Raw genomic sequence first — 72089 nt, 5'->3', positions numbered from 1 at the left:
GGATGGCAATTAGAAAGATCTTACCATGTGCCTGGAATGCAGTTCTTCCTACAGCATATTCGTCACCTATTGTACTTACTTAAGTTAGTATTTCAGAATTCGAAATTTGTAATCACTTTATCAGGGAAAAGAGATCTTTTTCTTTAGCCTCTCTCTTCACAGCAGTAAAGACAACCATGCAGTGGTCATTATACTGTACTCCTGCAACCGAAGGCAACACTCCATTAAAGGAAGCTGCACTGTTCATTTGGTGACGGCCTCTTTTAAAAGTTGCTTCCTCTTTAAGAAGTTTCTCACTAAAATTTACTGGAAAGATCCTGTTACCTAGGATGGTCTGTGATATAGTGGAAACAGAAGCATTTTAAAAGGTGCATGTTCTGCAATAACCCTAGCAAAGCTGATCTTTCAGAAATAATCTACGCAGAATAAGGACATCTTTTCACAGAATTTTTAAACAAAACACACACACAAAAAAAAAAAAAAAAGAGGAACTTTCTATTCTGCATTCTCATCTCTAAGAAATGAGGATTCATAACTAGTTGCCTGTAGGCAAGTTATTATAGAATTACCTACTAAAGGACTTCTTCACCTTGCAATAACCCAGTTCTGCCTTGAGACAAGGTGTCAGCTTGTGTTTTAGAAGGATATTTAAAAGTCCATCCAAAGTGGTCACCATGATAAACGCAAAGAAAATCAACTGAAATTGGTTCACGGAAGGGTTTTCTTTGCATAGTAGAAAGAAAACTTCAGGAAGTGCTTTTGTCAATCCCAGTAAGACTTTGACAGTAACGTGTAACCTCAGTCCTTGACCCAGCAAGTCTGAGCTGCATTTAATTGGTCTGTCTGCAAAGCTATGAAAAATTTCTCTTTGTGTACTGTAAAATAAAATGTATATATTTCATACAGCTGGGAAACAATATCTACTATTCAGAGCTGCTGGCAGCACAACAGAGCACTTTCATAGTTAAACTCTCTGAAACCATCCCCTTTTTTCCAGCCCTGCTTTTAGGTGCACTGAAGAAGCCAAAAATATAAAAGTCAACAAGTGTAAAGCATAATCACTGGAAAACTCAAAGGATATAAATTATTCTTAGGAGAAACACAACGTTTGGTGAAAATCCTGAGAACTTTGCAGATTTGTTGTGTTGGTCTGTGGAGCTGGGGAAGGACCCATCAGAAAAAAAAAACACTGAACAACCACACTGAAAACAAATCCTCATCTCTGTCCTGTCCATTTCCTTTTTTACTTGACTTATTGGTGTTCCTCAGTATCAAGCTACTCCCCATAAATCCACAACTAGCAACCATGTGGACTTTTATGAGGTAAATCTCAGTATAACTGGGAACACAGTTTATTTTTAAAAAACTAAGCTTTTCAATACATGATCAAATAAACATTCAAAGATGAGGAATTTAAAGAGGAAGAGACAGAAGCTTTCTAATCTCTAATTCTCAGTCTGTCAGTGTGAGTCACCACGGCAGTTCTAACACACACTGAACTTGTGGCCATTCTTAAGGCTGGAAACAGGAGGGGTTGAGGTGTATCAACGTTACAGAATGAGTCAGCCAACAAATCCTTGCCAGGAGACTCCCTCGTGGAGACGCTGGAGTAGCTACACTAGTCACATAAAGATGTAAACAAAGGTAGCAACAGGACTTATTTCACTGCTGAGATGTAGCTACCCAGGGCGTTTTGCTGGCAAGAAGATCCTAGTAAGGGGGGAGGATGTGGTCTTCCCAGTTTCCATATAGTATGCCCAAAACTAGTAAAATTTATAGCCCAGGCTGAGCCTGAGCTGTATAAAAACATAGTCGCTGAAAATTTGCAAAACACGGGTTAAAAGGAGAAAAATGGTTATTTAAAGGATGTCAGTAATGATAAGAAATGTAGACTTTTCATTGATCCCATACTGATCCAACAATAAAATGTCTGTTACAAACACCAGCACCTCATAGGACTGAAAACAGTAACACAACTTCAACTTCTTCTAAGCCTTCATTTGCAATCAAATGACAAAGAGACAGGTAAATTAGGTGTGTCCTGTACAGAAAACACATGTGGAAGTGACACACATCACGTGTAAATTAGATCTATTTTTATTCTTCCAAATAGCTTCAGATGCAGCGATAACTAACAGGAGAAAAGGGTATTCCTGCATGCAAGCACTGCCAAAATGCAAGACCATTTTGAATCTTTAAAGTGGCTCACAATTTTAAAGATCCTGGCAGCAGAAAGGCAGAAAAAACCAAAAGTAGGAGTGTCTTACTGTTAAGTGACCTGGACAACATTCTGACACAAGTTTCCTTATTGCTTTTAATTTAAGCACAGGGAAATTAAATGGTAACAATAATGATCAGTAAGCATTAGGCCCATTTTTCTTTAATCCTGGGCAGGAAAAGAACATTCCCTTAAGTATTCTTTGGGTGGGCACTGAACAATTGCTAAAACCACCCACTCCTGTTTCTCCCTGGATGCTGTTTGGTGCTGCTCAGAGTTAAATGGTAAAGTACTAGCATTTATACAGACTTGTATCTTCAAGCATTGATATGAATTGAAGGGATTTTTTTTCAGCCTTTTGTAGGTGTGTGATAGCTACACAATGGAGAAATACAGGCTGCTGAACACTAATTAAAAACAAACCCTTAAAATACATATTCCATTTGCTTTAGAACATCAATTATAAAACCAGATGTCAGAGCCAGATGTCAAAGAGTTATTTTTCATGAGCTACAGCTTATAGCCATGTAGTCTCCATTCATCATCTCAGATGGGAACATTTAATTTGACAGCACACATTTTGGTTAATAGCCAGTTTCAACATTAGCACTTGTTTTTGCAATTTTATGTAAAGGGATGTGATAAAACTGGCCATAATGAAAATTCTGTTATTTCAGTAACTCAGCATTTACAAATCATGTCTATCTATGCACAAGCTGAAAATGTTTTACACACTTGTGAACGTCTGCAGCATGTCTCAAAGGCATAGTTCTTTCTACATGCCAGCTTATTTAATATACGTCTACAGATAGAGGTTGCTGCCTAGAAGCCGTGCTCCTCCTTCAAGATATTTATCTTAAGAGAACAGAAAATAAAACATCTTTGCTCCTGTGTTTCTTGAAGATTACAAACTTTGTTGATTTCAATGTGTAATTTTGGTAAAAAAAATAAAAAGGCATTCTGTTACCTTTGGTGCATGGTCTAAACAGAAATTTGGGCCTAGAACTCTGAGGGCAGCCTATATTTAGCAACACAAATCCTGTCTTCTTGTATTCTTCTGTCATTCCTAAGTAAAATCTATGCCAGGTCTTCAGCTGCTGCCAGGCTGGCACAGATCCAGTGACTTCAGCACTGTATTGAAGTTTCTTTGACATTTGACAGAAAAAAATCTATCTGTTCTGGAGCCAGAAATACCTGACATACCTTAAAAATCTGCCAATAGATACCAATCTGCCCTGATTTTAGCCCTGAAGGTGAACAGTCGCACTGCAAGACTTCTACTGAGAAAAACTGAGTAATCATATCAAATTATGTGGCAAATTTGTGAAAAAAGCAAATTAATTTTCCTTCTGACTAAAGCCAGGATTTGACTCTCCAGATAGTGGGAAGACACAAGTACACTATTTCAAGTGTGACATTTCAGGTTTGAATTATTTTGTCCAGACTGCAAAACAGATTTTTTGGCTGCCGATCACATGCTTTCGAACCCAGACGTTAATTTTAGAATAAAATCCTCAAGAAGTAAAATCAAGATGTTTAACACAGCCCTATCAGAAAGACATACTGTATGTGCTGCCTATAGCTGTGAAAAATTAGGGAATGGGCATTTTGATTGCTCTTGTTCATAAATCAAAGAATGTAATGAACTAATACAGAAAGGTATACATACAGTATCATTTATCAAGTAACACCTACGAAAGGGAAATGGAGTTGAATCATAACACACCTTTTATTCTTCAGTAGGAGGCATGGCCAGATCACAGACTCCAACTGCTAATAAGAAAAACAGTCTCTTAACTACAGATTAACATAGAAATCACGGCCAACATCCTTCCTTTCATGCTGACATAGAAGAAACCATACATGCCGCCTTTACTTTGCTGCTAAAAAGGTCTTCAGAACGTTTCTAAGAGAAAAAAAAAAAGCACAACTGAATTGGTTTTTTCTCTAGTTTTACCTTACCAGCCATAATCATTTTGTTCTAAAAAAAAAAAAAAAAAAGAAGAGAGAAAGAGAGAAGGAGAGAAAAGGAGAGAAAGAGAGAGAGAGAGAGAAAGAGAGAGAAAGAGATAAAGAGAAAAGAGAAACAAACAAACAATAAGTGGGGGAATAAAAGTAGCTCACCTGGTTGCCTGCTAGTTTCCTTAGTAAGCCAGAAACAGGAATTCCTAAGCTTCTTTCTGTTTCACAGCTCTAAGTCAGCACCACCACTCAGAGGACCCGGGAATCAAAGGGCCCTGGACTCTTGGGGTCCTCAGCCTAGGATGGCTTTGCCATACCGGCTGCATTGAGGGAGGTAGCTTCAGGTCAGAAACAGCCAGAGATCCCAAAGGCCAGGTGCACCCTAACAGGAGTGCTGAACACCTGTGTTAACCTCTCCACACAGTTCAGAGGCAGAAAGGCAGAAGCCCTGGATGTAACCATGCTCAAAGAGCCTTCCAGATTCTGAGCTGATGAGGCTAGGAGTGTTAAGATTTCTCCTGTGAAATAAATGTTTTCATTGGTTTTTTTTTTTTTGTTTTTCTTAATTTTTTTTCCTGTGTCAGAGATTGGCAGTTCCACCTTTTAGAACTGGTGGAATGTCTGTCTTACTCCTGCTGGGCAGTGTGGAAGCAAAACAAAAACAAATATATTATTTCAGTAAGTTAGCAGGTCAAACTTACTCTTGACTTCTCTTTCCAGTTCCTGAAGAAAACCAGTATTGAAACATCAGAGTTATTCACATACTGAAAATTCTGATTTTTCAATACCCTGTAGCAGTAAAGCCAGCTCAAGGCTTTTGAGTAAGTCTCAGTTCCTTTCACGATTCTGGATATTTGTACACAAATATAAGACAAAGAGACTGAATTCAATACTGAACTTTTGATACACACTAAATATTGTTCTGACACAGGAAAATGCCTGCATACAGTAATTGTAACTACTGGCTTCAGTTGTTATGATCTGGCAAAAGGCTTTCCGTGCCTTGTATCTGCTAATGTTACAGGAGAAGGGCATTGCAGCTTAATTAACTTGTAAACAACGCAGAGGCAATGCGAAACTAACATTCTGCCTTTTCACATAGATCATGCATGTTCAACAGCTCCAACATTCAGATCCTTAGCCCCAAAAAAGGTTGTTTTTCCAGTCACCGACATCCATGTTTTTCTTTCAGCAGCCATAACACTCTAATGGCTAAATGGGTTTGCTTTCTCAGAGTGTCAGCTAAATGATCTTGCTAATCTTGGTTCACAAACTCATTACCAAACTGCATTCCAGCATCTTTTTCTTTTCTAGTGTCTAGCCAGAATATCAAGTTTCAGGCACCTTTCACTACTCCTTATTTATGTAATTCTTTATTAAACTTGCATTTTACAGCCTTGTTTTACAACTTGGGCATATTAAGTAACAAGGTTCTGGATAACTGGAAAAAATTCTGCAGCAGCTTGAGTGGTACCATGGATTTGGGATGGAAGTGTAAAATAATTTACAGAGCAGCAATATACACAATGCTGGCAGCGGAGCTATTTGATGTTGATGCAATTCACGTGGCTGCTGCTGCATGCTTTCCATTTTACACAAGAAGGTGCATTACATTCCTTCCCACCTCACTTTAGTCCAGGAATTTATTTCTGAGGAATAACTGTTTCAAGAGTACTATCAAATTTCCACAGCAAGATGACCGGCACAGCAGCTAAATAATCTGCATTAATGAAGCACTGCAGATGTTTGAAACACTGTGCAGACATCGACTCACTGAACTTTCACCATCCTTTCCAAGGCAGGCCAGGCAAAAGGGAATGCAGTACAAGCACAGTCACGTGGCAGCCAAAGGAGTGCACCACATATGATGCAACAGGGACAAACTCCTCTCAGAGCACAAGGGACAAGAGCACAATCAGTACAAGAGGCAAGTGGAAAATCACTATTAGGGATCACGGAAAAAAACCAGCTCTAACAGAAAGGGTGGTCACACAACGGAACAAGTTGCTTTGCCATGGAATCTTCATCCTTGGAGTGATTCAAGAATTGCTTGGGAAAGGCCCCAGCAACCTCAACTGACTTCTAAACTGCATTTACAACGAAGAAAGCTCTGCTGTGACTGGCTTGGACCAGACAACTTCCCCTCCCAGCCTAATTTATGCCACGAGTTGATCTCACACTCCACCCAACGTTCAGGACTCCAAAATTTGGGAACAGAAAAGGGAAGCCTGTGCTGTGGAAAGCAGAGACATCTTTTCTGCCACAGACCACAGAAGAAGGGCTTTGGGTTGAGCAAGGCAGAAACAGCTTCAGCAGCACACCCAAGTTCTTTTTCCTTTTTAATGCTTGCCCTTAGAGAAAGACTGAAATCATAAACTTCATCACTCTAATTTCATCTCCTCAAACAGTATTTTTCTGGAAAGTGCTACAACATGCTCAGTTTCCCATGGACCTCCCTGCAAACTGAAGAATGTCTACAGCTGGAGGTACACTGGATTCAGGCAGCCTATCATATTCTTACCCTAAATCCATCACAGTGGAGATAGCATTTTAAAAATTTGCTAACTTTTGAAAATAGACTTTTGCCAGTTAAATGTCTGGCCTGTGCAACAGCTGTAAGCTGAAGACTTCTGCATTTTCTTTTTGGTCCTTCAGAATCTCAGTTTGATATATTCTTTTTTAAAAATTCAAGTTATCTACTGAAATAATAAAAAAATTCAAGTGTCCTAAAGAACAATCTAATTTCAATTTTACTGCTGCAGTAAAATTAATAATTCCAATCAAGCATTTTCCCTACAGTTCACAAGAAAGTTAGAATTGCATTTAAACTGGACAAAAAGTTTTCGTTTTATCAACTAATCTTATTAAACTAAGTAATAAAGGTTTCTATCACATCAATGTCTATTTACATCTCACAAAAACGGAAAATTCTTAAATATTTAAAAATGGAAAAAAAACATGACTTTGCTTTCATCCTTCCCAGCTTCTAGAAGAAACTACACAATTAACTTCAAGATACTTCAGCTTGATTCATTTTGGTTCTAACAGTGTTTCATGAGTTGCTGGTGTGCTTGCTCAAGTGTAACTTTCAGAAAATTAAATCAAATACAGTAACGCAAACTGATAAGCCGCAGAGTGAAAAAAAAATCACAAATTCTCACTTGCACACAGAGATGGTGTTCAGAAAGCAATTACCATCTTTAATTATCACAAGCAAACAGCTGGCATGTAAAATTGTTAGTTAGTGACCAAAAGTATACACTGATCTGTTATTTAAATTTATTTCAGCCTGGAAATGGGCTCTTGGAATGAAGCAAACCTATAACTAATTGATTTATACACTCTAATTTGTTTATTTCAGTTAGAACATAAACATTTCATACATTTCTGAAAGACCTGGCAAGGAAATTAATTGAGAAATTATGATGTTTCTTGCTTGAGTATTTTATCATTGTTCATTTTATTACTGCTTTTTTTTCCTACTGGATATATGAAATATGCAAAAGTTCCTGTTACTGTAATACAGATATGTAAACAAAGGAATTTGGCTTTTCCCTGACTCCACTGCAAAGGAAAATAAAACAGAATTTCACCTAGTGTCAGGGTTATGCACGGCTGTATTTTTTCAAAACTACATTTACTGCAGACCATATATGTGGGAATTGAGGTCAAATCACATTCTGCCCATCCACTTTTCTTCTGTCACACAGACTCCCTTTATTTCCTCCGGCCATTTCCCAGGCTTTCTTGATACTTGGAGCAGCACCTCTGAGGAGCTGGGAGGGATTATCCCAACTATAACTGTATCCCAACTAGTACTCCATCACAAAAATGGGCATTGGTCTGAGAACCACTTAATGAGTAACTAACAATGTATCACCTGCAACTTGAAATAATTATTTCCCAACATTTTAAGTTGAATTTTAAAAAAAAATTGTTTAGGTTTCTTAATACCAAGAGGGCTCATTTTGAATAACTACCACTCTCTTTAGTTCCACTTTACTTCATTTTAATTTTTTTTTTTACTTTCATTTTTCCGGTATTGGAAAAAATCCCAACATTTTGAAGCTTATAAAGCAAAAGGTGATGGTATGCCAATATCATTCACAAAGCAACCCTACTGCAAGGCTGGTCTCACTGTCTGTCTAAAGGTTAGAGAGCAAATAAACATTTTAAACTGCAATCCAACTGTAAATATAAGTCTTTCGCAGTGTAGCCTCACAGCAGGTTTTTCTCTTCATGTGTATCTGCATTAACATTCATATAAAACTCAGAGGGAAAAGCACTAGAAACAGCACTGGGAAGATTCAGCAAGCCTAGAGAGAACCACATAAATCTTCTTTTAATGTCTTGAAGTTCAGAAGTCAGACAAAACTGGAAACTGTCATGTTCGATTTTTGCATAATCCTTATTTCATATTAAGAGTATAAATTAGAGTCTAATCATTAATCTGGATCTCTCAAGAATGTACTGAGCCTAAGTACAGAAATAAAATCATGCTGAGGGAATGGCCTGAAGCTGTGTCAGGGGATGTTTAGGGTGGATATTAAAAAAAGGTTCTTCCCCCAAAGGGTGGCTGGGCACTGAACAGGCTCCCCAGGGAAGTGGTCACAGCACCAGCCTGACAGAGCTCCAGATGCATTTGGACAACGTTCTCAGGCCCAGGGTGGGATTCTTGGGGTGTCCTGCACAGGGCCAGGAGTTGGACTTGATGATCCTTGTGGGTCCCTTCCAACCCTGGATATTCTGTGATTCTGTGCAGCCCTTGGGATGAAGGGCTTCAGCAAGTTCCCATATCCCTTTGTGGAGCATTGTGACTGAACACAAAATCTGAGTGCATTGCACCTATTCCACAGGCCAGAAGAGAAAATCCAACTCCCTTGGATTATAAGGAGTTCAGCCTCCTTACACCACAGATCCTGATTTTCACCCAGGTACACAAACACTGAATTTTGCATCTTGTTACTAACAAAAGGGAAGGTTGGTGCTGGTGTGTGCAATGCCGGATGCTGCCGGCAACAGAAGGATGCTGATGAGCTGAATAGGGAATGAAAATCTGTATCCTTCAAGAAGAACACGATCCTGAATATTTAAAATTGGTTCAGAAGCTTCATTTGAGACTGCAGGTAATACTCTGATTTTCCTTTAAGGAGGTTGACCCAAGCAATATACCTGATGCATCATGGAACAACTTTTGATTATTTTAAAGTATAAATGAATCAATTAACTGGACTCTTAGAGCTGCCTAAAGAATGAATTAGGACTAGTTAGTACGACTTAATGCTCAATTTTTAAATGATTTTAATAAAATATATTACAACTGTGCTTAAACTTCTAGATCTAGAGGTTTTGGTTTTCTAAAAGCAGAGAAAGAGCAAGTAAAATTCTGCCTTTAAATATGTATGTTTCTTATGCAGACCACAACCAAAGCAAACACCCAGATCCAGCCTCGAGTGCCCCCAGTTTTAAGAGATCAAAAGCACACCCTGAATCCTGCTGGTCCCACGACAATCCCAATTCAGACCTCCCCAAGGAGCGAAGTGAGACACTTGAAGCCCCCAGTCTCCAACAATACCTTTTACAAATTGCAGCTTCACTTTATAATGATTCTGAGCAGACATGCCACTAACCATGGCCATTTCCAAAATTTCTGAGCACCTATAGAAAACTGGACTACCTTTTCCTACAGCACTGGGCTCTCCTCATCCAGCTGCAACCCATTCCTGACTTCCACACACAGTTTGGTTCTCTCTCCCTGCATGTGAAGAGACCCACCCGCTTTCTGATGCGGATGCATTTCAAATGCTGGCATGAAGAGTATGTTGGGAGCTGCTGGCTGAGAGGAGCTTGGAAGCAAAGATGGACAGAGCTGCAGGAAGGGAGCTGGGCTCATGCATGACTTTTCCACACATTTTGGTAAGAATTTTAGGCTATCCCAGACAGTTGGGAAATCCTGAATGACAAATGATCCATTTTTATTATCCTTACATTTCCATTGTGAATATAACTCATATGGAACTTGTTGCAAAAAAGCACCACGCTCAAAGCCAAAGAAGATGTAGCACATTTCAAAATAGTCTTTTCCACATCTCTATGGTTATTCTAAGAGGAGTTAATGTAGAAAGTAGCCAGGATGACATCTGCATTAATATATACATGCAGCACCTATGGGTTTACTCGTTAATTAAAGCAAGAGCCTTTATGTCATTTGTACAGCGTGAGGTAAAGAACATTTTTCCTGTCTGTATAAGCTTTGGTACACCACTTTCCTCCCTAAAGAGCATATAATAGCTACATTTAAGTAAATCAGGTCAACATGTCCTCCTTTATTTTATGTTAAGGTAAACTAGCCTTCCTGTCCCACTGCAGCCTAATTTTTCTTTATAGCTATTTAAAACCTATTATAGGTTAACATTAACATTCAGACTGCTTCCTGCACTGTCTGATTTTGCTAGATGATAAACTTAATAGCACTTAGTGACAGACAGCAACCGAGAAGTTGGGGGAAGGGGGAATTTCATCTCCACCAGCAGCCTACAGCATTTATAGCAGTTTAGTAACAACATCAATAAAAGGGCAGATCTACTGTAAAATGCCTGCGGTGGCAATTACTCCCGTTTGTTTACTTTGGCTGCAGCCACCAGAGAGCAGGATCCATACTGCTCACCAAGCACCACCTCTTCTCTTCCAGTCAGTCATATCCCACATCTGGACAGGGAGAAGCGTAACTCGGGGTGGGGATCAGGAAAGTTTAGAGGACGGATACCATGTGCACCTGGCACAGACGACGTTCCTCTAACACACAGACGTTCATTCCGCTGTTGTGGCAGGATGCATTAGCATTCAATGGTCCGCACACAAACTGTAACCTTGGAAAAGACATTACCTCACAAGAAAAAAATCTTGCACTGTATTCATTTTTCAAGATTGAATTAAGCCCGTTTTGGTTAAATGTGAATATCAGTAGTTTCGAAACCCAAATCTGATGCATATGTTGCTCTATAATGCCTCAGAGGTTCAATCAGGGGATGTTTAAAAGCCTTCTGCTGGTAGCAGGCAGCAAAAGACACTCAAGAGACTAGAGGAATGATTTGTCAAGAGGTTTCTGATTCCCAAAGCTGGTATTCAGGAGCAGTTTTGTTCTCAGGATCAGTGTGGCTTCCAGAGACAGCAATTCTGCACTTACGCTCTGAGGCTGCTTTGGAAATATCTTCATCAGCCAAAAGCAGTATTTATAGTATGAAAGGCCACGTAAGTTACTTCTGCAGCACTCAATTTCTAAAGACATTCACACTTAGCTGATACCTTACTCTTATCTTTCAGGAAAAAAATAAAAAAAAATAGGAAAAAACCTTTGTGTTAACAATGCCAACTGAAAAACTGGCTGTTCTCTTAGAACAACAAAAATGGTGCTAAAATGATTCTAAGATGGTTGTGGGCCTTCCTGTCCTCAGGTCTACTTGGTACAGAGTAAAATGCATGGAATAAAGAGAAGAAGTTTCAACACTGTAAGAAATTACGGACTCTGGGATTTTGCTGGGGCTGACAGTTTCCATATGGTCATGGAAAACCAGAAGAATTTTTAAAAGATGTCTATGTGCTTCCTTGTACAGATTTAGCTACTTTGCTTGGGCACATAAGGAGGTGTCACAGAAGATATTGCTATCTCCTTGCCAAGGAAACCAGACAGGTATCAATCTGTACTCCTTAATGAGCAGCACGAAGCAACCAGTCCTTCCAGATTTGATCAACTTCCTCCTGGAGTTGGACTCAATTATTCTCACGGGTCCCTTCCAAATCAGGATATTCTATTGCATGATAATTCAAACAGCTACGAGTATCAACTTTCCTCCATGTGAAAAAAAAATGTTGTGCATTTGTCTTAAAGTCCCGAAAAATATCTCCAGCAAAATGAATGCCCATCACAATTCCAGATATCTGCTTATCTTTCAACATATCATGACTATTTTTTTCATCCCAAATTATGATTCCTCAAGATGGACCCATGAGATGGGACAGGAAGAAGCTGGGCAGCCCTTTAAAGAGGGAGATGCTAAGCTGTACATCCAGAAGAGTCCTCAGAGCACAGAGCAGCCACACAACACATCTGATCATGACATTTCTAGTTCACCTGCGTCCCATGACATGAGAAAAGAAGAAAACAGTGGCACGAAAGGAGGCAGAAGTCAACTATGCAAGTTTCATTCTCGACATGTGAGAGTCAAAAGTTAGAATAAAGGGTTTATCAAGGAACACCAGCAGCCATGAAAACTTACGCAAGCAGCGAAGACAAGTGCTATGTGTGCCCCTGTTGCGGTGGTTGAGGCCACCACAGGAGTGACCAAGGAGCCACAAGGCCCTAAGACAGTTGAGGTTCTCTAGTGGGCTGGCACCGATGTCAAAAGACACCTTCGTGGTCAGGGTGAGTTCCCAAAGTCCCTTGTTCTATTATGTAGACTATGCTCCTTTGGTTGGCCCATTGGCCTAGCACCCTTTATACTCCCTATAAGTTCGTGTTCTGGAAAGTTCTCCCTTGTTCAGTACCCCATTGGTTGATGGTTCCCTTGTTCCACCCCTCGCCTTCCCCATTGGTTGTTGTTTAGTCACCCCATGTTAGTTCCACCCCTTGGCCCTCAGTTGATTGGTTCCGATGCTCTGCCCGCCCCTTGTTCCACCCTTGTATAAAACCCTGGACTCCTCTGTGTTCTCGGTCCTTTGTCTCTGGATCCCTCCTTGGAATAAACCCCTCGGAACACCACACAAAGGATCCCTCCCGCCTCTTCATCTCTGGCTGCGCTAGAAGAGCTATCCTGCATTTGTGTGAGTGTGTGGCACCCTCGAGCAGGGACGCTTTGGGGAGGGACGCGGCATCCGTTCCACCAACCACCTCTCACCGTGTCATGCCCCTTCTGCTTCCCACCCTCAGTGCACACTCAGTTCCAGGATACAGTGGCATCCCAGGAGGCTGCAAATACTCAGGAGCACCGTGGTCTCCTGCCTCTCTGATAACCCCGTGGGAAAACATATGGCTTGACATAAACAACAGAAAAAATAGGAATCTAGTCTAAACCCAGATCTAGGCAAATCCCCAGCCAACCTAAAATATGGAGAGGCACAAAAGTGCTGTAAAACCATCTTTCCACTCCACCTCCCTTGAGCTCAGCAAGAACTAAGTCCCAAACCTCACCGCTCGAGGCAAATGCGGTTGGTTGGGAAAGGAAACTAAAGTCACGTTGCAAGCCAGTCCTCCAAGCCTGAGCCCCAGGCGAGGCAATACCTGCAGCACATGTGCAGGTGGCATGAAGAGAACCCTCTGTGCCACGGCCAGCAGGACAGCAGCACAGCGCCAGCCAAAAGGAGCTGCCTGAGCATTGGCCGAGAACGGCCACAGATGGTTTCACTGTCTGCGCTGGGCAGCCAGCCCTGGCCAAGGGGAAACCTGGACGCAGGACAAGGCAGAGAGGGGGCAAATGTTCTTCTCAAAACAAGTTGCTGTTTTCATTTCAAAGCTTCAGACTCTTTGGATCTAATTAAATTTGAAGAAGGAAATGAGAAGTAAGCAAAATTCTTGGACAACGGGCTGGTTTTTTCAGCTAGCTGGGACTGCAAGCAGTGCATGAAAAGCAGTGTCAGGTGCTAAAGCAAACCTGTGTGTCCTTTAACAGCAACAAGAAAAGTGTGAACTAGAGAGAGGATGTACCTATTTAAGGAATGTAATTCATGGAAAACACACTGACCCAGTGTTCTTCTAATCTTGTTTTTTAATACTCAGCACTTGTCCATTCCTTCAATCAGGGAAATCAAAGATTTCATCTGGGGGTATACATACATGTTCCTCTCTCCCTCTCTCTCTCTCTCTCTCTATATATATATATATATATGTGTGTGTGTGTATATTTTTTTTTCCTTCTTTCTATATAAATATCACTTACTGAACACTGGACCCATGAAGAATTAAGGAGACAGGCCCTTAACTACCCTGTGCAGGTCATGTGCACCAAATCTCATGGCAGAGCTTCTGGAAGTTCCTGGTTTACCACCACCTCCAAAGCTTGGCAGTAACTTTCCAGAGACTCCCCATGGAGAGGCCAAACAACTAGTCTTAACATGAACAACTGATCCATGGAGCAAAAGAGAGCATGCCGTCTTGGTATCAATTACTACCAAGTCTGCTGACAATACAAAACAGTAAATAACACAGATTTCAAATCTATACCCCTTAAAGCACAGCCTAAAAATAGGAAAATCTCCTGTAACAAAGAATTCTCCGCTGAGTGCTCAAGCAAGAAATTCTTACACCTTCTTCTACACCACACAAACTAGGTGGAATCAGTTCTGAAGTCAGATTTTAATAGCTCTGAGATTTTCTTTCACAGTTGCATTACTGAAGCCATGTAAACTTCTGGCATCCATAGCATCTTCTAACCATAAACGGCAGAGTTTAAAATTCTTGCTGTGTGCAGAAATACCTAATTCAGTTTGTTTTACATCTGCTGTCTGTCAACTTCATTTGATCTTGTCAAAGGCTGTCTGGGGAGAACGTTGCCAATGGAATTTTTGTGAAACCTACATAAGAATCTGAGGAGATTACTGCACAGTTTGGATGTTAGAGGGACTTCTGCAAATAAAATGGAGATTTTTCAGGTTATTTAACTGATCAAAAACTTTGCTTCAGCTGATAATAATTCAAGAATTTTATTTTCTAGCATCATTTAGTGGCCCACATGAAAAAAAATAAAAGAAAAAACCCAAAACTTCTGTCCTTTTCCAAGTTCAAACAGATAATCCTTTTCCTTAATGCTGCAATTATGACAAAAAAATTATTACCAATTCTAAGTCAGCATTCAGAAAGAGCCCTGAGAGGAGGCTAGATATTTTAAGTAAATGCCCTCTTTCTATTCAGCTGATTTTATTTACTAGCTTTCTGTGTCTCTAGCTGTTTATATGATCTCTGCTACTGCAGTCGCTTCCAAATCTTATTAGAACTTAGTAATTTCTCCACCTCCATGGGAGATCATGGGGGCAAAAAAAAAAATAACATTGTTTAGTCCAAGCAGAAACACAGAAACTCGGAAATAAATTCTGAATGTTGGCCAGCTTTAATTTTTATTTAGCACATTCCAGTAACCTCCTCCCCTCTCCTGGTGTGAGATGAGAGCAGATTATCAAATGGTCCTTCATGCACCCAGCTTAATGAAGTGCCTTGCAGTGGTGAAAGGCCACATCAAATTTTACCTCATATATACTCAGTCCCTTATTACTTCATTCTCTACTGGATTTTGGGTAAATATTTAAAGAACAGAAGGAAGTTTCCTCTTCTTTCAACAGGTTTTTTTAACCCCACAAAAAGGTGAAGAGATTCTGCAATATTCTGCACCAAATGCCTGAAGTCTGGCTAGTTCCTTTCATGCACATCACCTTCCAAACATGATTGAGCAATACACATATGTTAGTGCTGTTCTGCATATTCTTCTGTTACAAATCACCTGAAAACAAAGAGAAATTTAAATGTGAAGTATGTCTACTTTGGGTGAAAATAAATTGGGTTTTATATGGTATGAGAGACATAGATAAAAGCTAACACCAATGTATTACAGAATTTAGTAGCTGAGCAATATTTTTAATAATTCCTTTTAAAAATTGCAGGAATCTTTGCTACAATTCATCTCAAGCAATTGTCTCAGGGCACAAATACTAACACAGAATGATTTGAAGGCAACTGAAAGCAATATGAAACATTACATATAAAAGGACATTTGGTGACCACTACTAAAGAAGTGAACTTCCATTTTCCAACTAAAAAGTTTTAAAAATTCTTCCACACCACTTTTGGTTTCTCCAGACCCAGTTGCCTAAGCAGTTTCATCTTTCTCAAGCTGCAAACCCAGCAGGAGAAAAGAGAAACTATGGCAATGGCTGGGTCAGCAACTACAGGAATGTCACTTCCCAGACTTTCCACTGGAAAGTGATGGTTTCTCTTTTGCAGTGAAGAAAGGACACTCTAATGGTTCCAAGCAAAACAGGAATCCGCTCAACTACAGCACTCAGGCTTTGCTGAGAGGATCTATTAAAAAAGCAGTGAAACATCATCCCAGCTGTAACTTGCTGTTGTTAAGAGATACTCAAAAAAAACACGCAGAGAGCACTTCAAAGTGCTTCTTAGATGAAAAATTACCCCATTTTGGAGCAAGCTTTAGATACTATGATGATGGATTTCATAACCTATCATTTACTAGTCAAAACAAGAATTCATTATCAAGATTCCTGAACAATTACATTAGTTTACAAAATTCAGGATTCTTTATGCTTCCGTGCACCATCACTGACAACATCCAGGTAATAAAAACCATGTTCCAAACTCCCCAGTGGCTGGTTTTTCAGGTGAACCATAAATAGAGAATATTAAAAGGAAAGAAAACAACCAAAGATGACATAAGTTTGGAGAAACCTGCAGGGTAATGGGGAAAATGTCTATTGTTTTGACTACAAAATATATTAAACTACACATTATGTACAAACATGGAAAAAGACATTAAATAGAAAGAAAAAAAAATTTTAAAAAAGAGCACAGCTTACCATTGGTTTTCTTTTTCCAAAGAAAGCTTCACTTCTTGAAAGCTGTGAGATGTGTACTTTCTCACCCATTTAAAGGACTTGCTCTAAATTTTGATGTGTTAGACAGTTGCTTTGCTTTCTATAACTTTCACACACACAGGAAAAAAAAAAAAAGGGGGGGGGGGGGGGGGGATTAGTTCCCCAAAACAATGGCTTCAAACAAGTTTGCAACCACTCAAAACAGTCCACACAAAGTGGTCAGACTTGATCTGACTTCCATTTCTCCACAATTTGGGCCCAAATCAGAGAAGAACAGACACTGAAGTCTGACAAAAGTTTCATCTGAGTCAAAGCACGACTGCAATAGTTATGAAATATGTAAAGAGATATCAAAGTCACATACAGTACACAGGTACTTTAAAAATCCTTAGAGTAATTATTATGTGGAAGTATTACTGAAAAACCTCTGAAATAATAAGAATTTCACCTGATTTTAAAGTGTTTTAACCAAAATGTACACCATGTCCTTGGCCAACCACAACAGGCAAAAGGCACAAAGCAACAGAAAACTTTATTATGACCTATGTGCCCGTGAAACAAATGTGCAGGACAACATGTGGAACAAGCTGGACACTAGCTGAACCCGGGGTTTGGATAAACCCCTTATTGCAGATAAAGGCACGTGAAAACCATGGACCTAAAACCAGTCCACTTTCGGAACTTTTCCAGAACTGTGACATTGAGAGCTGCATTTCAGCCACATACACTTTTTTAAAATTCCACAATCTACAATCAAAAGAGGATTTTACACAAAGAAAATCTATTCTTCATGACAAAACCGCGACAGTTTCATTCCTTAAATCGCAGACACGTATCACCGTATTCTTTGGCTGTGGCTGCCTGCCCTTTAGCTCTCCTCCTGTTTGTCCCAACCACCTTCCACAAACTCCTACCCCATCATCCCCACCACACAGAGACAGCCCAGCTGCCCACTGGCAAATAGATATTTATACATACTTAGAGACAACAGGAGGAGAAAGGCCAGTCCACATGCTGGGGCTCTTGTTTCCTGTCTTCCCACTTCCATGTGAAGTTTAATACGATGATGGCTTTCATTTTTAGAGGGCAATCTTCTGACCTACTATGCAGATCTGAATCGTCTGTAAGTAACGATGTCTTTAGCTTGGCATCAGCTATTTTCTCTGCAGCACTAAACTTTGTTCTTGCCCTAATGATTTCTCAGCCATCATTTTCTCCAGACTCTGATAACACTAGATTTAGATCACCACAGATATTATTATATTCTCTGGCATCTTTGCACTACAACCATTGCCTTACATTAGCTGCACTGAGTGCCATTCCTTTATTCCCACAGCTGTTTTTCCAAGAGTGGTTCTAATATCTAATTATGTGAGCTAATACAAAAGAAAAAAAAATTTTTTTTTTCAGGTGCTCATGTGTATACAGTCATATTGTTAAATAGATTTCACCTACTTTCATCCACATGTGTCTTTGAAAAGTAACTGAAAGGGGATTGTTTAGTCTTCATTTTCACACAGGATTACAAACTAAAACACAACAAATCTTTATTGTAATGGTAAAAGAAAAAAAAAAAAGCCAACATGGAAATAAGAAAACAGTGGAAACCAAAAATACTCCATAGGCAAATGCAGTGATCGTCAGGAGTTTCTGACACGTATTAAATTGTTAAATATTATCAAAAATTTGATTCCATTCCTGTGCTTCCCACCAGAGCCGTGCCTGACATCGCCAAGGTCCCTGTCAGCACCCCCAAGGACACCCTCCAGGGCAGTGGGCCACGCACAGATCAGTGATGGTGAGCTCACAGGCACTGCTGTGACACCATCGCCCAGGCCTAAAGTATAAAAGGTGGCTGCCATCAACACAACCCACAGAGTCGAGGAGACGATCGCAGAGAAGGAGCTACTACCCAAGGCTACTGAAGGAGTTTTGGTGTCTCTGAGGTAGGTAGCTCATAAGCATCTCTCCTTGCCCAAGAAGAACTGGTATACTTTTCAGAGGAGAAAGGCCGGCAGAGCTGCGACACAGACCTGCCAAGAACTCTCCTTCTGTGCTCACCATGGCGCAGCGGGACGCTGCTAAGGAGTGTCCTCCTGGGAAGGCGCAAGGTGAGAGCCAAGTCTCCCTCCCCACAGCTCCCCGTGGCTGGCAGAGGCAATCCTGCAGGGACACTTCCCCAGCCCCGCAGAGGTGCTCACGCCGCTTTCTCTCACTCCGATGTGCTCGCTCTGTTGCCGGGCAGAGGCGGATGCGGAGAGCAGCAGCAGCCTCTCCGCACAGCCCAGGCCGAGCCAGGCCCGACGCCGTCCGTGGAGCCAGCGGGCACAAAACTCGGGCAGCCGGACAGGAAAACCAATAAGGCTGAACCGTGTGCCATTGCTGCGTGCTGAGATCAGCAGCCCCAGTGCCGCCAGCCGGGCCCCACGCCGTCCGTGGAGCCAGCGGGCACAAAACTCGGGCAGCCGGACAGGAAAACCAATAAGGCTGAACCGTGTGCCATTGCTGCGTGCTGAGACCAGCAGCCCCAGTGCCGCCAGCCAGGCCTTGTCAGGGCTGGCCCAGGGCACGGGGCCGGTCAACAGCAGCAGCGGCAGCAGCGGCAGCTTGCCCCGCCAGCAGCAGGGCGCGAAGCCAGGCTGCCCACAGGGAGCCACAGAGCCGCAGGCACCCGAGGGCCCGCCGGCAAAGCGCCGCAGGATCGGCGATGTGCCAGCCCCGAGCGCTGAGACCAGCAGCCCTGGCACTGCCACTCAGGTGGTGTCAGGGCTGCCTCAGAGCGCGGTGCTGGTCAGTGGCAGCAGCAGCTTCCCCCGCCGGCAGAAGGGCACGAAGCGACGCTACCCACAGGGAGCCACAGAGCCGCAGGCACCCGAGGGCCCGCCGGCAAAGCGCCGCAGGATCGGCGATGTGCCAGCCCCGAGCGCTGAGACCAGCAGCCCTGGCACTGCCACTCAGGTGTCAGGGCTGCCTCAGAGCGCGGTGCTGGTCAGTGGCAGCAGCAGCTTCCCCCGCCGGCGGCAGAAGGGCACGAAGCGACGCTACCCACAGGGAGCCACAGAGCCGCAGGCACCCGAGAGCCCGAGGGCCCGCCGGCAAAGCGCCGCAGGATCGGCGATGTGCCAGCCCCGAGCGCTGAGACCAGCAGCCCTGGCACCACCGGTCAAGCGGCGGCGAGGCTGTCCCAGGGTGCTCCGTCAGCCAGGAGACAAGCAGCTCCATACAGAGCACCGTGGCTCTTCCCCGGTCTGTGACCAACCGCTCCCAGCCCAGGCCCCTTCCTGTGAGACACGTCTGGCGGCAAGAGCGGCGGGCAAGAAAGCCCTACAGTCGGCCTGACACCCAGAGCAGGACCAGATCCCCCTCACCCCTCAAAATAAAAGTTTTCTCTTTGTTTCAACTGGGAGATCCCACATTCCTTTCTCCAGTCATCTTGCAGCCTGCTGTGGCTGACCTCCAAATAGAGGCCCCGGTTCAGTGAGACACTCCAGCAGGTGTTTGCCCTCAGGGACTCACCCTGCCCCAGTGCTCAGCTCAGTGTCAGATGAAGCACTGGCCTGGAGATGCCAGCCCTACTTCTGCTCTCTTCTCAGCCAGAAGAGTCCAGAAGGAAAAGGACTACGCAAAAGGGCCATGGAGGTGACCTAGGAAATTTGCAAGCATTCCTGGCTCAGGCAGCCTTGGTGGTCGGGCACAGCTCTGCTTGCTGCAGGTCCCCAGGAGGGAAAATCATGGATGCGGCAGGATTATTCCCCTCCCAGACCAGCCCAGGCACTGTTTCGTCTACTATTGCTGCCACTGGGGTTGCACGTACCAGCCTGGAGAGTAACTGGGATAGTCCAGCTGATTCCAGGAAGGCAACACTAAACTCTACCAGTAAAAATACACTTGCTGTTGTTAAGAGATACTTAAAACACGCACAGAGCACTTCGAAATGTTTCTTAGATGAAAAATTACCCCATTTTGGAGCAAGCTTTAGATACTATGATGATGGATTTCATAACCTATCATTTACTAGTCAAAACAAGAATTCATTATCAAGATTCCTGCACAATTACATTAATTTACAAAATTCAGGATTCTTTATGCTTCCGTGCACCATCACTGACAACATCCAGATGTGAGAAATAAGACAACTCTTCGTTAAGTAAAAAATTAAAATAATTGATTGAAAAGAGAAAAATTGAAAAATTAGAGAAATTAGAAAAATATAAAAACTTGGGATCCTATGGCTCGATAGATGGTATGCCCCAGGAGTGCAGGGATTTGAGATCTTCTGGCTGAGACAGCACTGGACCTCAGGTAGAGAAAAAGGACTTGCAGTGCTGAGCTGGCTTTTGGCTGGTCCAAAAGTAAAAAAAATTATTAAAGGCTCCTTAATAGGGGTAAGGCTTTTTAATGCCCAGCACCGACGTCCACAACAACTAGCCTGCAGAGCACTCTCTCTCTCTTTGTTTTTTGAGACCGGTCTCATTGTTTTATAGTGCTTTTGCTCTGCCCACAGCCCGCCCACAGCCCGCCCCTTCGGTTTAAAGTGATTGGTGCTTTCCCTTTGACAGATCATCTCCGTCCACCAATGGCTCGTCGTTGTCAGAGGGGTGGTATCAGTTGAGATAAGGGTGCTAAAATGCCTTCATTAAAATTCAGGTTGCCATGGAGCTTGCCTACAGGGTAACGGCTATGGGGATAAAAATACCTGCTGGCTGTTAAAATGGGGTTTTGAAGTTAGCCCTTGGACTAAAGTGCAAAGTAAAAACACCTGAAAAAATATATTAAAATACATCTAATACATCTTAGAACACTTGTAAAAGTAAACAATGAACACAGGAAAGATAACTCATGGTGTACAGGTGGTTTGAAGTTTGAGAAGGGGACGTAAGTTGGGGATTTTTTAAAACTGGGGATTTCTAACTGGGAAGGGTGCAACTCTCTTAATAAACTACTTTGAACAATTGAAAATGCTGATAATGGAACTTGATTTTTATACCTGGGCTGATGGGTTAATTTTAACATTCAATTTAAAAATATTTAGCTCAGAATTAATTAATTAAAGCACTTAATATGCAACGACCAAGCACAATTAGGGATTTCAAGTATGACACAGATAATAAAAACCATGTTCCAAACTCCCCAGTGGCTGGTTTTTCAGGTGAACCATAAATAGAGAATATTAAAAGGAAAGAAAACAACCAAAGATGATACAAATTTGGAGAAACATGCAGGGTAATGGGGGAAATGTCTATTGTTTTAACTACAAAATATATTAAACTACACATTATGTACAAACATGGAAAAAGACATTAAATAGAAAGAAAGAAAGAAAAATTTGGTTTTCTTTTTCCAAAGAAAGCTTCACTTCTTGAAAGCTGTGAGATGTGTAATTTCTCACCCATTTAAAGGACTTGCTCTAAATTTTGATGTGTTAGACAGTTGCTTTGCTTTCTATAACTTTCACACACACAGGAAAAAAAAAAAGGGGGATTAGTTCCCCAAAACAACGGCTTCAAACAAGTTTGCAACCACTCAAAACAGTCCACACAAAGTACAGGCATGGTCAGACTTCCATTTCTCCACAATTTGGGCCCAAATCAGAGAAGAACAGACACTGAAGTCTGACAAAAGTTTCATCTGAGTCAAAAGCACGACTGCAATAGTCATGAAATATGTAAAGAGATATCAAAGTCACATATAGTACACAGATACTTTAAAAATCCTTAGAGTAATTATTATGTGGAAGATTGCTGACATATTCAGTTGATCTTATTTTGAGTCAATCAAAATTTAAATGCGCAGCTTGTATGCTATAAAGTGTATTATTGAAAGTATTACGGAAAAACCTCTGAAATAATAAGAATTTCACCTGATTTTAAAGTGTTTTAACCAAAATGTACACCATGTCCTTGGCCAACCACAACAGGCAAAAGGCACAAAGCAACAGAAAACTTTATTATGACCTATGTGCCCGTGAAACAAATGTGCAGGACAACATGTGGAACAAGCTGGACACTAGCTGAACCCGGGGTTTGGATAAACCCCTTACTGCAGATAAAGGCACGTGAAAACCATGGACCTAAAACCAGTCCACTTTCGGAACTTTTCCAGAACTGTGACATTGAGAGCTGCATTTCAGCCACATACACTTTTTTAAAATTCCACAATCTACAATCAAAAGAGGATTTTACACAAAGAAAATCTACTCTTCATGACAAAACCGCGACAGTTTCATTCCTTAAATCGCAGACACGTATCACCGTATTCTTTGGCTGTGGCTGCCTGCCCTTTAGCTCTCCTCCTGTTTGTCCCAACCACCTTCCACAAACTCCTACCCCATCATCCCCACCACACAGAGACAGCCCAGCTGCCCACTGGCAAATAGATATTTATACATACTTAGAGACAACAGGAGGAGAAAGGCCAGTCCACATGCTGGGGCTCTTGTTTCCTGTCTTCCCACTTCCATGTGAAGTTTAATACGATGATGGCTTTCATTTTTAGAGGGCAATCTTCTGACCTACTATGCAGATCTGAATCGTCTGTAAGTAACGATGTCTTTAGCTTGGCATCAGCTATTTTCTCTGCAGCACTAAACTTTGTTCTTGCCCTAATGATTTCTCAGCCATCATTTTCTCCAGACTCTGATAACACTAGATTTAGATCACCACAGATATTATTATATTCTCTGGCATCTTTGCACTACAACCATTGCCTTACATTAGCTGCACTGAGTGCCATTCCTTTATTCCCACAGCTGTTTTTCCAAGAGTGCTCTAATATCTAATTATGTGAGCTAATACAAAAGAAAAAAAAATTTTTTTTTTCAGGTGCTCATGTGTATACAGTCATATTGTTAAATAGATTTCACCTACTTTCATCCACATGTGTCTTTGAAAAGTAACTGAAAGGGGATTGTTTAGTCTCCATTTTCACACAGGATTACAAACTAAAACACAACAAATCTTTATTGTAATGGTAAAAGAAAAAAAAAAAAGCCAACATGGAAATAAGAAAACAGTGGAAACCAAAAATACTCCATAGGCAAATGCAGTGATCGTCAGGAGTTTCTGACACGTATTAAATTGTTAAATATTATCAAAAATTTGATTCCATTCCTGTGCTTCCCACCAGAGCCGTGCCTGACATCGCCAAGGTCCCTGTCAGCACCCCCAAGGACACCCTCCAGGGCAGTGGGCCACGCACAGATCAGTGATGGTGAGCTCACAGGCACTGCTGTGACACCATCGCCCAGGCCTAAAGTATAAAAGGTGGCTGCCATCAACACAACCCGCAGAGTCGAGGAGACGATCGCAGAGAAGGAGCTACTACCCAAGGCTACTGAAGGAGTTTTGGTGTCTCTGAGGTAGGTAGCTCATAAGCATCTCTCCTTGCCCAAGAAGAACTGGTATACTTTTCAGAGGAGAAAGGCCGGCAGAGCTGCGACACAGACCTGCCAAGAACTCTCCTTCTGTGCTCACCATGGCGCAGCGGGACGCTGCTAAGGAGTGTCCTCCTGGGAAGGCGCAAGGTGAGAGCCAAGTCTCCCTCCCCACAGCTCCCCGTGGCTGGCAGAGGCAATCCTGCAGGGACACTTCCCCAGCCCCGCAGAGGTGCTCACGCCGCTTTCTCTCACTCCGATGTGCTCGCTCTGTTGCCGGGCAGAGGCAGATGCGGAGAGCAGCAGCAGCCTCTCCGCACAGCCCAGGCCGAGCCAGGCCCGACGCCGTTCGTGGAGCCAGCGGGCACAAAACTCGGGCAGCCAGACAGGAAAACCAATAAGGCTGAACCGTGTGCCATTGCTGCGTGCTGAGATCAGCAGCCCCAGTGCCACCAGCCGGGCCCCACGTCGTCCGTGGAGCCAGCGGGCACAAAACTCGGGCAGCCGGACAGGAAAACCAATAAGGCTGAACCGTGTGCCATTGCTGCGTGCTGAGACCAGCAGCCCCAGTGCCGCCAGCCAGGCCTTGTCAGGGCTGGCCCAGGGCACGGGGCCGGTCAACAGCAGCAGCGGCAGCAGCGGCAGCTTGCCCCGCCAGCAGCAGGGCGCGAAGCCAGGCTGCCCACAGGGAGCCACAGAGCCGCAGGCACCCGAGGGCCCGCCGGCAAAGCGCCGCAGGATCGGCGATGTGCCAGCCCCGAGCGCTGAGACCAGCAGCCCTGGCACTGCCACTCAGGTGGTGTCAGGGCTGCCTCAGAGCGCGGTGCTGGTCAGTGGCAGCAGCAGCTTCCCCCGCCGGCAGAAGGGCACGAAGCGACGCTACCCACAGGGAGCCTCAGTGCGACGGACACCCGAGGGCCCGCCGGCAAAGCGCCGCAGGATCGGCGATGTGCCAGCCCCGAGCGCTGAGACCAGCAGCCCTGGCACCACCGGTCAAGCGGCGGCGAGGCTGTCCCAGGGTGCTCCGTCAGCCAGGAGACAAGCAGCTCCATACAGAGCACCGTGGCTCTTCCCCGGTCTGTGACCAACCGCTCCCAGCCCAGGCCCCTTCCTGTGAGACACGTCTGGCGGCAAGAGCGGCGGGCAAGAAAGCCCTACAGTCGGCCTGACACCCAGAGCAGGACCAGATCCCCCTCACCCCTCAAAATAAAAGTTTTCTCTTTGTTTCAACTGGGAGATCCCACATTCCTTTCTCCAGTCATCTTGCAGCCTGCTGTGGCTGACCTCCAAATAGAGGCCCCGGTTCAGTGAGACACTCCAGCAGGTGTTTGCCCTCAGGGACTCACCCTGCCCCAGTGCTCAGCTCAGTGTCAGATGAAGCACTGGCCTGGAGATGCCAGCCCTGCTTCTGCTCTCTTCTCAGCCAGAAGAGTCCAGAAGGAAAAGGACTACGCAAAAGGGCCATGGAGGTGACCTAGGAAATTTGCAAGCATTCCTGGCTCAGGCAGCCTTGGTGGTCGGGCACAGCTCTGCTTGCTGCAGGTCCCCAGGAGGGAAAATCATGGATGCGGCAGGATTATTCCCCTCTCAGACCAGCCCAGGCACTGTTTCGTCTACTATTGCTGCCACTGGGGTTGCACATACCAGCCTGGAGAGTAACTGGGATAGTCCAGCTGATTCCGGGAAGGCAAAACTAAACTCTACCAGTAAAAATACATTGCACGGATGGCCTGAGGCCAACTCTCGGACTGAGAAGCAGAGTTTCCTTATTTTTGGAAGATTTTACACAAGTGCCAGCTCAGCTTGGAGGAGCAATGGCAGAGAGGCTTGAGGGCAAGGCACCAGCCTCTGTCATGCTGGTAGCCCTGATTCCTGGCTCGCTGGGAACACTGGTTTACCTGACAGGCACATTGAGACATCTTTTATTTCACACCCAAACTACCATTTCCCCTTCTCTGGGGTGCATTTCCTCCAGGGTGAGTCTCAGCCACTGCACTTGCTCAAGTGCCTCGGTTCCCTGAACAGCCTTGGGAGCTCTCCCAGGGGCTGAATAAGCATGATCACAGATTTTGTTGCTAATGGAAGCGAGTACTGCTGCGTGCACTCAAAAAAAAAGGATTTTAAAAAAATCACATTCCAGAAAATGCACCCATCACCAGGCAGCAGGAGTGGGTTTCTTGGAAAATCAGGGTCTGTTCCACTTCCACCCAGGTGCTCTGCAGAAGGAATTTTAAAGGAAAAAGCTTTTTTTTTTCTCTATTAAATGACTGAGCTTTGGTGTTTTGGGCTGACTTTGTTCATCTTGTGCCATCGGGATGAAGCTCCATGTGAACAGGAGAAAGGACACCTTTACTATGGGGGTGATTGGGCACTGGCACAGGCTGCCCAGGAGCCTGTGGAGACTTCTTCCCTGGAGATGTTCAAATGCCATCTGGACAGACTGCTGAATAACATGCTCATGGGCATCATGCTGGAGTAGGCAGGTTGGATGAGGTGATCATAAAATCATACAGTGGTTTGGGTTGGGAGGGACTTCAAATCTCATTTATTTCCAACTCCCCTTCAGGAAGCAAGGACATCTTCAACCAGTCCTGTTGTTCCAAGCCCCATCCAACCTGAAATGTTTCCAGAGATGGGGCATCCACAGCGTCTCTGGGCAACCTGTGGCAGAGACCACAGCATTTTTGCCACCCTCATAAAAAATTTCTTCCTTACACCTAATGTAAAATCATCCCTGCTCCAGTTTAAAACCATCACCCCTTGTCTATTCGCAGTAGGCCCAGCTAAAAACTTTGTCCTTGTGTCCCCTTGGGCATCTCCCTGGCACCTCCCAGGATTAGGAAGCAATTTACTGAATTAAAATTAGAAATAGCATGCAACAAGGGAAAAACTTCTGGCTTTTCCGTTCCTGCATGCCAGGTGGTGCCGGCACCATGCAGCTCTTGGCCAATAGCTCCCCTCCTTCCATCCTCTTTGCTGAAAATGGGATAAAATCTGTGGATCCACCCTGGCACCAGAAGCCTGTTGGCTTATCCTTGAGGAGGAGCAGGGCTGACAGGTGAAGCTTGCTCTGGGGAGAATGGGGGACCTTCTCACTCATAGAGTAGTGTCTGTTTCCTGAAAAAAGTAGCCAGCACCCTCCTGTTCTCTGCAAGTGGAACTCAAAAAGTTTAAAAAGTATAAAAAAATTAACCAAGTTTTGGAGCAGATACAGGTCAGACTACGTGAGGCTGGAAAAGATTGCACAAGGGACAGTTTTCAGAGGAAAATTAGTAGGGAATTCCTTCTTTCTGCCATTAAAAGCTCAGGCTGTTGCCATCAGATACTCAGGCCACAAGAAAAGTGCTTCAGCACCACCATGCAACTGAGCTCCTGTTGATCCACCTCCGTGGAAAGCCATCACTTTGCAAGCAGAATTCCCATGCTGTTACACGCAACATACTTCTTTCCAACTGGAAGTGCTACTGGGTTTTGCTACCCAACATTAAATATTAAATTGTGGAAGTGTTTTAAATGAAAAGTGAATGAAAACTCATGGTATTTAAAGAAAATTGGCTGGAAAACTCTTAAGATTTGCTCCATTCTAAAGGGAAACCAAGGTATCACAAGTCCTGAAAGACTCACTTGCTCTCTAAACAAATAAGGAATAAAGCCTAAGAGGAAAATGAGGAGACAGACTTGAATTTAATTTGGCGTTAATAAAGCTTTGCAGAGGATTAGGTTAAGTTTGCAAGACACCTTTACTTTGATTCAGAGACTTGTTTGGGTTTTCCTTCAAGCTCCAGAGAGCTGGCAGCAGATCTCTGTGCAGTGTCCACAGGCCAGTCCAGCAGCTGCAGGCAGGGCAAGAGCCAATGGCTCACAGGAAGCAGCAGAAAGAGGCACCAGGGGATGATGGGCTGAAGGTGGGATGGGCACAGGATGGGTGGGGTTTAGGGAGCTCTGCTCCCACCTGAGCTGCTTGTGGGAGTAACTGTGATGAATAAACACTTTCCTGAACCCAAAAGTAATTCTGCAGCCACATCTGGAGTTCCCCAGCATAAGAAGAACATGGACCTGCTGGAGCGAGTCCAGAGGCAGTGATCCAAGGGCTGGAGCACTTCTGCTACAGGGATGGGCTGGGAGAGCTGGCATTGTTCATTGTGGAGAAGAGAAGGCTCCAGGGAGACCTTAGAGCCCCTCCCAGTGCCTACAGGGCACCAATCTTCTCAAATTCCTGCCACGGTTACCCACCCCAGTCCTGAATTTTCCTCTGCCTCAGAGACTAAACACGACTGCTATCCTGCCAAAATCCTGCTGTGTTCCCATATCACTTTGCTCCTCAGGCTCTCAGTATTTTTTTTTTTCTTTCAATACCCTTTTACCACACTGTTTTGGCCTTTAGGAAGGCCTTCAGTCAGAATTCACGGGTTTTGCGACTTTTAACCAAGGAAGAATTTGGCCCTGGAACATCTCCACACAAAAGGATCTGTTCTACAACATTATGGTTTAAGAGTTTTCTTATAACTCCCATCAAACATCCAAACCCAGAGGTGCAATCTTATTGGCTATCAAACAACTGTCTGTCTGGAATACAGTGTTGCAACCATGAACACACATGGGGAAAAGCCTAAATTCCAGTGTTACCCAAATTACTTGTGGTTATTGATCACAGAGCAGCTTTTGAGCTACAGCCTTGCTTGACCAAGTTGTCTCTGTTTGAGACAGTTCAAAGAGGTGGGCACTCTGAAATGAGCACCCTCCCCACTGATTCCAACCAATCCCTTTCCACCAATAAGGAAGGAGATACGAGTAGATACAAGTGAAAAAAATAACAGTTTATTAACAAACAGAACGTCAACAGGCAAGGAAAAAAAATGGTAAATATCTGCTAGATACCACACTGCTAAATCTCACAATGCCATGGGAACAAAGGGAGACACAAAATGCTGGAAATACTCATTCCTGTGGCCTTGTTCATCTCTCAGCCTGAGAAGTGGCACAGTCCTCTGATGCTTTCTGCCAAGTGTCACATTAGACTGCTGAAAAACTCTACTTAAAAGTTTTATTTAGTGGTACTTTTACTACCTTAAAACTGGCACAACCTTTTATTAACCTGGTGTGATGTTTACAAGACTGTTCTGCAATTAGTCAGCTCTGTTCAGGTACATTACGGCCATATTCTCCCAAATATATCTTATTTAAACCTTAGGCTATAGTTCTAGCTTTATTACTGAGAGATATTCCCCTTCAAAATAAAAACTATCAAAATTATGTATCAATCTTTTAAGTTGTTCCGACACTTAAACTACAGATTTGAACTGAAAGACAAATATAATGATAATAATAAGCTCAGTCCCTCACACAGAAAAGCACAATCTACAGGATAATGTGAATTAGAAGTGATCCATTACATGGGAAAAGGAGATGTATTTTGAATGCACATTGCCCTTCAGTTTTTGCATCCTTTAAATAGTGTGAACAGGAGGCTGTTATCTGAACCACCTTCAGAGACTCAAAAGAGTTTTCTGATCTCCCAACCAAGCTCTTTCAGTGGTTACACAAAAGCAGAGCACGTACTCTAACCAGAGCACGCAGGATTTGGGTCCTGAGAACACGGGCAGAGAGCTCAGATCCACAACTCTCAGGCCCTCAGCCTGGGCTGTTACAGCAGTTTCTTGTCCAGCTGCACTTCCACTTCTACATTCCTCAGTAAATGCTTAGGAACTCAAATTTGCATCTATCCCAAACCCCCAAACTGGGCTGTAGCGTCAGATTCAGGATTCGACTAGGAACTGTACCTGAAGCCAAAAGAACTTTTCCAGTTGTAAGTTTTGTTGAAACTGGTACACTTCCATCAAAATTTCAAGTTTTGACAAACTGGCAGTTTTTGATATTAAAGTGACTTTCTCAGAAAAACTCCCAATAAACCCAAGCTCTAATCCTAAACAATACAGCCAAACTTTCCAAAAGACCAGGAGGATTCTTCTGCTTATCAACTGCTAATTGCCACTTAAAAGGAGCAATACATGCTTGAAATCATGAATTTTATGAAAGTATTAGAACAGTGTAGATGGAGCTGACATGCCTCAAAATTTTGAGATACTGACAATGCTCTCAGCTCAGGGGTAAGTTACACTGCACTAAATCACTAGAGATTGCACAGAATCACAGAACATGATGATTTGGAAGGGACCCAGAAGAACCATCGAGTCCAACTCCTGGCCCTGCACAGGACATCCCAGCATTCCCACCATGTACCCGAGAGTGTTGTCCAAACACTTCTTGAACTCTGTCAGGATGATGCTGTGACCGCTTCCCTGGGGAGCCTGTGCCAGTGCCCAACCACCCTCTGAGTGAAGAACCTTCTTCCAATATCCACCCTAAACCTCCCCTGACACAGCCTCACGCATGGACATCTGAATATTTTGTTGCTATGCTAACTCCGTGTCCACAAAAAATAAAGTCACAAATGCGTAATTATTGTTTTTAGCTCTTTTCAGATATCTCAAGAGGAGAGGAAATGGTAATATGACAAACCTGCAGCCTATAAACTAAGTTTTCATGGCCTAGAGAAAGAGGGGCATATACTAGATAATAATTTGGTTAACTGGAAGAGCTTATTATATTTTATTTTGCCATCCATAAACTCCCTGATTGTTGCAGTGGGGATACTGCAACATACATATATCAAACCAGGAGTCCCGTGGAAAGGAAATATATATGGACAGACAGATTCTTGATAGCTGTTTCAGAGAGATGTTTATTTCTCCAGCCGCATGGCCGGAGCTCTGCTGAGGAACTGTTCCAGTCACGGGACCAAGGGTCCTTCTGCCCGCGCAGGGAACACAAACCAACCAATGGGAACGAGGCTGAGCAGGGGCAGGGAAGCCCCGTGTCTGTGCCCTCAGGGCCCCTCTCCCAGGGCTACACGGCGGGGGAGGGACCCCAACACCTCACCCGTTTTATTTTAATAAAAGGAGAATGAAAACAACTGGATAAACATAACAAGAACAGTTTCAAAACAAAACAAGCCACCCTCCTGAGTCTTTAAATGTCCAAACAGATTCTGTGGAACATCTTAGGGCTGACAGAAGGGAGACAGAACTCTGAGCATGCTTTGTGGGGAAACTGAGGCAGGAGAGGGTTTAACTTCTTCCCTCCCCCTTTTCATCCCCCACTCGGCATTGGAAAGGGATTTCTGGGGAAACAATTGGCAAAAGCATGGTTTTGTGAGGGAAACCATGGGTGAAAAAACGGATTGGGAATACACTGGGGGTAATAGGACATAGGGTAAAAGGGAAAGGTGGGATTAGGAAAGGGAAACTGTAGGGGGGGCTTACAATGGAGATACTGTCTAACATGACTACGATTTTTTGCATATATACTGCCTTTTACAGGAACACCATCAGGCCCAGTGACCTGCGATGCTTGTAACCCTTTTCTCCCTAGTACAATATTAAATTCCACCACCTCTCCATCTCCCAAGCTTGGGATGCATTTTTCAGGGTTATTCTTTTTAATAGCAGTTCTATGCACGAATATGTCTTGCTGGTTGTCACACCTTGTTATAAAACCATAATTTTGCTTAACATTATACCATTTTACTATCCCTAAGGTCTTAGTTGCTATGATCTTTTCCTTTTTCCGAGTGGCTGCTGTTTTCTGTCTCGCTGCGTCTTTGCTGTCTCTTTCGGTCGCTCCCGTGTTGGAATTGTCGGGGCTGCTCGTGCCTGCGCGCTCTTCCCGGGGTCGCGTTCGGGGCCGTGCGGGCCGGGCCGGGCCGCGCCGCTCAGTTCTCCGTGCGTCGCCTCCTCTGGTCGCAGCTTCGCTGCCGATGCCGGGCGCTGCACCCACATCTCGGCCGGGCCCCCGAGCGACGACCCCCCCGCGCCCCGCTCCAGCGCGCCTTTCGGCTGGGCGCGGCTCCGTTCCACCGCCACTGCCGCCAGCCGCCGCCCGCACGCCGCCCCTCTCGGTCAGGCATTCACGGGGCTCGCTCCGCCACGCGCTGCGCGCGGCCGGGCAGGCACCGCCGGGTCCCGCTGCTCCCGCCGCGCCTCGCTCCGCCACCGACACTGCGGCTCGCGTGGCTCCGCCCGCGCGCGGGAACTGCCTCGCTGCTGCTCGCAGAGCGCTCGGTGCACGTGGCCTGGGCCGCACGGTCCCTACGCCAGGCTTCCCTTCGCCAGGACACAGCTGACATTGCTCAACAGTCTCGGTAACTAAATAATATTCACGAAAATATTCTTCCATCGGCATATATTTTGACTCCAGTATTAACTGTGTCCAAACGGTTTTCCAAAAGCCCTTGGTAAGAATTAAATCCCAAGAAACATAGAAAAAGTTCTTAAACAACCATGCCAGGAAGTGTTTCAGTTCTTTTTGAGCTTGAATCAAGCTAAAATTTACAAATCGTTGTTCAAGAATCATTTTAAGTTTAAGATAAATGTCCATATGTGGCTCTGAGAGCCAAGAGTCTTCCCACAGTTCCTCCATAGTTTAGATACGGAATAGCAAAGCAAAAACCAAGAAGAGGAATCCAAAGTTTCCAGGGTTTACTCACACAAATCAGTCGCTTAGGGATCGGGGATCGTTCTGCTCTCAAATTCTCCACCATTTGTTGCAGTGGGGATCCTGCAACACGCATATATCAAACCAGGAGTCCCGTGGAAAGGAAATATATATGGACAGACAGATTCTTGATAGCTGTTTCAGAGATGTTTATTTCTCCAGCCGCATGGCCGGAGCTCTGCCGAGGAACTGTTCCAGTCACGGGACCAAGGCTCCTTCTGCCCGTGCAGGGAACACAAACCAACCAATGGGAACGAGGCTGAGCAGGGGCAGGGAAGCCCCGTGTCTGTGCCCTCAGGGCCCCTCTCCCAGGGCTACACGGCGGGGGAGGGACCCCAACACCTGATCTCTACTAAATTATAAAGGATAGCATGTGAAATATCTGTTCTATACCATACACATCTAATAGCAAATTTTTAAGGCACCCCTACTGGACCAGACTTTTATGGGTACTGCACACCTTGTATTAGTTGCCCTGTGAGGTGAAGGCTCCCCATTACGGTAAATCTCTGTTCACCATTTTAACTACTGCATTTCCTAGGATCAAAACCTCATTTATGCAGACCTCCAGAGTCCCTCCCCAGAACGTCACCAAGAATGTGTTGTATTTTCCTGTGAAAAACCTCAGGTGCCAAACACAACCTAAGCGGCAGTTTGAGCAAACTGTCTCGGAGGGGATGCTGAATGTGCACAAACACGTGCTCTGTTTTTGTAAAGGCACCAGCCAGATCCCTGCTGATGCATCAAGTGCAGGAAAGTATTTGGCACCAACCCTTAGCCCCAGAATTTATCCCCTTGTAGGTAGTGGAAAAATGTTCCATTTTTAGTTGTTCAGTTGTATCGGGTCTATACATAAGTGAAGCATTCTGTCTTGTTGTGCAAGGACAATAACCCTGTTCACTTCTCTGGTGCTTCTAGGTATGGCAAGGCCTAGAGGACTGAACCTCTCCTTATTATACTTTAGCCCCTCTAATCTGAGAGGTATTTGCTGACAAGAAGGAATCTCGGGATGGGTGGGGGTCTCTGCATTCCAAGGGCAGGCCCTGATTGCCACTGAGCAGATCTGGGACTACAACTGGACCCAGCCACACCTGGAGTCCAATAGGAATTTAGAAAGCCAAGGGGTCCTCTCATAACCTCATGACTCAGCAGAGGGCTCTCTCATACCCTTTGCATCCCTGGTCTCCATGCAAACCATTCTAAATTGGTTCTAATCAAATTTTCCTCTCTATGATTCATTTATGTACTAAGTAACAGAGTGACCCTTACCAAACTCTGTTAGGTCTTGCTTTCAAAAATTTATATTAAAACCTGGTTTCATTAATACCTTCGATGGTGATTCTTGAAGTGGCCAAACCACTCATTTGCAATGGGCTCCCACAATGGAAACTGAAATGAAGTGGGGAAAGGATGGGAAATGCCTGAATTTTGTCTTGATGTACAAGCAGAATAAAGTCATGGGAGCTGGGAAGCACTTCAAGTTCATTAATATAAAAGATGAGTAGGAAATAGTTTATTTTAATTGGCTTGGGGGAGAGATCCCTCCAGAAATGTGTGAAACTGAAGGATGCGGGAAATAAAAAAAAATAGAAAAACCAACAAAGCCAGCCAGGAACAAAGACAGCAAAGAGCACCATGAGGGAAATAATGAAGCCCTCAAGGCAGAAAAAGAATAGAGGAGTAGGGCCTGAAAGCCTGAGCTTCCTACAAAAGAGAGAGAGGCAAGAGCACAGTTCAGTCCAAGCTAACAGGAAAGACTAAGAGTGCTCAGACAGGATGAAGAGCCAGGGAGGTTAAAGAAAGAAATGTGGCATGGCCAGACCTCAGTGCTCAATTCCAGCTTTAACACTCTCACTGGTATCTTTGGCAGCACTGTCAATTTTATTCTAGTCAGGCTGCACAGCCCCAACCTTCTGTACTCATCCAATACGTTTTAGGAAAATGTTTCTACATATATTTTTACTTTATAACTTTAATCTAATTAGACTAAACAGGTTTAATTTAACTCATTTCCAGTAAAAACTGAAATATGTATGTCTCAACACACCATGTTTTTCCTAAGTGTCGAGAATCTTCTAGCATTTAAACATCTCTACAATGAACTTTAACAAAAGATTAAAAAGGTACTTTGTAAATGCTTGGAACAAATATAAGCAGAGGAGAGACAATTTCCTTTTTCTATTAAACAATGCAGCAAGCTTAAGACCTTCCAAATAATAAAACAAATGTTTATGGCCTCCCTTCTTCTTCCTATAACAATCTCCATGTTAAGTAAGAAAAACTTTAGCTTATCACAGGCACATTTCTTTTCAGCATCTCATGCAGTACAGCCAAAAAAGCATAGAAGTACTGACTTGGTAGGGGCCTTCTGACAGAAAGGTTGAAACAGCTGTTGTACTGGATAACACAGAGAATCAAGATTTAAGGTATTTGGAAATATACTGTGATGCAAATAACAAATGAGGAAAACAGAAATTTGACCTTACTCAGCTCCCTCCGAGTCATGCTGAAGTTGTCACTCGCACAGAATAAGCTGCTTCAGCAGATACAACCCCAAGAAGGTTTCCATCAAAAACTGGTTTAATAAATAGCAGACGAAAAAACATGGAGTGGAAGCATGTCCCAACTTTACAAACAGCATTTACACTTACAGAGCAGAGAGTGGCCACCACAGGTTCTTAGCATCAAAATAGCAGAAATCTTTTGATTTAAGATGAGAAGTCTAGGACCCACCCTTTCCTTCACGTACCCACTATGGAGCGGAGACAATCACACACAAAATCTGGGTTTTCCTGTCCCCACAACATAAGGCGGGTCAGCTGTAGCATTCAAACTAAAACAAATCAATTATGATAAAATAGGCACGATTACAAAGGAAAAAATTCTGGAATTATGTATCTCCAATCATCAATCTTAACTCTTCCTAAAAATTGAGACACATTGGCAAGCAGATTGATATTTTGGCAAAACTATTCTGAATTATCATCCCATGCTTATAAAAGATAACTCTGGACATGCCTGAGCTACAGATAATGATTTAAGTATTCATCTAGTACTTTCCCCCCTTAAGTTAAATTGCATCCAATGAAGTTTAAAAAAAATCAATTGCCAAACAACCCCTTTTCTCACTTCCATCTGTTTGCAAGGTCTTATATCCATGTTCAAATGGAATTAGTTGGTAGCAATCTGAGGAACATCACAACTGTTTTCAACTACTGTAGCTAGCAGCTTTCTTAAGCAGTTTCTATTTTATGGATTAAAAAAAAAAAAGTAAAAAATATACAAGTGACATCAGGGAATGAAAATACAATATGAATAACTTTTGGCCTCTGATATATTTCAGATTTAAAACCACTAGGCATATGTCATTTCAATGCAACTAGTATTCTTGAGGTTGGAAACAAGTTTCCCTAGGAATGGCCAGTAGGAAAGGGGAAAAATGAATCCTAGCCAACAACAAAAAAAAGGCTTTCTAAAGAACTATTAATAAGAAATCTGAAGAGTAGGGCATTTGTCTGCCCAACTGGGTAAATATGAAGTATTTCCACCATTAATTTTTTTCATACAGTAAATGACTAAAACATAGACCAATATCAAGAAAATACTCTGGAATCAACACATCTCTGGTCCAAAGTTAGTTGGTAAAAATAACTCAGTGATTATTCCTCTTACAAATAGGGTTATGTCCTAGTTCAGAACAAATTTTTAAATGCTCCAGAAAGGCAAACAGCCGTACAAACAGCTTGTTGAATGACATGCCAACTGAAACAAGTTCATAGTAATGTTGTGAAATTACATTATCTGACACGTTTCAAAAGCTTATTCAGGTGCTTATTTAAGCCCATAAAACCTGTAGGGAAATACAGACAGGATGACATTTCAGTCAGCTTACCATAACATTTTTCTAGTGAAATTGCGTAGCAACATATTAATGCTGAAAAAAAGTGTCAGCAGTAAAAACAAATGCCAATAACCTACACACTTCCGTGAAAAAAAAAAAAAGCTACCAGTAACATACATCAGCACATTACAAAGGCATCACAGTCTTAACAGCAGTTTAGAGCATCAAATATATGCTCTAAAAATATCATAAAGCCTCTTAACTGCACTCTAAAATGAGAGAACAAGGCAGTTTATAGCACATGCCATGTGAAATCTGCATCTCACATCGTTCTGCCGATACGCACAATTTGGAGCAAACTATCAAACTTTTCATTATTCTATGAACAAGCAGACAGCAAGAATTGTCAGTGTCAGAGCTTTTCATAGATGGTGTAAATACTCCTCAACACAACTTAGTCATCAGTTTACACACTGCAATGAGACACACCGTTCTGCCCAGTATGTTTCTGGTTTGAAAATCAAGCTAGAAAGTGACAGTCAGTTGCTAAAGAAGGTCCTCCTTGTATCTAACAAACTATTTCAGTGACAGAAATATCATGACAAAGTATCCCTTTCCCCACAACTCAATTCCTCTGCCAGTCAATTCAGATCAGACTATACTTGGAAAGTGCTTAAGGTGAAATCAGACAGGTGATCAGGGAGAGAAGCCTGTAGGAGAATTTAAATGAATGTCATGTGAATTGAAATGAAAAAAGATGGTACAGTTCTTAATACCACAAGTGAAACACGAAAGACAATGCCATTCAAGATGCATGAAGTACCAAATCATACAGTTTTAGTCATCTGTTTTCTATAGCTTAATAACAGTCATCCATATATTCTTTTCACACCCAAAAAATGCCACTGAAGTTGCACCAAAAGGATTGTCAGATCAAGATCTAGATGCTCAATGATTCACATTTGGAAAAATGAAGCAGAATAAGCACTTAACCATCTGAAATTTTATTCTTCTGAGCTCTCTCAAACACGCAACTCACTTTTCCAAAGCTACTTCCCAACCCATTCTTTATCCATTATACTATTTCCCAGGAGAAGCATCTGTTGCCTTGACTAAGAAAAAGAAATATGACTGCAAGAAACCAGCCAGAGATGAAAGTTAACCATCCTTGATAGTTACTTCTCGGGACACATACAAAGAGCAATATGATCTCCTTGATGCAGTTGTTCTCTCCATGGCCTTTTTAGTCACCTTTTGTTCATTTTTAGGTCTCACTTGTATTGTTTTCTAGCAGTGTCTGATCCTTACACTCAGCACAAATGGATTAACACCACTTAGGGCAAACTCACAGCAGTACTGATACCTTAGGTTGCAAGCTGCCTAGCTCTGAAGGAAATTCTTTACCTGAAAAACATAGCACATTTCTGAATCCATAATCATTCCTTCAAGTGATGCAACCAAACCAGTGAAAAACAGTTTCACATATTCTAATAAACACCTGTTTGTTCTTAATCAAGAGTTTTGAATATTTTCCATTTAGAGCAAAAGGGGACTTTACATGTTGACAGCAAAGGAAACACAGCATGAACAGAACACCATTCAACAACAAACAAAAACAGCAAAGGCTTGAAGGCCCACAAGCCAGTTTGAATCCTGTCTGGATATAAACCTGTCCCCATGAAAGGCGGTGGGCAACAGACTGACCCAAGACAGTCTTGACATCAAAACACCAGAGTCTGTGAGTCCCCAGCCAACATCGTTTTCTTCCCTTAGCCATGATACAGCAGAGATTACTTGAGATAGAAATGAGGAGAAGAGAGGAAAGAGAATATCTGAACAAAGAACATCAGGGGAAAAAAGAACTTCCTGCTCTAGAGGGATATAGAGAAAATTTTGCCTTTGGATATCAATGGTAGTGATCAAATAGGTAATTGTGATAATTATATTCTTAGGCAAAACCACAGATGCTTCATACAGATAGCAGAGCTAAGCCCCAAATATTCTGCCTATAACATTTCTAAGGACCTAAACATCTTAATTTACAATACACCTGAAATGATACGCAGCCCCTAGAGAAAAAGTCACACCTCTCAGTGGAAAAAAAATCATCACTTTCTGCCAGCATTCATGACATCAGTGCTAAAGTGAACAAGCGCCAGCCTGTGCCACCTCTCCTTGGCTGCCACTTGTGTTCTCACACTCCCTCAGATAGAAGTGATGACATGAAGACTAAATCTGAGTTACAGGGCAATTCAGCAAGAATACCAGGTTCTTTGAACAGAGCATGTAATGTGGCAAGTAGATCTGGATTTTCTTCAAGCTCCCATCTCAAGCTGACTAACCTTGGTTAATTTGGTTTAATTCCAATAAATAAGAATTCTGAAAATGGAGAAATACGGTAAAAGCTCCAAAGGTTTCTCATTTAATATTAGTTTTCTACAGCAGATATTCAACATGCCTTCAAAAGGAAAACAGAGATTTAAATTCTATATAAAAATCATACTTTGTGAACATAGTTAATACTCAATAGAGATCACTTACTCTTGTACCTTTCAAAAGATATCAATAATGAATGAATGCCATAAATCTCAAAATACTCTCTGACTACTAATAAATCTCTACGCAGCCATGATCATTCCTTAGTCAAGTGAACTTTAGAAAATAGATTTCTATATGGAATTCTGTAAAAACTGGAATATTAATTGCAAGTGTAGGAAGATCTTTAGTTAAAGAAGAACAGATGTACAGCTAAATAGAATTACAGATATAATACTGACAGAAATTCCTTAGCTCTCATCCACTCCTCTACCCACATAAAAATGTATCATGTTTACAAAGAAAAAAAAAAGAAAGACAGATATTATCAGATCTCTTTTGTTACTTTTTTTTTAAGTTGGAAGGAAGGATTCCAGCCTGCATCTGTACTACTAATTTGGCGTGCAGCCGTGTCATGGTTTGTGAGTCCCTTCATCATTCACACTCACATCCATTGGTTCATTTCTCACAGCACTTTAATGCAGACATGGCTGGACTCCCCCATGTCTGTGGAGAGCTAGCGAGGCTGTGAGGCTTCCCAGCTTCTGATGGTAGATCCCACAAACAGAAAAAGAGTTGTCAGATCAGCTGTCAGTTTATCTGAGCTTTTAACGGAGGATGAGAGGGAGTTAGCAGAGGAAAAGAAAGGAAAACAAAACAACCAAACAGCCAGAAAATGGTTGTACCAATTTAACTGAATGCACGATGGGGTGTTGCAAATTAAAGTTCTACCTCTGTCTCAGAAAAGTGTCTAGTCAGGACACAGGAAGCACAAGAAAAGGTTTGATTTCTACCCACTTACTGTTTCGCACGGCTTCTTTGGGAAATGATTTAGCATAGTTTAGAGATTGACTAAATCCCCACTGGAGCAGTAAGGCAGTTTCAAGGTGCAAAGAACATTTCTTTCCTAGCAAAGTGAAAATAAAATATGTACATACATACTTAACTTTCACGTACTTTGGCTGTTCTGAAGCTTCATGACAGTTGCAGACCACATGAACCGTGTCAAATCTTGGTCCTTAGCAGAATATATAGCACTGAAAATAGAAACTTATTTTCTTTTCCTCTAATCATACAGCCAACATTTATCCTCTTACAAAAGTAACCCGTTTTAATTGCTAAATTCCATTTTCAAGAGTTATTTCAGTAGTTGAGAGTTTATGTGATAGTACAAAGAACGTCAGTTGGAGTTTCCCACAAGGGATTCAAGCGCAATTTACCCTTAGGAAACCAAAGTGGGGAAACAGTAATTAAATATCAAGCACCAGAAATAAATATTTGCTGAAGCCTAGGAAAAGCAATTCCATGGCAACAAAATTTATTACATAAAAATTCAATGAAGGCTTCAATGACACCCTTGTTCAAAAGAATAAAAATTCTCCTAACAAAAGCCACCAGATTAAGAAGAGTTCTCTCAAAATAATTCATTGCTCAAACTACACTGGGATCCAAGTCTGATAAATGTAACATGGAGATTTACATTAGTGCTTGGTCTTGCACTGGTGAAACACAAAGCAGACTGCAAGTCACATTCCTTTTCCTCAGCATAATCCCTCTTTTCATCTCTACTCTTTCCCTAGCAAGGTGCAATAATCACAGAACCATAGAATGGTTTGGGTTGGAAGGGACCTTCCAGATCATTACATTCCAACCCTCCTGTCATGAGCAGGGATACGTTCTGCTAGACCAGGTTGCTCAGAGCCCCATCTAATCTAGCCTTGAACACTGCCAGGGATGGGGCATCCACAGCTTCTCTGGGCAACCTGTGCCAGGGCCTCACCACCCTCACAGCAAAGTCAGGATTACTGGATTGTAGCTAAAAGTTGGAAATACAAAATCATGGAAATAAACCTCAAAGGTTTTGTAAGAACACACCCCTAGTATTTCAATTATAAGAAAAAATTAAAAAGGCAAAAACTGACATCTCCATTACCCTCTTAATTCCATAGACCTGTCAAAGTATCCAAGCAAAACATGCCCATGTAAAGCTTTAAGCATCGGTAAAATTCTTAGTAGAATTCACATTAATTTCTAGACCATATAAGCATCCCATTTACAAGCTCAATTTTCTCATTTAACAAATTCATTTCCTTTCTACAGATACCAAGACTATCTAAAATGAGCTTAGTTAAAGCATTCCAGTGGTAGACATATTAAAACCTTCAAAACTTCAGCCAAAAGCCAACTGGCAGGAAAACTTTAAATGAAAACATTTACCTCACTTCATAATCTGAAGTGCAGTCTTTGAAGCATTATTTTTAGATCAAATCTATGGTAAAGTAGGACTTAAGGAGATTTGTTCATAGCATGCTAATGTATAATGTCCTAATCTTATTTATTCCAGAACTTGGAGCTTCCAGTAAAATTCCCGTTTTTCCCCAGTAGTACTTTCTTTGGTTTTCTTCTGAAGATTCTTGCTGCTGCATATCTGTTGTCTATTACCTTTCAGACATGAACACATTTGTCATGATTTAAGGGCGATTCCCCATCTCTTTTTCCCCTTCCCCCCACCTAAAGTTTCAGGTTAAAGTTTTGGCTACTCCACCCTCTCACCACTGAGTGCACATTTACTGAGACCCAGATGCTTTAGAGACAACTGGATCATTTGTGCACTGGCAGAAAAACATAAAGAAACCAAGGCCAGCCTTCATAGTCTTTGAATTGTATATTCTAAAAAGCCAGTGTTTTTAACAACAGAACCTATCACTCAAAAAACCCTCAAAAACCAGAAAAATATCACAGACCTTTAAATTCCAATACTACTATGTAGAGGAAAATTTCAGTGTTTTCTTATTATATTTCCAGTCGTAGAAAACCTACGTTTTAATTCCAAGCTAAGAACCCAAAACAAACTCAGACTGGCAATAAGCCTTTTTCTCTTAGCCAACAATATCTTAACCAAACTTTCCATTTCCTTTGTTTACAAAGTTCCTTCTAGCTCCCATGTTGCATTCAGCACAGATCCTGAGAGCACCATTCATCTAGGAAATTGCTGCTAAATGGGGTAGAAAAATGTTATGTGCAACAGCACTGTCACTTCCTGCGGGTCCCCAGGCTTTCTTCTGCATCGTCTGTACACAAGTGACAGAACTAAGTTTTGAAGACATCAAACCCACCTCATTTTGACCTTGTCTTTGTTGCTTTTCTCTGCAAATACCTCTATTTTCTCCTCCTTGAGGCATGCTAGAAAACAGTCTTTAAAAAAAATAATGGAAAAACACATTTGTGGAAAGTGCAAGAATGGTGAAAAAGCCAAAAGACAGTAAGAGTATTTTCAGAGGAGGTTCTGCAGTAAAGCCTCAACTGCCAATAAATCTCAGTCCTTATCTGAAGGAGCTGCCTTAAAGGCACAAGTGGATAGTTGTCCCCTTGCTCATTCATTCCTTGTTGAAGCTGCCAATTCTGCCTCTATGTATAAAGGACCACAAATCCAGTATTTGCTTTTCCTTTTGAAATTCAGCTATGCAGCTCAGCTATGCAAAGCAGCAGAAAAAGTCAACATGCATTCCAGATTAAGAACGCAAAACCAAAACTTAAATCCAAACCAGTTTCTTTTTGTGGAGTGCAGGATACGTGTGGTGCGTGTTCGTTCTTTCCACTCCAAATACACACTGCAAGGTATTTAATGGCGTTCACTGGGTATGCTGGGGAGGTTCCTTGCTGGGGAGGATGAAAGTTTGGTGAGAAAGTTTCACAGCTATGTAGGCTTGGCAGAAAGATCTCTGAATGTAGAAACTGGGGATGAGATAGAAATGAAAGCAAGTTTTGATATAGAGTAAAAGATGTTTTGCTGAAACACTGACCACTGAATAACTGAGAAGGCAAAGGTTGGAGATGATTTGGAAGGAGATTTTTAGGAGCAGTACAAAGGTATGTGACTACAAACAAAGACATGTTTTTCACCAAGTAAATAAGTCTCAAGAAGAGCATAAGTAAATAGAAAACATGTCTTTACCAAAAAGAGAGATATGGCAGGCAAACAAGAAATGTTGATGTAGGAAGAAGAGGAGAGGTCTGAGAATTTTCCACTGAAAGCTTAAATTGTAACTTACTTACTCTTGTGATTGGATAATAATGACTGTAATATGGTGATGGTAGTAGCTATGATAGGCTATAGGCAAATGTAAAGGTATTGTGTATGGTGCTTATTGGTTGTTATGTGTTAAGATACTCAGCAAAGAAAACTATAGAATGCTTTGTAACTTGAACAGAAAGCGGCTCCCGGTATGCCTAGGAGCTGTAGCTGACAGCTGTAGGGCTGGCTCTGCATACCCACTCCCTGAAACGCTGTAACTTCGCCTATGCAAGAAAGAGCTTTCAAGAGAGCCGCCTGAAGTGCAGCCAGCCTTCGTGAGCCTTTCTCCTATAGTTCCTGCTCTCTCCCAGCCTGCTACCAGGGAACACCATTACCTCCACTATTAAAGCTGTTCTTATCGAGTGCTAGGAAAGTACAGAAGTAAATCATGCAGCCTGGATCTGCTAGCACAGCTTTTACATAAATGTCAAATCTGCCCATTTGTAACGGGCACAAGACATTAAGTGAAATAAATGCCACAGAGCAATTTGGCTTCTTGTGCGCTGCAACAGACATGACAGATTTCAAATACAAAACTTGCTGATTGGAAGACTTTTTCTAATTGCCAAAATGCTGCCATCTGTTCTTCTAGGTTTACTGAGGAATACAGGAAGGGTTACTGCAGCCAGTGTTTGATAAATCCATGGTAAATGACAGGTAATGGCTTTAAACTGACAGAAGGCAGGTTTACATTAAATATTAGGAAGAAATTCTTCAATATGAGGGTGATGAGACACTGGCACAGGTTGTTCAGAGAAGCTGTGGCTGCCCCATCCCTGGAAGTGTTCAAGGCCAGATAAGATGGGGCCCTGAGCAACCTGATCTGTTGAGTGGCATCACTGCCCAGAGCAGGGGGGTTGGAACAAAATGGCCTTTAGGGCCCCTTCCAACCCAAACCATTCTATGACAATTTCAGCTGTACATCTGAGGCCTTCCCCACCTGCCCTAGCTTTGTCCCCCTGTTGTGTATGTCAGATCATTGGTGCCATATCCACAGATGACACTCTGTGTGAAACTTTGTCTCAAGTTTCTTCTCAGTGCAAGGAAGCACCACTTCTCACATGGTCTACAGGGCTTCTTGCAGGTTTAATACCTGGTGCAAGAAATTTGGGGGTTGTTAGAAATCATTAGAAACTGAAAGCTGGAAGGAAAAAAAATTGCCCCACATCCCTGACCTGGTCACACAGCTGTAAGTCCTAAAAATATTAAGGAAAACCAAGGTCATGACAGGGATCATTTTCAGAGAGGCTAGCAGCAAATCCAGCCTATTCTTGAAACACTCCAGCCTGCCTTACTAAAGACAGAACTGAAGTTAATCTGTTTCATGTGAAAGAGAAACAGGAAAAGCCATGGGTGTCCTGGGAGGAATGCCTCTTCAAGCTCAGAAACACTTCTTTGACACAATTTGACCTGCTGTATCCTATTTTGGAGCCGTGGCACAAGGTACAATCTAGTCCTCAGTGGGGGAAGTAGAAATATAGTTATAAAAATCAGACAGGAAGAGACCTAAGCAAGGAGATAGCTGAATAAAGCTGAATTCTGGCACTTTGAATAGTTGAGGCTGGTAGTTGTCAAGAATGAGATACCGAACTAGATGGAATTAGCCTGCCATCATGGCAGTCCTAACTTTCTTATGTTTCTAAAAGGAAAGGCATGCTGTATTTCTTTCTATAAATCCTACACACGATTCAAATGCTAGACTGTAGATAAGAGAATAAGTGTTAAAAAGTGTAGCTGTCTCCTAAACAAAAAGCTAAAAATTGAAGGAAATATCTTTGCCAAAATATAATAGCCATCTCTGAACTCTCTTTAATGCCATATCTGGCTTCTGTTTAATCAAAGCAATCTCTTCTCCCCATTAAAAGCCACTTTGGCTTAGATCTCTAGAAAACCCAAAGTGCAAGGTCGGAGCTGGAGCTGTTACTTGAAAGAAGTGCCATTTCATGAGTAGAGGCTACGCTGTCACCACAGCATGGCAGTCGTCATATTCAATTTCATTAATCTGTGAGGTAATAAAACTCTGCATGCTGCCTTTTGCTCAAGGGTCCTCGTGCCAAACCATGGAGCTTTTTCCGTCTTTCAAAAAGCAGTAACCCAGCAGCACAACTGTCTCTTTGCTATGAGCAGCAAACTAATAGGGGTAATGGCTCTAACTGCAGCCTATTTTCAAAGGTTTTTTACGGGTATCAGTTAGTGACGCTTGAGAGTGAGATTGTCAAGAAATCTCACAACAAAAGCAAAATGTAAGGCATTGTTTTAATTCCTTCTTCATGGGCAATACACCCCAAAATTACAGATTCAATTAGCACTGCTTGGTGTTCCTAGAGTTTCAGGGCTTCTCACCTGAATTAAACAGTGAGACCTGCAGTTTTCTTACGAGAGCCTAGAAGAAAAACCAAAACATATTATTAAAATATATCATTTAAGCTTCAGAAAAATGACAGATTTTTATTCCTTTTTCATACCAGATTTTCACACTTTCGTTTAAGGTTAGGGTGAATTAACATTTCTGACTTAGGAGATGAACAAAGTTCCCCATATTTTTAAAGGATATAGTTAAGAAATGTCTTGGGAGCTTCGCTGTACAAGCAAGAAGCTTCAATTTAGCTTCACTAAAATTCAGATGTTTTAGTGAAGCTCCCTAAAGCTGCTGAAGTCTGGTCCTGCTTTGTATGTTGAAGGACCTATCATTTATACTTGAAAAAAATTCATTCCTTATGGGTGTATTCACTGTAGAATATCAAAATACATATTTTTTAAGAGAATTCCAACAGTAGAGCACTGAGCTGAGTTACACAGCGGCTTAAGGCTACAATAATCTTTTGCTTCGATAGGATCAGTAACCAAAACGAAGTATTAAACACTGTGCTTGAAAAATAAGTGTCCATTTCAGGAGTCATTTTTACAGCCCAAGGCAATATTTCAGCATATTTGTATTCTGCTATAGATTTTCTGTTTCAGCTCTGCTTTCTTTTGTTTCATTCACGGAGCAAAATTCCATGTGGATGTACTCTGCTCTTTCTTGAGGGAAGGAAATACATTTTTAATTAATTTAACAAATTAGTCATTGCTGAGGCATAAATAACCTCTGTACTAATACCAAGTTCAGTAGCCCTTTCACAGCAGCTGTTAACATCTCTTCTCACTGCCAGAAACTTCCGGATGGCAACTTGGAACAGAGTCTTTCCATTTCACAGCAAGATAAGCCATTCTAATTCTTTCTCTGTTGGAGCAGGACGACAGTATTTTAGCACTTTAGTGTTTAGAGAAAAAAAAAAAACAAAAAAAAGAAAAAATACCAAGATCAAAATTATGAAGTGAAAAACACATAACTGAAAACCAATACGTTCCTTTTCTAAAACCAAGGAAGAGAATTAAGTTGAATGAGAGCCCACAGAGTAAAAGGAAACAGGCAAAACCATGGAAGGGAGATCAGGGTGGAGAAGAAGCAAGAGTGTGAGTAAGCACCAGGAGCTGAGGGAGTCAATAAGAAGGTTGGGACACAGGGGGAGAAATACAAATCTACACAAATCATATGCCATAATTCAACTCTGGCTCCAGATGGGCAGAAATGAAAGACAGGAAAATACCAAAGCGGAAAGAGGAGGAGGAGAGAGAGAAAGAGAGAACCACAGAGATTATTTTACTTTAAATATCATATGGTTTATTAGAAAAACTCAGCGATAGGCTGCAGTTAAAGAATTCTCAGCTGCAAACTTCATCTGCAACGGCTCAGCTTTGCCCTTGTGTATTTAGCAATTTTAATTAAAATCTCACATATTTCTAAGTAATTTTTGCTAATATGTTTCTGTTCCAATTTCAGGCAGTGAAACAGGGTCTGAAACTCAGACCTCTAAAACAATCAGTAAGTTCCATACAGTGTGTGCTGTCAAAAGGCCAAAGCCATGAAACTCATGATTCTCTTACACAATGTAACCAAGCATTAGAAAACATCCTGTAGGGAATATCCTGTGCTGGCAAGGAGATAGACAGGATGGTTTAACGAGCCTTTTCTATCAATTTCTATGATGTTATCAGTGCAGTACTTGGCCTTATCATTAGGGCAGTTTAAAGAAATTGCCATCTTTTTAAATATCCAAGGAGGTTAAATCTTGGGGATCATTAGACCATCTGACCTTAATTCTTGCTGCAGGACATAAAGTATCTCCTCCCATTCCTTCCATGCTTCAGAAAGTAAAATTAAAAATTATTCATAGACTTTCTAAATCTCCATGCTCAAGCATGACTCCGCTCTACAAAGAAGCAGGAAGAAACTGGGGGAAAAATCATTTCTCTATCCCAGTCAGCACTGCTGACCACAGAGTGAGCACATGAACTGATTTACTGCTGATGGAATTTTCTCAGGTGGAAGCATTTCACTGTTGAGATCATGTTCACCTGTCCATAGTAGCACACAGCTGGAATAAATCAATCGGAACGAAGCGCACATCTCTCTTCACTGTGATCGTACAAATGGAGCAAAGAAGAAAATTTGTCAAATTATCATCTTTGATAGTTCACCTAGAGCCATAACCACTCACTTCTCCATTCTGTTTGGAACTGTTTCCTTTCATTAAGATAAATTTTCCAAAACAGCCTCTATCATGGAATTATTTTGCCCTCACACTCAATGATTCAACTCCCCCACATCCTGAAAGGAAAACAGCTGTCTACACCCAAACTGCTTTACTGATCTAGCAGAACTACTGTAAGCAAGTCTGAAATTCTTGTTGTTGTTTTATTTGGAGACCTAGCGAAGATTATGGAGTAAAGCATCCTCAGCTTGAGCCTCCTGGGGCACAATATTGATTCCTTCTAACCACAGAGAGTCACAAAACATCTGATTTGTGCAGTTCTTGGTGGATGAGCTGCCTTGCCAAGTAAGCAAGAAGATTAAATTAAATAATAAAACTCCAAGTATGAAATATCCTCCACTGTTCCAGAATCTTTTTCCTCACTGGTTGCAAGTGAAGGCAGAAAGATGATCCCACCACAGACTGCACTTTGAGGGCTGGGTGTGCAGCTGGCAGGTACTCAAGCCTATATTTAAAAGTATAGTGGGGATGAGGGAGAACTGAGATGAGGGGGAAAGGGAGGGCTGCTGAGAAGGACGGGCTATTTTGGGCTCATAAAAGAATTTTGTCATCAAATCAGTTTTTTTTCCTGAGGAAATAGGAGGTGGGGGAAGAGAGAAGGAGGAAGAGAAAGGTTTTACAGTTTCTTCAAAGTCATAAAACAAAACAAAACAAAACAAAACAAAACCCTTCCAAACTTAAAATATGTGAAATCTAAATACAAGAAGTCTTTTAAAAAAACTAAGTACTGATAATTTCTCCCTCAGCAGTGCATGGAGAAGCTCTGTCACTGTGAAGATAAACACTAGGTGTACAGAAAGAACATGAGTAAAATGGATTTTCCCCCCTTGGAAACTGTATCTGCTCAATATGCATTTTTAGCACATCCACAACAGACTTACTGAGGGTCTACCAGTGGTCTGACAGATAACTAATTAGAACAAAAACTGTTCTACATAAATGAGCGCCACATCAAACTTCTAAGACCTGATAAATCGGTAGCAAATATGTTAATTTAAAAGGACTAGGCCAACTGAAACAGAGAATATTTCACTTTTCAATATATTGCTAAGGTAGGAATATTTTCTTTGTAACTAAAGTTCACCAGAGATGCCTTCTTATTTATGTAATATATTAAAAAATACACTTTATTTCCTGACTAGCAGACCATACTGCTTTTATTAAAGATTATTCCTCTGACAATACCTTTTTTTTTTTCACTTGTTTAACCTCTTTTTTGGAAAGTTACTTAAAGCCCATAGAGATTACTTAAAATACGGTTCAACAGATATTGCTCTTACAACAGTTACTGTACTGCCCCAAGAGACAGACGAGGGGAATGGTAACGTAGTATAAACTGCATGGCAAAATGAACAGCATAATTAAAAGAGCCTTTACATTGTGAGAGAATCTTAAAGTGGTTTCAAAAGGACTGAAAGAATGCCAGAAAACCTTCTAGTGAACAACGTTGTCTCTAATAAAAAGATGCCTAAAATTTGGTAAATTAGTCATAGGCCCATCCTGCTTTCTTTTCAACCAAATGAGTGAGAATTAAAAACTGGAAAAGAAATACTACATTTAGGAGCAGATTATGAGAATAACTTTTGAGCATCAGAAATACACTACAGTTACCTAAGTGCCAGGCAGTGGTGCATATACCAGTGGCCTCTATTCCCAGCTGTACTGTTTTTCTAACCCATTTCCTTCGATTTCTCATCCATAAATAACATCACTGAATTATTTTACCTCCTCGACACGGTGTATTAGAAAATAGTGGAAAGTATTAGAAAAATAAAAAGCATTATAAAAGCACCAGCTAGCATCTGAGAGCTACACACAAGCAAGAAACCCTTGCTATCATCAAACCAAGAGTCAGAACAGTAATAATGTAAAAAACAACATGTTGGAATTTCAAGGAGAAGAATGATCAAGAACAGAGGAGGGAGACCCTGCAAAAGATCGATTTGTAGTTTACAGAGACTCTGGGCATTGGCTTGTGTTCTCATTAAAGCCAGAAAAATCAGAAGGTCTGCCAGATACATAATGTAATATAGAAACTATTTTAAAATAGAAGCCTTCCTACCCACAAAATGCATCTTCCAAACCTCTTATTGTGCTCTTCTCACTTACTCATTACAGCTCTCTGTCCTGCTTGCTTATAAAAATATACTCTCACTGGTTTTCTTTTTACCTCGCTTCTCTATCCGTCCATCACGATTCATCCTTGTCTATCTCTTGTAATACAATGTCCTGCATCAAGATTAAACCCAGATGAGAGTTCCTGACAACCTGACAAAACAGAAATTAATTCCTTCATGGATTGGACCCATCTGCCAACAGATGTAATGGAATTGAAAACAATAATCCTCTAATTTCACTACAGCTCTGTAGAATATACTCCTTTCTTTCAAGAAGTTCTTTTTTCATTTTCAAACTGGAGTTCAAAGAATAGGAAATTCACACATCAGCTTTATTCACCACAACCACATCATTTGAAGGGGAGATAATCTCAAAGATAAAGACTGAGGGGGAGTTTCAGGTTACAAATTAAGTGGGAGACCCGGATCCAGTTACAGGACTATACCACCACCATAATAGGGCTGGTGCTCCAGGGGCTCTGTCTTTCAGTGATCTGATGGCAGATGTACCAGCACAGTCACATAACATTGCAAATTTTGCAAGATCATTGCCAGTCTTGCAGCTTGTGGGGTTTTCCTTACTTCTCCAATAGGTTTATTGCATACTCAGATACATGTACATGTGCTCAAACCAACACTCGGGCAAAGGGGACTTCCTTTTTTCCCCAAGTACCTCTGAGTGAAAAAAGAGAACAGTCAAGAAACATCATCATCTACTTTTTCACTGCAGCCTCGGTCTAATATAATGAAACAGAAATGCTGGATACTCTCAGATTGCATATCCTTTTAGTAATTAGTAGGCAGAAAGATGCATTTCAGGGAAATGTAGGAAAAGAGGGATAGAAATCTATCCCATAACAATCAGCCAGGGTATCTGGATGTTTTGCCACCTCATCAAGGAGGAAGGGTTGTGGGTGTTTCATGTAGAGAAATGAAAAAGCAGTAGGAAAATTCTGGGAAATTTGTCCCAGAAATACTCAACAAGCATATTGGTTTGTTAGGGTTTTTTTTACTAATGCCATAAGGAGAAAACATCTGCCCTTCGTGGCTATATACTCAGGTTTCCAACAGTAAATAGGCACTGGTAAATGAAAAGCATCTTTTGCACAACTTGACTGTTTAACACTTTCAAGGGGTATCCTTTGATTTTTCCCACTAGTGTAAGAGTACCAGAAGAAATAAAGTCAGTACTCCTGTCTGCATTTAGATATAAGAATTTTTCTCAAGGACACTTTAAATCCACTTAAAATATACAGCATTTACTTTATACTGGTGATTAATGAAACAAAAATTTGTGTATTGCTAAATTCCAGACTTTATCAACATCTACATGTATTATAAGAATAGGGTACTGTTGCCAGCAGAATATACACTGTGACCAAAAGTGGAGTTATTTAAAAAGATTTCATTTCCTTGAGCTTGTTGGCATCAGCATGTTCCAGAATATAGCTCTTCTCCTTCAGAAAAGATGAGTAATTCCATCTCCTAAGCAAACCAACAGTGCTCACCAGGAGTCCCTTCAGCCCGAGCTTTAGAGCAAATCAGTGCACTGAGTGTACAGCACAAAGAAACATCTTCTGGGGCAAATATGTGCTCTCTTGCACAGAGAGAGGTACTAGAGGTAGCTACAGGGATGTTCTGGTGTTTTCCCACCGGTGTGTCTATGGTAGAAGTAAAGAAGGAGCTGTGATCTTCAAGGAGAATGCAGCAAGTACAACCAAGGGACAGCCTTCCAGCACTAGCTCCAGGGGCACAATTAACCCAAAGGAGAAAAATCTGGAATTCATAAAAGACATTGGCTACCAAATATGTGACCACAGAAATTGCCAACACCAACTATGTGACCGCAGAGTCCAGGATATTTTAATCACAGCCTTTCCCAGTTTAAAGCCAGGAGCACTAATGTAATATATCTAAAACAGTCCAATATATCACATGGCAAATCCCAGCAAGGAAAGGAGCACTTTGCCTGCCTTCCCCCACCTGGCAGTGGGAGGGCTGGGCAAGGTGCTGGCTGCCAGCACGTTCCTGGGTTCTGGCAGTGTGGGCTGTCTCACTGGGGCTGAGCTCTGGCCAGCTGGCACGAGCTGGGGCCACTTTCTGCTTCCCTCTCTGACGAGTTCCTTCAGCTTTTTAGGAAATTATTCTACAGTTCTTCCCTTTGCCCAGATTAGTCGTTGGCAGTCAGGAAAATAAATACAGCAGAAGGAATACAGAAGGACTGCTTTTATGACATGGCATTTTTAGACATTTATAGCAACAGATTGAGAAATCTGCTTTCACAGAACAATCAAGCATCAGATGTCAATATCTATTGCTTCTTAGGTAATGGTTGAGGTAATGGGACAAAACCATATCTTTTTTAATTCCACAGAATAGCGTATTTTGGTCACCTATCTTGCTGTTCTTAAACATACATGTATTTTTTAATAAAATCAAAAAGAAGCTGCCTGGCACTAGCCACCTTTAACTACAGGCAACCATGTAAGAGTCCAGAAAAGACTGATCACCTCCTCCTCTGGCTTCCTCCCCTCACCACACACCAGGAGCCAGAGACAGGAGCTCACAGCATGCCAACACAAACATGGGAATTACCAACATCAAACATCATGGGAGGATAAAAATATGAGGAACAGGAAAGCCCTCCAGGGGTGGGCCAGTCTGGGTGCAAAATTCAGCTGTGTCTGGCTTTCAAAGGGTACCTGCCAGAGTTGCTGACCCATCTTATTAATCAGGGAATAACCCATGCCAAGGAATTGCCACTAGGCTGTCAGGACAGTCCCAGAACTTCTGTTTCTGCAAGGTCTTTATGCTACCAACCTGGGCATAGCACTCCCACATTTTTTCTGATCTCCAACATTAGCATGCATTAGTTGAAGCAAATAAAACACACAATGAGTACTATCAGTATGACCCAACTTTAATCCCAAGTTAAAATTAATGAATCCTGGAATATCAATTTTTATACTTTAGTACAGACAAAAAAGATTTATTTTTGTTTAGCAAAGCAAGTTCCCCTGCACAGCAGCTGATGATAAATTATTCCAGCTGAGAAGTCTAAGAGGCTTTACAGATCACAGTTCAATACCTGTGCATAATGCCAGCCTTGTCTTCACCACCTTGTGGCAATTTAATTTTCTGAAAGTGCCTATGTGCCCATACAGTTTAGCTGTGTGTGTAAGAACATCTGCAAAAGTAACACTCACTGGCTCCCAATGCATTTGATGCTCTGCTATTTTCCAGCTATGCAGTGAATTAGTTGCTGTTCCTGTCTTGGCGGCAAAACAGATTCCTTTTTAAGATGTGTTAGTTCAATTAAGTTAATATAAAATACCTGAAAAACCCTGTTAGGATGCTGACATGTGAGAACCTCCCTGTACTGGCTGTTGCCATTAAAATAAATGAGCAAGCAACTTTTTTTTAATGTGGTCCTGTTGAAAACTGAAAATATGGAATCACTTTTCATGCTGGTTTTTTTTATATGGAGTGGAGGGATGAGATGAAAACTTATCCTTAAGCCCCATATCAGTAGTGAAAGAATTTTTATCTTTTTTCTCTCCAGCAGCCTCTTGTCAGTGGCCTCCTCTGAAAGGAGCATCACAAGACCCTGTCAGAAGGTACCTGACAGGAGCATTTATTGAAGCACTTGAAATGTAGGGGAGGTGTAAGTTCATTCAGGCAGAGGAAGCTGACTATGAAATGGCAGCACAGGGATCCGAGTGGAAATGCACTCCATGCAAGAAAAGTGAGAGGCAAAAGACAGACTTCTCAGAGTCCTGTAAGAAGGCAGTAACACAGAAGTGTGCTGCCAGTGTAAGCCTGCAGAGATGAGCACAGATAATCTGACTCTGGTGACAGACCAGGCATCACAACTGGGGTCAAAACATTCTAGTAGACACTATTAAATGACACAGAGCTAGCTCTTGACAAGGCACACGGATCTTGCCAAGCATAATGAGCTGGTTTTTAAAAGAGGGATGGTCCTCAGCCATTACAGACATAATTAAAAATCAAAAATTGTCTGCTGAAATATAACGAGGCAAAAAAGAACTACAGATTTCAAAGTCAGAATTACAAAAAAAAAAAAAAAAAAAAAACAAACCCAAAACAACACTGTATTCAGCTTCATCAACTGCAAAAGTGCTCAGAATTTGGAGACAAAGATGCAAGAACGATGAAGAGTTCTACCCATGGCTACAGAGTTACTGAGGGCCAGCTTAACACACATGGAGTTTACAAGTGTGCCACTACCCATTATCTCAAAATAATTATTCAGAGAAGAGAATATCTCAGAGAAAGATTAATGAACGATCACTTATAAAACAATAGAGGCCATTTTTCCTCTTTATTTTGGAAAGAAATGTAGAAGCTAACATGATAGTATATGAAAAATGCTCTTACCTCTCTAAGAATATTCACAGTCAGTAGATGTAGACTTGGCAATCCTGTAAAAGAAAGAGTATGTGTATCAGTCAAAAAGAAATTGAAAAAATTCAATACTGAAGGAACAACTGCTGCACTGAATTTGCTCTTATCAACAGGAAGAACTTACTGGAAAAGGACAGCAAAGCAATTCAGGAAAAAGCTGGCTACTTTTGCAAGCACTGAGAAAATCCTTGAAATGAAAACTACAGATCAGAAAATCTTCCCTGTTTGTATCAGAGTGATCCCAATCTTAAGAAAAAGGCATATTATTTGGAGAATCCCATACTGAGCAGAGGTTTTAACAAAATGGGTAATTTATCAGCAGGTCACTGCCACAGAAAAACAGGCATTTTGTTTCTCAAAAGATACAGAAGGGTCAAATAAAAATGCAAAGGGGTTTATGTTTTCTAATAGAGAAGAATCTCCACGATAAGGCTGATGCAGAATTATTCCACAAAATTAACATGCCTGTGTCTATTGCAAAAATCAAAACTTGTCACCAGTGTCCTTAGGAGGACCTCTTTCCCACTCTACCACTTGGGATCTGCCCAGCGTCTACATAGCTTCACCAGGAAATACAATTTGCAAAGGGAAATAATTGCTACACAGAACACATTTATAATTTGAGAGAAGATAATGCAAAGGCACAAGTAAAAATTGTATCAACACTGAGTTCCTGATTCTTCTTCCAGCATCATCCTCCTTCAAGCTCCTCTACTAATTTCTTACCACTGCAACATAATAGTAAGGAAACTTTTTGCCCAAGACTAAAAAAAACACCCATCACCAGGATTACTCGAAAGTGAGTGATGAAAGTGAATGCAGCAAGGAGAAACAGGCAGGTGATAGCAACCCTGAGGAGGTGATGAGTACAGCTGCTCCTGAAAGTCTAGGGAAAGACAGAGATGTTCCTTGAAGCAGCAAACTGCATAGGGACTTCTTTTTTCTCCCAACCCAGGCCCAAATCTAGCAAGAGTGTCAGATTTGCAGTTGGAGGAAAAGACTTGTTCTGGTAGACTGTACTAGCACTAGTCACACAGTAAAATTTTCTACAATGCAAATAAAGGTATCACAGTTTGTCTTTAAATTCTGCTCTCTGCTAAATGCTTGCAGCCAGAGCTGAGCATGCTTTTTGCTTAAATACTACCAAAAAATATATATATAGCTCAGCCATTGTAAAAGAAGAGTTGGAGGAGGTGAAATTCCCTGCTACCTCTGAAACACAGCAGTTGTTCTAGCTAACAAAGGTTAATAAAACCAAAATGCTTTTAAATATAAAAGCTTTAGATTTATTGTCTTCATTCTATGTGCCAGCTAATTTTATCCCACAGTTGTGTAAGTATAAAATAATGATTTGCAATTTCACCTTCTCAGCTGATGAGGCAAAGGACCATGGCAAGGAACACAGGCAACTTTTGGTGAAAGCAGAGACTCTACCTGATTGGCATAGGATGAGCAAAGCCTCTGTAATGGCGTCATCCAAACAAAAGCTCTCACCATGAAAACAATATGGCAATGTATTAGTCTTTCTTCTCACAGCATTCCTATAAAATATATTTTTTTTTAAATCCACCTTGATTACTGAATAATTGATCCCAGACTCACATCTGATGAGAGTGCCAAAACTGCTTGAGTTTTTCCTATCCAAAAATTATTTGCAGACAAGCAAATAACAAGCAGTGCTGAAGTCCAGTTGTCCAGAATTTTTTTTTTTTTTTTAATACTGTATTGTTTAGTTCTTCCACTTTTTGAATAGTGGACTGAGGCAATGGAAATCCTTTGTCATGTTTATCTATTCCTGGATCCCTGTTATTAGTCCTTGTAAATGCACACCAGCATTATCACATTCTAAACACCTTAGCACACTGTCAGTGTCCCAGGAAAACAACATGTATGCTACAGTCTACTGTGAAAAAACAATCAAAATACAAAAGACAGGCAGCTCTGGGTTTTCAGTATTTATTTATTTATTTCCAGACATTCACTCTTAACAAAGAATCCTATGGAAAAGCCATTTTTGGATCTCAATTAGGAAATAAAAAAACACTGCTGAGTGGACATTTGGTTTAGCCACAGCTGGAGAGAGGAAAACATTCACCTGTGCACAATCAAAAAATAAAGAACACATGTGTTTTGTAATTTTTACGTTTGGAAGGGGAGTTCAAGGAGAAGGGGTCTCAGAAAGAGAACATCTAAAGAATGAAAGCAAGGAAGAGCAGTGGGTTTGGAACAGGAAAATTTCTCTTTTCTTAGGAAAAAGAGACAACTCCCCATGAGTGCATATTAAACATATTCAGGCTAAGTTTGTTCTGGAAGGTGTTAAGTGTTCTGGCTTGGTTCCAACAAAGCACTTAATCACGTCCTTAACTTTAACTACACCCACAGTCCTGGAGGACATCAATTAAGCTGATTTTAAAAAGACTACTTGAAAAAATTTGAAGTCACATACTTGGAAGTCCTGTTGGATTGGAGTTACAGACTCCAAAGCCTCCTATTCTTTGACAGGTAAAGTCAAAAGCTGTTATAGCCAGAGCTGGGGGAAATTCAACTTGAAAATGGTCTGCCTTCAAAACCAGGTTCCATGAAAGTTGTGTATTTCTCATTAAGATTCAAAATTTCAAAAACATTCATCCTCCCTGTTCTGTTACTAAGCACAACAGGAAGAAATAATAACTCTCCCTCTCTCCTCCCCCTATCCTCATTCCCCAATTCTCCATTTTCATTTTTTTTCTTTTTTTAATTCAATAATTTTGGGGTTTATTCCTTAATTTGGAGAAGTTACAAAGTATTTTTCCCAGAAGGAAAAAGAGAAAATGAGCAAGGCATTAAAATGTCTACACTTTTTATTGAAAGGTCTGAAGTGTAACAACGAAAAGAAGTATTTTTGCTTTAGGTGCGAGCATATGTAGGATTGTAATTTTCTGATTTTTGAATTAGAAAGTTTTAAAGTCTTTGTAATCAAAATTGGCACTAGTTTACAATAAAATAGCACTCTGAAAGACTAGATGTCCAGAATAAACATCAGTAGCACAAGAACTGCAAACGTAAGTGCAATGAGGGAGCCAAGTTTATCTGACCCTCGGCCCAGGGAATCCTGCTTCCCTCTAACCAGTGCCACTTTCTCCTACAACTGTGCTTTATATTGCTGCAAGACAGCTGGCACAGAAACTAATCCCTAAAAGTCAGTATGCTGTCTTGCCAACTTCTGCTGCTACACATAGAATGAGCGGGGGGCTGCATAGCTGTGATCCCACCTCACTGTCTGTGCACACACCCCATGCCAGCCAAGACTCCAGGGGCAACTGAGTCCTCAGAGCCTCCTAAACGTGTTCCCCACACCAGAAAAAAAGAAAAAAAGAGGTCTGCTCGGTCTGTGGGTGGATTTTGAACTGTGTGTTATTAACAGCAAAAAGACAGAGAATGAGTAGAGCTGGAGCTCAATCATATGAATCATTTGAGGTATTTACCTAGGAGAAGTAGAACAGGAGAAGAAAAATTTCTTTCACTGCATCCTGCTTCTCAGTTTCCACTTCCAGGTATTTCTCCTCTTCAGGAGTTGTGTGCTTTATTTACATAAGCTAAAATAATTTGAGGACAGTGTTAAACAATGTAGCTCTCTGCACTGGGGATATTTGAATCTTCTTCGCCCAGACTTGGCTTTCTGGCATATACAAACAAGTGTTGTGTAAACTTCCCTGTAAAACCAGAAAAGCTTATAGTTTTTCTAAGGTGTTTCTCTGAGCCACTTATTTCCAGAAGAAATTCTCTGTCAGACGCAAAGAAACAAGTTTCAGGGCCCCAGGTAAAGCCAAAGCATTTTGTACCTACTATCAGCATATTGACTGCAAATGCATTCCAGTTGACACATTCTGTCAAAAAAGGTTTTGAGTAGACAGACTAAGCCATGTAACATGACAGCAAATGGTTGAGAATTTCAGATATTTAAATTAATTATATTTACTTTCCATTACTTTGAAACCTATAGTTAATTATAGCCACACAGTTTCCTCATATTGGTACCAAGTTTAAAGATGACTACCTCAAATTACTACAACCCTGGGCTTTTAATGTTTTTCCTTTCTCTTTCTAGTATCAATCCCTGATGTAAAATTTTCCTGTTCTTACTATTAAAAAAAGCAATTAAAAATCCAACCATCTTAATGGCCGATGAAACCTTAAAAATATAATGTGACTGACACAAAACTTTCTGATTCCAGTGGTATCAACAGTTCTATCTCATTTATGACTATATAAGCCCCAGCTGTTCCTTAGTACGACAGCTAAATATTGGTGCAAAGACCTAGATCATCACACTGCTTTTTTTGGACAACCATTTAGAAATGTCATCCCTTCTCTCACTGCTTGGTTGTTAATCGATGTTAAGAAATGCAAGGCTAGAAAAGAAAAGCAAGGCTAGGATATCTTCTGGAATATTGCCTTTTTTTCAAACTGGGTTACATCATTTACATGCTTAATCTCTTCCAGGCTGGAAGAAAGAGTTTATAGCTCACTCTCAAGCCATTAATGTGCAACAGAACTGCAACGCTACTGCTCATTAGCTCACCAAAACCAAAATCCTTGACCTGGGGGACGTTGTGAGCAACAGACCAAGGAGGGGACTGGGAGGAACAAGCCCCCTCATTCCCCAGCCCATGAGCTGATCACAATGCAGCACTGCAGCAGCCAGCACCAACCATAGTGCCCACTGCTTCCCACTGTGTTGTGGGGCAGCCAGAAAGCACACATTGGCAGGAGGCTGCTGCACAGGCCTGGCTCCTCCCTCACTGACACCTCCTCTGGCCCCCACAGACGTCTTGAATGATTTAGTATAGGTAAACCCTTCAGAGAGAGATATGGGTGCAGGCAGAAGATTATTGAACCTGTGCACAGAGCAGTGAGTGGCTCCTTCGTAACACACAGGCTGTAGTCAAAGTCTCCCAAGCCTAAGTACATTTATACCAACTCACTCGTGAAAAAAAGTTTAAATGAATGTATGCAGCAGCAAAACAGAAGAAACTACTGGACTTTCCCCTCTGCTTTCCTGTCTTATCTAGATTACAGACATGTGATGAACTATTCACTGTCTTCTTTCAAAGACTTTATATGTCTCCACAAGAAGAGCAAAGCTCATACCCTTCCACAGAACTCCTGCCCTATCTTTCTTGAATGATCCAGTTATGACAACCCTACCACTTCTATGAATCCTTGTATTCACCATCAGATAGTTTTATCAGCTGACTCCTTGACTTGGTTGAGTGATCCCTGCTTATCTGAGATGCAAAAGCTGTTCCTCTACCACCAATTAAAATGGCTGCCAAGGTTACTTCTGATGCTATCAGTTCTTCATCAGAACCTACAAACGGCCCTATTTAATTTCTTACAGCATGACCGAATGATGCCTTCGCTGATGGTGTGTTGAGCAGTTAGACCCCCAGCACAAAACACAGACCCATTCACCTCCCTGTGCACAGGGAATTCAGGCACGGCACTTCCAAAAACCTCATTACCTAGGCTCAGAAGGCAAACACCAGCTCCAAATCCCAGACAACGTGCTAATAAAACATGACCTATACTCCAGCAGTTTTCCAAGGGCTCTTCAATCCACCCTCCTCCCCACAGCATTCTGAGAAAATCTAGTGCACAGGACAAATAAACATCAGCCAGCCCAGGAACCAGTGCTGGATGGCTGGCATATTTTCTGTGTTGCTTGCAAAGCAGCAGGCATCTCCCTTTGTTGCTGGTGCAGATTGTTTCCAATCTCTCAGCATGTCTCTCTCAGCCACTTGCTCCTGAAACTTAAAAGGAAAACAGTGCACACTTAATTTGAAAAATGCCTTGCAGATTCCATAGCAGAAGGGGTTGAGTAGGTTGGAGGGGGTAAAAGAAACTGCTTCACAGTGTTATTGAGGCCATGTGTGACAGGCTAAACAAAACCTCCAGGCAATTCTGTCACAAGTTATTTTCACTTCTTACAATTTGCACAACCAAGTGGGTGGCCATATGTCTATCCCTTCTCCTTCTTTTTCAACAAACGAAATGAGGAGGATTTTAATTTTTTTAAATAGTTTAGTTCATAACAGTTCTGCCTATATTGTTTTCAGATTGACTATGTGCAACTGAACAAGTTTCCTCGTTAAACACACAAGCAGATGATGATCATACTGATGAGGCTCCTTGCGCTATGGGATCCCTCCTACATGTCAGGCTATATTTATCTTTCATTCCTCTAAGAAATAGGTCATGTAGTGTCTTACACACATCATGGAACCAGGGTGTAAATGCAGAGCCAAAACACTAGTCTGTGTCCAAGATATTCAAGGAAAAATAAACAGAATCTGAAAAAAGTTTACAGTAAAATAATAAGCCAGACCCATTCCTCTTTCCTTTTCACACTCGAGCAAAGGTCAAGATTAAGATAAACATAAATAGGGGGGTTTTCTCCCCATATTTGATGCCTTGTGAAGGACAAGGCTAGGGCTGCCTTCACAGTCTGTATAGACTAAAGAGAAAGGTTACCCAACAAAAATCTTGGTTTTGGTGGCATATGCACTGATGGGACTGTACTTCAAATAGGAGATTTGTGGGAAAGAGTCTCAAGGAAATCTAAAAAAGCTTCATGTCTCCAGTCTGTCTCAGAGCTCAATCTGTCAAAACGGGTTTTTCCTTCTGCCTACTGATTAATATTAGTATCTTTTTTCTTTTCCAAGCACGCCGAAGGTGGAGAAGCATGGATTTAACTCAACAATCAAGCTCTCCCTGAGAAACATGAGTGGACTTTTATGATCATCTTCTTTGATTTAAGCTACTCAGCATTTCTGATTGAGCAATGGACAACACCTTCTCCTCATTCCAAAGCAGCTAGCCTACATAGAAAAGCAGATGTTTGGGAATAAAGTAATAAATTCACGTACATTTTTAATACCTGCTACAATGCATTTCCACCAGTGGAAAGACATTTCATTCAAACTGTTCAGCATATCTACAAGATATTAAACTGGAGTTCTGGTAAAACAATCATTTATCCTATTCCTCATTTAACTAAAAGCAAGTCAATCTGTACTTTGGGTTAAGGATTGAGAATACTATTCTTCAGAAAGGGGTCAATTCGTACAACACAGAATTCAGTCCCAGCATATTAGAAAGGTTTTGGATTTAGTGTTGCTCACAGAGACTGTGCCTCCTGGAAATTGCTATTCCAGCATGGCAATTGTCTTTACTGAATGAGCAATAAAAATAGATACATATGTAAGGAAAAAAAGAAGGAAGTTGGGCTATTTAGTTCTTTTCTCTGCCCTGGTTCTACATTTTCCATCCGTTTATGCAAACTCCAGCTTCCTTTCACGCTTCTTGGTCCCATCTCTTCTTAAGTTCTTTGCCAAGGCAATGCCACTCTTATTTTTCCTCCAGAATGTAACTCCCACTCCAAGCACCCATCCTACACAGGATTCTTTTGTGTGTCCTAGTCTTGTTCATTACCTTAAACACAATGTCTTCAACTCCCTACGTGCCCTTCATTTAATCATCATTTCCTAAGTGCTAACCCATCCCATCATCACCTCTACCCATAACAGAATTTCCTAAGCCATTCTAAGTCCTTCATAGTTCTTAAAATACTGTGGCCAACCCTTACCTGTGATTTCCCCCACCCCCTGCCTCCATGCAGACCTTGTTGTCTCCCAGCACCAGGATAGTTCCCACTGCCCCAGGTCTGCATTTAGCGAAGCCAACAGTACTTCTACCACTGCTTTCAGCAAGACCCCAACTGAGTCTTTACATTTCAACATAACCAGATGATGTCTACTTAGCATGAAATGTAGTTACTGTCCAAGATTTGCATGTTCCAAGCAATTTCTTAGCATAATAAATTTTAAGTCCTTTGGGTTTAAGTGTTTGGAAATCATCTGCTAGCATATATAGCAAGTTCACAACATTCTTATTTTCATTATCTATGTAGAGCTAAGGAATTCCAATTATGAAAGGCTCTATTCTGTAAGTTCATTAAAAGTTAATATCCACCACAACACTGTCTCTCTATTTCACTGGTTCTTTGCAATTGCCTAGCAAAGAAAATAGCCACCAGGCTTTTTAAGAGAGAGACACACCTTCTTACATAAAAAGACACAATCTTGTTCCCACCAAAGTACTCACACAGGTGAAAGTCACAAATTTCCTGCCTCTTCCTTCCTTTCCAAACCAGTGGAGCATGAGAGAAAGCAGCTGTTTCCCGAGGCCGATGGGTCACAGACAGGTAAGGTGACATTGAGGCTTGTTCCTCAGAGGCAGTCAGCAAGCAGCAGATGATGATCTTAAGGATCTAGGTAACACCATCACCCTCTCAAGAGAGGAATCCTTTAAGCAAGCACATTGCTCATCACTTCCATCCTGCTTTGGTTTAATGAACCAACTCTTCCTGGCAACGAGCAGCAAGAGGATCTAATTTAACTGTTGCTATCCTTTTACATTTTATTCAATCATTACATCAGAATAGGCATTTTACTTCTGTTTCACATTACTCCAGAGGACCTTGGCACAAAGCAAAATGAAGTCAAATGAGAAATAACTACCTTAAATTTATATACACCAACAAATCATGCTGTATTTCAACAAGTGTAAGAGAGACATGGGTCTCTCCTTCCCTCTGAGCAGCTGCAAGCATAAAAAAAGCAACAATTCAACATTCATTAATAAAACTTTCTTAGAAATCTCTTCTTATGGACAGATTCAACATCTGCAAGAGATACCCAAAACATACTCATTATGCTGCACTTCCCTTTTCCCACTCACGTTATATATACTGAAAATATGTTACCGAGTAGGTATGAACACACCATGCTCCCAAATTTTCCTCTAAGTAAAACACCTATCTATGTATGTTATAAACGATCAAATTCAAGGTAGAAAAGCATGGCACAGATACTGCAGGAAATTCACCACATTACATATCTCCTCTGGAGATTGGCCAGGACTTTCATCAGTGATGTGAAGGAATTTCTCATCATCCCATTTACAGCATCTGAAGCAAGAAGGACCCAACACCTTAAGTGTATCCAACATAGCACAGAAATTTAAACTGAGCCATTTACAAAGGGCAGCAATTCATCTGGCCAGTTTACACCTTAGATAACTATCTGCAAAATCCAGACCTACATAATACTCCAAGGAGCAGTGAGATAGCCAAAAGATTCTCAGCTAAAGAAAATCAGGAAAGAACATGATGTTCCTTAGCCTGGCTAACCTAGATAACATCTCCCAGATATTAGCATGAAATTAAACACAGAGAAAGAGGCTGAATTCCTTCCAGTGTACAGACATTGCCCGAGTGAAACGTGACAGGTGACCTACAACATAAAAAATGCACTTAGCTGTAAAAACTAGAAAGTGAAGCTAAAAATGAGAAGAATTAAAAGCTGTTCTTGGATATGCAGTAAAAGGCACACTGACATCATAAATGGGAGAAGGAACACAAAAGCACCCAGCTGTTCAAAAGCTGTGCTATTAAGGTACAAAGAAATAAACATTTTTTTTAAAGAAAAAATCCCTCACAACATGAATGAGCTCAATAACACTCAAAACAATATTATTTATAAGAAAAATCATCTGCTCCAGTGCCTGAAGCAAAAGGTTTGCAGTTTATTCCATCGTTCCTCCAAATCCAGGGATTAGTGGGAACTTAAAAAATTCCTTCCTTGCCTTATGGTCCTTCAGCTTCACCAGGGCCAAAGCCTGCTGCTCACAGTCAGTACACAAATCCCTGTGGTGTTACCATCCTCTCTGAGTAAGAAAAGGACTCGAGATGGGGCAGTTTCCTGGTATCTGAGAAGGATGTTCTCAACTCAGTGGCACAACCTCTGCTTTTGTTCGGACAGAAATTAAGAGGAAAAATGGCAGAAATTCATAATAGGGACGATGAGGAGAAACATTGGGCTGTGCACACATTCAGTCCAAGCAACATCAACTCTAGGTGTGGTTTAAAATTCACGTTTGTGCTTTATTAAAGCCATGCACTGTATTTATGGCTCTCCGTGAATTCTGTATCCAAAAGGGACACATTAGATGATTAAAAATTAGTTGGATGTCTTTCCTTGTCCTGTAGCAGTGCCAGTAGGAGAGGTAACAAAGGCAGTTCCCTGGCCTTCAGACATTCCACAGAAGTGGGATACATAGATACATGCTCATGCAAACTGCAGTTATTTAATTCAGGGCCTAAGACATGAAGCTAGACTTCTTTTAATAATCATGGACACGGATGAGCTCCTAACATTAATATTCCACTCCTCCCTCTTTCTGCTGAGACAGTCTGGACAGCATGGACATCCCTAGTACAGATCCAGGACTCTGTTATAACAGCCATCCCAAGAAGCCATAGTTCCAACTACCTTTCCTTTTTTGCATCATACCAGGAGGAATAAAAAGAAATGAAACTTATTTCATTTATTATTATAGGTGAAAACTCCTCTAAGTCCATAGGAAGAGAAGTTGTATTTTGTAACCTTGTTCTCCGTCTAGAAGTAAAAGAGGGGCTGGTGTGAGGCAACGAGGGGAACTGAGAAAATGCTGAAAAGAAACTGAGGAATGTGAAGCCAAATTTTCAAGCATTCCACACAATCATACCACTCAGGGACATTCTCCAGCTCAGCAAATCACATGCTGGAATGCAGTGGAGTGTGGAGTAGGGAAATAGGGAACTGCTCAGCAAAATAGGTGCTACAGCCTCTTATGCTCAGACTCTTAGCCCAAAGTATGTTCCAGCTCCAACTGAATGGCATTCTGAACGAGAAGAGCACTGACCTTTTTGATTTTGGCAGTTCACAGTTCTCAGACGTCAGAACGTCTGTGGCTCCTCTCATCATTATTTTTGCTGTTTTCACTACTAGCCATAAAGTTTACTGCAGTAGCCATCCATAAACCCTGGATCACTACTACATTAATAATACAGAACATGGCTCTCAGAGTGCATTAATAAGGTACCAAGAAAAAACCCGAATGATGGTCCTCCTCACAGAAAAGGTAACAGACAAAAAAAAAAAAGTGCAAAAATACTTTTTTAAAGATGGCTGAAATTAGGTAAATTGTTAAAATTAAGTAAGTGTCTGAAATTAAATTTAAGTAAATTTAACTGTTGCAAAGTATTCAGAATACACATATAATACAATATACTAGAGTCCAAAATTAAAAAACTTACAGTCATGGAAATATGGGGTATGGGATATGTTTATTTGGAAAAATCAGTTCAGCAGAGATCTCTTTGCTACAGATATCTTGAATTTAATTCTTCTGCCTTGATACAACCTCCTGAGAAAATAAAAAAATAAAATAAAAATCATACAGGAAAAACCTGTGTTGGATGCAATCTGCTCACTCAGACCTGATACAAAAGTCTAATTTATTCTCTTGATTTATTGTCTTAAGGAGAATGAATTAATTATTCTTTCACGCAGAGGTCTATGGTATTAATCCTTGAGTTGAATCAGAGAAAATTCAATCTCTCATGAGTTCCCACTCCATTTACTTTCCTTGTAGTATTCTGTTTCAGGGACAAGTAATGAGAAAAGTGACATACAAGCTCCTCCACTGTTTTTAATTTGGCATAAAACCGTGTATTTCACCAAGAGAAAATTCCACTTCCACCTGTATGAATTTAATACTCTTTCTTCACTGCACTGAAATCAAAGCCAGTGGTTCTAACCACTGTTAATTGTGCTGGAATAGAGTCCGAGAGACTTGTGAAATATTCGCATAAAATGAACAGTGATTGTCTCCACTTCAAACGCTAGAATCCCTTTGGAAAAAGCCCTAAAGAAGTCCAAATCCTGAGGTTTATTTATTTAAACAAGAGGCTGAATCACCTTTTAACTTGTATTAAAATTGTCTGTAAGGTTTTAGAGGAACCATACAATACATAAGAAAGATTTGGTTTTGATGTAAAGAATTGCAAAAGAAAGACAGTCGAGACAGAGGCACTTGAGGCTGAAGCTGCTTCTCACATGCTTTAGAACCCAGATAAGAACTCCTATCTTTTTGTCTTAGCAGATGACTCTTTTCCTGATTATGAGCAAAAGGAATTACCCTCAGTGGCACAGCCAGTGAAAATGAGTGCCTGTACACTGCAGCTTTGTCAAGGGTCCCTCTCGAGGTCAGAGACCATCCACGTTTCACCCGCACAAACAGAGGTCCTTCGGCAATCCTTATAGATCTGAGCTATAAAAGTCGCTGTGCTCACTCCATGAGCAAAATCCTCACACACATCTGTCCCGGGGTGACGTTCCGAAGCCGCTTTACTCCCGAGCCGCCGCTCGCTGCCCAAGGGCGCTGGGCCTTTGAGGCGGGCCCGGGGCCGGGCCGAGCGCGGGGCAGTTCAGCGGCCGGGCCCAGCGGCCCGGGGGCTCTGGGGCTGGCGAGGGAGCGCGCCGGGAGCGCTGGGCTGCTCCTGGGGTTTCTTTGTGTTCCGGATAGCTGGGAAAAGCTCCTGGTGCGTTCTTCTTGTTCTTTTTGCCTTTCCCTCCCCCTTGCCTCACTGCCTCCCTTCCCTCCTCGCCGGTGCGGGGAGCCTGCGGGGTGGCCCCGGCTGGTCCGAGCGCGGGTGTCTGTTCCCTCCCCGGGAACTTTTTGTATTTGGAGGGGTTTTTTTTATCCTGTTCTACCCTGTTTTGTTGGTGTGTTAATAAACAGTTTGGTTTCTTTTTCCCACTTTCAGTTCTTGTGACCCATTTGTCTCATTGGTGGAGGAAAAGGGGAGGAACACTCATTCGGGAGTGTTTCCTCCTGAAGTTTTGTCTCAAAAACCGAGACATAAATTTGGTGCCCAGGAGTGTGCTGGGAGCACTGTGCTGCTTTTTGGTTTCCTTTGTGTTCCAGCTAGCTGGGAAAAGGTTCTGTTGTTTTGGTTTTTTTGTTCTTTTTTCCCTTTCCTTCCCCTTGCCTCACTGCCTCCCTTCCCTCCTCGCCGGTTCCACCCCTTATTCCATACCATCTGCTCAATGCCCAAAATAATACATTTCAACTTTAAACATACACGTTTATACATGTATATACATCTAGGAATTGGATCTCTCGGGCAGGTCCCTTGACTTTGTTCTTTTTGATAGCAAAGCTGGCTTCCAGGAGAATGTGGATGATTTTCTCTCCTTTCTCAAACGCCTCTGCTGCGGTGTTTCCCCACACAATGATGCCATCAACGTACCAGAGATGTTCTGGGGCCTCACCCTCTTCCAGTGCAGCCTGGATCAGTCCATGACAGATTGTGGGACTGTGCTTCCACCCCGGGGCAGTTGGTTCCAGGTGTACTGCACACCCCTCCAGGTGAAGGCAAACTGAGACCTGCACTCTGCTGCCAGAGGAATGGAGAAAAACGCATTTGCGATATCAGTGGTGACATACCACTTCGCTGCTTTGGACTCCAGCTCATACTGGAGCTCCAACATGTCCGGCACGGCAGCGCTCAACGGTGGAGTCACTTCATTCAGGGCACGATAGTCCACAGTCAATCTCCATTCCCCCTTCTCACTTGTGTACAGACCAGATGGGGCTGTTGAAGGGTGAGTGGGTCTTGCTGACCACCCCTTGACTCTCCAGCTCGCGGATCATTGTGTGGTTGGGAATCACAGCATCTCAATTTGTCCGATACTGCCGGCGGTGCACTGTCGAGGTGGCAATTGGCACTCACTGCTCTTCTCCCTTCAGAAGCCCAACTGCAGAAGGATTCTCGGTCAGCCCAGGCAGGGTGTTCTGTTGCCAAATGCCCTCTGCCTCCACAGCAGATTCCAAAGGCCCACCTGAGTCCCTTCGGGTCTTTGAAATACCCGCTACGGAGGAAGTCTCTGCCCAGAATACACGGGGCCCCTGGGCCAGTCACAATGAGATGTTTCTTCCACTCTTGTCCAGTCAGGCTCACGTCGGCTTCAAGCAGGGTCAACTGCTGCGATCCCCCTGTCGCTCCAGAAATGGAAACCGGTTCTGCCCTGACATGTCTCGATGGAATCCAGGTGCACTGCGTGCCCGTGTCAACCAAGGCTTCATATTTCTGTGGTTCTGATGTGCCAGGCCATCGGACCCACACTGTCCAAAAGACGGGATTTTCCCTGGCCTCTACCTGGCTAGAGGCAGGGCCCCTCTAGTCCTGGTTATCATTCGAAACTCAAGCTACTTCCCTTCTGGTGGAACTCCCTCTCTCAGCCTTACCATCCTTCAGTTCACGCACCCATGCTGCCAGGACAGAAGTTGGTTTTCCATCCCACCTCCTCATGTCTTCCCCACGGTCACACAGGAAGAACCATAGTTCAGCTCTTGGGGTGCATCCTCTCTCCCTAGCCGTGGGACATCTGGTAACAGGGCCTCTGGTCTGCACTGATGCGATTTGGAGAAGGCCGTCTTTCAGCTCCTTCCTGACTTTCTGATGAGTCTTGTCCATCCTGTGTTCCATCTTCTGTATGGTCTCTGACAGACTCTTTTCCACAGCTGCAATTCTTGCTTGTGTTGGGCCGTGCACAGCGTCTGCATAGGCCCAGAGCCTCCTCACCATAGAACTCACTGTCTCATCCCCGTCATTCCGTGTCATCATTGCTAAAGCAGGGGCGTGTTCTGGTGGCGCGTGTCGGGCAAGTTTCAGCAACATCATCATTTTACCATGTCAGGTCTCCTAATTGCTTGGTCACCTGAGAATATGATCTCCATCACTGTCAGTTCTCTCTCTCAGGCATTGAATCCCTTGTTCCATGGTTTTCCAGGGGTGTAGCTGCAGCTGGAGATCTTCCCGGCACAGGTATCTTTCCTTCACACTTCTTAAGAGCTGTGTCCAGAGACTGAGAGCTTCAGGCCCCCCTTGTCATCCCTTGGTCAATACTTAAATCACGTGACAGGGATCCCAAATGCCTTGCTTCAATGCCATCCAGAATTGTACCATCGCTTGCAGTGTCCCAGATTCGGACCATCCAACTTAATACAGTTTCATCAGGCCGTCGGGTGTAATCCTTCCTCAGGGTATGAAGGCTCTCTATGGACAGGGACTCAGTGGTGACTTCAGGTTCCAATTCCTCTGCTGGCTGTGAAGGTCCTGGCTGCCCATCATCATCCACTGGGCAGATGGATTTGGCTTTGTGTTTCTTTCTCTGGACAGGGGCAATTGTTATTGTTTAGGCTCCCCATTTGCTTTAGCTGCAGCTGGAGTGATTGGGGTGCCTGCTGGCTTATTCTCCTGCTCCTCTGGCTGTATCTTCTGCCCTACAGTATCTAGCAGCATGTGGTAAGCGTTAGCCAGGACCCAGCACATGGCAATGAGCTTTTCCTTTTCATCAGCGTTGTTATTGCAGTTTTCCTTCAGATACTTCCCCACCTCAGCTGGATTCTGAACTCATTCAGGGGGAAAGTTCCTGGCTACTGGGTTAGAAAACTGCTTCAGGGTCTGGCCTATGTCCTCCCATACCCCACACACCACTTAGGATTTTCCACAACTGGGGCAGGTGTCTGGAAATCTCAGCCCTTATTTTAGACAAGCTAGAGACTACATAGAGGAACCCTGCTAGATAACAGAGTAAGAACGTGGTATCTTTGACATCCAGGGGAAACTGGACACTTTCAAAAGGTGATGTGCCAGATCTGAAGAGGAACAGGGAGATGAAGGGCTGGGAATTATCATCTCCTGCTTTACCCCTAACAAACTGGGTGTAATTGCTAATACATTCCAAAAGGAAACTACCAAGGCCAGAATGGAAAAACAATATGACATACACATTCTCAATGGTTTCCATTACTTCAGCCAAACTTCAAGAGATCACTAACACCAGGCATATCAAAATGGCAGTCCTGATTCTTATTCCTGACTTATAAAAAGTGTAAGCCAGGGACCTGACTGCCCATAGCTGTGGACATGTACTTATGGTTAGGTTCCACAGAAAAATTATTAAATCAAACAGCACGGTCTTACTGCTGTACCTCAATACAAAATGCTTCAAACCAAAACGTTTTGGGGTGTTTTTTTTTCCACTTACACGTGCCCCTTAAGTTGGGCACCAAATTTATGTCTCGGTTTTGGAGACAACACTTCAGGAGGAAACACTCCGGAATGAGTGTCCCCTCCGAAGGGAAAAGGGCCTCCCCTCTTCCTCCACCAATGAGACAAATGGGTCACAGCAAGTGAATGTGGAAAAAACAAACTGTTTATTAACACCAAACAAAACAGGGTAGAACAGGAAAAAAAACCCCAAACCTCCAAATACAAAAAGTTCCCGGGGAGGGAACAGACACCCGCGCTCGGACCAGCCGGGGCCACCCCGCAGGCTCCCCGCACCGGCGAGGAGGGAAGGGAGGCAGTGAGGCAAGGGGGAGGGAAAGGCAAAAAGAACAAGAAGAACGCACCAGGAGCTTTTCCCAGCTATCCGGAACACAAAGAAACCCCAGGAGCAGCCCAGCGCTCCCGGCGCGCTCCCTCGCCAGCCCCAGAGCCCCCGGGCCGCTGGGCCCGGCCGCTGAACTGCCCCGCGCTCGGCCCGGCCCCGGGCCCGCCTCAAAGGCCCAGCGCCCTTGGGCAGCGAGCGGCGGCTCGGGAGTAAAGCGGCTTCGGAACGTCACCCCGGGACAACATCCCACTCCATGGTTCTTAAACACAAGAAGATGGAAGATGAAAAAGCCAATTTTAGTGGTTTAAAGGAAAACTCTTTGTTACCTCATCTCAATACAAAGGAGATTTTTTCCTCCTTCAATAAGCATTCGATATTCCATAATATTAAAAAGCTTTTGCACGGGATGAGCTAGATTTGAAAAGGCATAGTTCTGAGAGCTTACCGATATATTTTGGGGGAAAAAAAAAATTCAGTGGTGAGCATTGCTATGAATGATGAAAGATGAAGCAGCAATTTACAGAAAGAACTCTTAAAACTGAGGATAAGCATCTCTGTGCAAAACCACTTTGCCTCATGCACCCTTTCTGAAAAGCAGTAGTGATCTACACATGGGAAAAAAATTTGCATTGTTTGTAAAAAGATTGTTTGAAAGTATCCTGTTCACATCTGTCAGTGACTGCAGAACTGATACACAGAAAGTGCTCCTACATGGATCTTTTGCAGAAGTAACGCTCTGGAGAACATCTGGGGAAGACATACAGGGATGATATGAAAGTATATTTCATTTACTTTATTTTTTCCAGATGACCCAGTAGCAGAACCTCAGCATGTACCAGTCTGAGAATTTTGGAACAGTTTAGACGGTAACAGATCAGTGAATATTGCTGACAGTAAATGTTGATGGGGTGCAGTGCCTTTGGTGCTATGTCTGAAAGAGGGAGGGCTTCACGCTGTAATAAAATAATGGGAAACCTAAATAATAAAAGGTACAGAAGAAGCTGACTTGGCTGTGTGTTTTGTGGCAGCCCATTTCTGAACTGTTTGAACAGGCAGATCTAAGGCTATTTTACTGCCATTATTGAGAGCTTATTATGGCATTCAAACAGCTGCTATCTCTTAGCACAGCTCTATTAACCTTAGTTCGATGACAATGAGTTTAATGTTAGGGTTATGTCACTGAAACAGGCTTGGGAGTTCCTCTGGCTTTACCATACAATTATCTTGGTTTGTTGTTGTCTCTCCAAGCTTCACTTTGCACATTTCTCAATCCTAATCTGTGTCCATTTTACCCACATGGAACCATTTACTCATGGCAGAGTCAGGAGTGTCAACCCAACCCTGCACTGTGTTACACAACTGTACAACCATCAAGGCTGTGAAGTAATTTACCCAGTTATTCCTAATTTACACAAATAAAAGTGAAAATAGGATTGTACCAAAGAGGACTGTAAACTCTTATATCAAACAG

The 72089-nt window shown here is 42.2% G+C and overlaps 1 protein-coding gene and 1 long non-coding RNA gene across 2 annotated transcripts; one reads left to right on the top strand and one right to left on the bottom strand.

Moving 5' to 3' along the window:
- The first annotated feature begins 18672 nt into the window (after positions 1–18672).
- Positions 18673–20113, top strand: LOC125326662 (translation initiation factor IF-2-like). The gene is made up of 2 exons (XM_048305119.1): positions 18673–18885; positions 19020–20113. Exons 1-2 carry the CDS (start codon positions 18837–18839, stop codon positions 20111–20113), a joined length of 1143 nt encoding a protein of 380 aa, XP_048161076.1. The 5' UTR covers positions 18673–18836.
- Positions 20114–22106: 1993 nt separating this feature from the next.
- On the bottom strand, positions 22107–65573 carry LOC125326536. The gene is made up of 3 exons (XR_007203878.1): positions 65470–65573; positions 54264–54307; positions 22107–22222 (listed from the first exon to the last, which is right to left on the bottom strand). It is a non-coding gene; the product is annotated as an uncharacterized LOC125326536 (long non-coding RNA).
- Between the last annotated feature and the right edge of the window lie 6516 nt (positions 65574–72089).

The sequence above is a fragment of the Corvus hawaiiensis genome, chromosome 5 (assembly GCF_020740725.1).
Source record: "Corvus hawaiiensis isolate bCorHaw1 chromosome 5, bCorHaw1.pri.cur, whole genome shotgun sequence".
NCBI classification, from domain to species: domain Eukaryota; kingdom Metazoa; phylum Chordata; class Aves; order Passeriformes; family Corvidae; genus Corvus; species Corvus hawaiiensis.
This window is presented reverse-complemented; position numbering and strand designations above follow the sequence as displayed.

Coding starts and splice junctions, on each gene's coding strand:
- LOC125326662 (XM_048305119.1), top strand. CDS start 18,837: ATGGCGCAGCGGGACGCTGCTAAGGAGTGTCCTCCTGGGAAGGCGCAA. Junction 18,886..19,019: donor TCCTCCTGGGAAGGCGCAAG/GTGAGAGCCAAG, acceptor GTTGCCGGGCAG/AGGCGGATGCGGAGAGCAGC.